Source organism: Bicyclus anynana, chromosome 16, assembly GCF_947172395.1.
Source record: "Bicyclus anynana chromosome 16, ilBicAnyn1.1, whole genome shotgun sequence".
NCBI classification, from domain to species: domain Eukaryota; kingdom Metazoa; phylum Arthropoda; class Insecta; order Lepidoptera; family Nymphalidae; genus Bicyclus; species Bicyclus anynana.
Genome location: NC_069098.1, coordinates 10,389,756 through 10,454,517, shown reverse-complemented (window position 1 = coordinate 10,454,517; position 64,762 = coordinate 10,389,756). Strand labels below are relative to the sequence as shown.

Genomic DNA, 64,762 nt, shown 5'->3' with positions numbered 1-64,762 from the left:
CGCTAGTTTATGTATATTAGCTGACCCCGGCAAACGTTTTTCTTTTTTGCTATATAAAATGAAAAAAAAACAATTCACGACAAAATCACTCTTATCTCTTAGGTGTGTGAAAAATAGACACAATTTGCACACAAAATTTCATCAAAATCGTTACAGCCGTTTCGGAGAACTTCGGTAACAAACACATCAGAATATTATAAATATCACGTGGTACACAAACCACCAAAGGCTACTTACAACCATGAACGCTTCCCAAAGTCACAGCTACTAAGGCCACAAGCACAAAACTCAACGATGACGTCATCGCGCCTAATCAATAATATCAATATATTTATATAAATATACACAACCCACGCCTTCAAAGCTTCCTTGTCTAATGTGTATATCTCCTGCAATCACATCTTTTATATACTAAAAGGCGTGTCGAGGCAATCTTTTTACTAAGATGATTATCTCAGCTTTATCCGTGCGATTAGCCCTCACATAAAAAGCGGGTAATTTTGGTGTTCTGCTGATTCTCATTTTGTTTTTCACGGGGCATTAAATCGTTGTAAAATTATTAGGGGATTTTGGGTAATGATTTTATTGAAGTTTTAATGGATTTTGATTTTGAAAACAAGTCTGGTATGATAATTTGAATAATAAGTGTGTAAATTGCATTTTTTAGCATAATGTTCAGGTAGGTGCATCCCAAAATACATTCGTTTTGCATTGAATCGGTGATGAGACTGGCTCAGTCATTTTGTTTTTTTAATTAGGTAGATACCTACCTAAAAAGAATTCTTATATTTAGGACTAGCTGTCAGAACAGGTACGTACGATTTTCGTGGATCTTTACCTGCCATGGACCTAACAAGTCAAGAACGTAGACACTTTCTAAACAAAGGCTCTTTACCATCGGCTGCAACATTACTTATAAATCAGGTGTAGGTACTTGAAGCAAATAAGCAATGGATAGGGCGTACTGCCAAGCGATTTAGCGTTCTGGTACGACGTCGTGTAGAAACCGAACGGGGTGGATTTTCATCCTCCTCCTAACTCGTTAGCCCGCTTCCGTCTTAGACTGCCTAATCACTTACCATCAGGTGAGATGTGAGAAGTGCCGACGAACCTTTACGATCATATCGGCTATAGGGTAAAGTTCGCCGTTGTTGGAAGGTTTTTTTTTTTCTTTACAAGTTAGCCCTTGACTACAATCTCGCCTGATGCTAAGTGATGATGCAATCTAGGATGGAAGCGGGCTAACTTGTTTGGAGGAGGGTGAAAATCCACACCCCTTTGAGTCCAATCCAAGGTTGAGGGTGAGAGAGTGTATCAACCTGTGTGTGATATCGAGGATGTTCATGACCTGACCCAGCTCGACAGAGTCTTTACCGCCAGGCAGTTGTTTGAACTTCGTAGGATTTTAGTCAGTAAGAGACCATCATAGCCTTCGCACGTCCTCTTATTGCAGTGGTATGGGTTGGGATCATTGAAATCTTGATAATAAGGCGCTAAATCGAAAAGCTTCTACTAAGGAAGCTTTCGCTTAACTGTTGGATGAAGAGATACAGAAGGCAGTGATTCTTAAGACAGCGCGTATAGTGAGGAGGTACCTCACTCTGGAGCACTGACCACCGGTTTAAATTTTTAATACCGTTTTGCATTATATTTTGTATTAACATTGTTAAAAATTTATAAAAAGACATAATAATAAATGATAGAATAAAAATAAATAATAATACCTAAATCATTTTATTGAGCTAAAACATTTTTCATACAAATATAGGTGGAAACGGCAGTTACGCTAAAATCTTTAAAACGATTTTATGTTACAACTGCCATCTCTACACGAACGAAGATTTCAATATTTTAAGCTGTAATACAATTGAAAACTTAGTACTTAAGATTTTTTAAATTTTAGTCTATAGATAAGGCGCTAAGATTTCTACAATAAATAAGGTCTAAGGGTTTATCTTGTTTCATTCTTATTGCTACGTTTCAATACCATCATCATCATCATTCATCAACATCATTATTATAAGCCTATTTTTATACCTCACTACAGCCAAAGCTTCCATAAAATAGATGATAATAATATTATTGTACCTTATGCCTTAACGATCACTATCAGAATTTAATGATCTATTATAAGTATTTGTTCACAACACACACATTACAGACTAATACACACAGGGTACTGCAGTGACACCTAAAGACCACGTTAAGTATTTGGGAGTGTGGCTTGACAAAAACATAAGCTTCAAGACTCACATTGAGGAGGTAGCTCAGAAGGCACAAAAATTGACAGAGGCACTATGCAGGTTGATGCCGACAAGAGGCGGTCCCCGAGCGAGCAGAAGAAGAATTTTAGCGTCGGTTGCCCACTCTACTATACTTTACGGGGCACCTCTGTTCAAGAAGGCCATGAATGTGGAACTGTACCGTAAAAAACTAGAGACGGTACAAAGACGCCTTGCGATAGGAGTATGCGGTGCTTACCGGACAGTCTCCACAGAAGCAGTGCTGGTCATAGCAGGACTGGTCCCGATAGATAAGCTAGTAAAAGAACGGGCCCTATTGTTCGAAAAGAAAGATCAAAATCCCCATGAAACACGTGAGAACACCTTGAAGGAGTGGGAGAGAGAATGGTCGGGTGCAGGGAAGGGAAGCTGGACCCGCGAATTAATCCCTGATTTAAAGGCCTGGCTACACAGGAAGCATGGGGAGGTAGACCGCTGGCTTACACAAGCTCTCAGTGGACACGGGGTGTTTAATACCTACCTCTTCGCTATTGGAAAGGCGCCACATGAAAAATGTTATTTCTGCGGAGAAGAGGACAATCCGAGGCATGCTCTCTTTGAATGTCCGGGATGTGCAGACGTGACAGCAGAAGCACAGGAAACAGGGGAGTTTAATGCGCAAACTCTTGTTGCTCGCATGTTGGAGAGCGAAAACGAATGGCGCAAATGCGCTAACACGCTCCGAACAATAATGGTTCGGAGGGAAACGAGAGAAAGACAAGAGAAAAAGGGATGCGAGGAATGATAACTGATCGGTCAGCACGAAGTAATGCTACGCGGTTCCGTGCTGACCCAGGAGTTGTGGGGGGTTATTTTTAGTCCGTGCGAGTCGGACATGCCCTGCCTGACGGCAGAAGTCCGTAGGGATTTTTTTCCTCCCCGCTAAAAAAAAAAAAAAAAAAAGACTAATACACACATGAATCACAAAACAACACTAATACATAAAATTTACAGAACACTAATAAAACATTAACAACAACAAATAGTCAAACACTACACAAACTCAGCAAAGAAGAAGGGGAAGGGGAAGGAATAGAGGAAGAAGGAGAAATAACTGAAGAAGGGAAATAAATATATTATTTTATCTGCAGACCGCAGAGCGGAATATTTATTAAAATCGACTTTTGGATCTTGAAAGAGATAATTGTCAAAAAAGATGAATATAAAGGGTATGTTAGAAGTCTCTCTGAAGGACAAAATCCGGAACGAAGAAATCCGTTGAAGAACGAAAATAATCAACGAAGTCTAAAGGATTAGCATACTGAAGTGGCAGTGGGCGGGCCATATATGTATGTTGTAGAACAGATGGCCGCTGGGGCAGACGTATTCTGGAGACCACGTACCAGCAAACACAGTGTAGGACGCCCTCCAGCTAGATGGTCCGACGACATCAAGAAGCTAGTGCGAAGTGGCTGGACGTAGAAGCCAGAGGATCGTGTGTGGTGACGCGTTCTTGGAAAGACTTATGTGGACGGGTACAGGATTAATTATCTATTATCATTAAAATTTGATAGTGGTCGTTAAGATATAAGAGTTAAATACTATTACCCTAAGGCCGCCAACTATCATGGAACCAGTGGCGTGCACTTCAAAGATGCAAATCACTGCCTACCCTAAGGGCTTAATAAAAACTTATGCTGGACAACAGAATACATAGTTGGACAAGAAATATTCGAATTTTACCATTTAATGCATAGATTAAAACCTTAGGCAAGCCACTGCGTGGAACAGCTTGGTAATTATAATTACTAACGGCTTAACATGCTCTACGAAGCACCAACAACATCAACAGCTTCTTTACTCCGTGCTAGGAAATTGTAGTAAAGTTTAGTAAAGTTGTAAAGGTTACCCGATTGGAATCAGGTTGTTAGGAACTATCGCCCCTGGAAACTAAACTATCCCCAAATGCTATAGGGCATATTTTATCCCCATATTCCTACGTGAATGGGAAACACGTGGGTAACGCGCGCGTGTCTGTTTAATAAATTACTAAACATAAACAGCAATGATATTTTATAAAATATCATTTCTAAACATGCAAAGGAAGTAGAGTTTAATTAATTTTGTACCAAAACATGAATAACATTGTTTTTAGTTGCAACAGTCTTGTTAAAATATGCAAGCCATTTGTAATGCATAACTACTAGTAGGTCTTCCTTATATGATAAGCCAGCTTATGAGATTAACATTACTTATTATCTGCCTTCTGTGTATATTTTAAAAACAAAACATCGTATGCTACATAATAATAGACTAGGTACCCTTAATTACTCTTATTATTACTTACCTACTTATATTTTTAACCGACTTCAAAAAGGAGGAGGTTCTCAATTCGGTCGGTATTTTTTTTTTTTTTTTTTCTTTTTATGTATGTACACCGATTACTCAAAGACGCCTGGACCGATTTCAAAAATTCTTTTTTTGTTTGAAACGGTATAGTCCCCATTTGGTCCCATTGCCATCATGTCAAGATCTGATGATGGAATCCTGGAGAAATTGAGGGGAACTTTCAAAAATTATATGGGTATCTAGTATGTTCGTAAACTTTCCATTTAGTACTTTTAAGCACTACACTTTCATGAAGGTTTAAAATCGATCTGATGATGGAGCCATAAAACAGACGAGGGAACTCCTCTGCGATTTACAGCAGTTACCTTGTGTTTGGGCTTGATTAATTTGTATTAATGAGAACTTTCCACATAGGTAGGTTGTGACTGTCATTTAAGGGTTTGGTGATGAAGACCAAGGACAATTAAGGGAACTCCTTAACAGTTTACAGTAACTACCTTGTGTTTGGCCTTGATTAATTCGTATTGCTGAGCACTTTCTACCTGGATGAGTTGTGTCTGTTATTAGGGGTCTGATGATGAAGACCAAGGTCAATTATGGGAACCCCTTAACGGTTTACGGTAGCTACCTTCTGCATGGCCTTGATTAATTTGTATTGCTGAGAATTTTGTACCAAGATGGGTGGTGACTGTCTTTAGGGGTCTGATATATTCGTTTGAGATGAAATTTTACACTAAAAATGGAAAAATAATAAAAATTTTAATAAAAAAAATACAACCGACTTCAAAACCTAAAAACGTACCCACTAAACTAAAAAGTGAAAAATAACATCATAATATGTTCTACCTGCTGATCAGTATGAAGGCGGTGCTTAGCCGGTGTTGTCTTAATTTAAGCCATTTCTGACAAGCCACAAGAAACAATACTGTCTGCAAAATCTAAATCTATAAGATATTCTCACATGGCTTGAATTAATACATCACCGGCTTAGCACCGCCTTCATACTGATCAGCAGGTAGAACATATTATGATGTTATTTTTCACTTTTTAGTTTAGTGGGTACGTTTTTAGGTTTTGAAGTCGGTTGTATTTTTTTTATTAAAATTTTTATTATTCGATAAAAGAACAATTTCTTGTAAACCCAGCTTTACTCAAAATATAGACATTGAAGTTTCATTCGAGGAAACTAAAGTAAACATTGTAATGAACATATAAATCTTCCTATAATCCCTGTTACCCTGGTACCTACCTACTTTGTTTAATGCTTTTGTGTAACGTGACGATTGCTGTAAGTTAGTCCACTCTGCCAGAGTAAAGATACTCTGCCTACTGAGTTCTATTTTATTTTTGAAAAAATATTTTGCAGTACTATTTTATTTTTGAAAAAATATTTTGCCATAATATTGAGTACCTATGACAAATATTCTCATTCCCTTCCAACTAGTCGGAAAAGTCTGAGTGGGTCCGACAATAATCTTAGGAGTGGGTCCGACAATAATCCGTCGGGCGGAGATCGAAACACGACCTCTCGGTGATGAGTCTGACCTTTTTACCGTTGAGCTATTGAAGCTTCTGTGTATCAAAATGTTTGTGATATCGACCGAAACCGATTGGTACTTCCCAGCTCCGTACTACTGAGAATTTCCAAAAAACCCATTATTACCTACGAGTATATTTTTGATGCAATCATCTTCTTAAACTAGCCACTAAAAAGTGGTAGGTATTGTGATACTTAAAAACAAACGATTACCTTTATCACTATAGCTTAGAAGGTCCATTCTGTAAGGTTATAAATAAATTTACAAATATACTTAAAAAATATAACAAAAGGCTTGTAATCTACGAGTAAGTCGGTTTATCTTCTACTCTTGCGTCTTCATTTATTATGAAATGATAAATCTGATTTTTAACCGACTTCCAAAAAGGAGGAGGTTCTACGTTCGGCTGTATGTATGTTTTTTTTTTTTTTATGTATGTCCAGCGATAATTCCGTCAATTATAATAAATACATTTAAATGGAACGTCGAAGGTAACCTAAAAGTAAAATGACTACGTGTTAAACGACAAATGAAGATCTTGTAAACTACGGAACGGATTTTCACGTGGTTTTCACCAATAGATAGAGGAAGGTTTAGTCTATATAATTTGTCAAGATTTTGTGTAAATTGGTAAAAATATGACCTGCCTATATTTATTCCCTTTAAAGGTGGGTACAGATTGGTGCAATGCAACATGTAATGCAACATGCAATGCAAGAATTTGACGTCCAAAGTGAATGCTCTCGAATGATTCGTAATCAATGCGCGTACCGCGCGCGCCACACGTCCAAGGCAGCAGGGAACATGCAATGTAAGGCAGAATATTACATTACATGTTGCATTGCACCAATCTGTACCCACCATTAGATCTCTCTCTTCGCGTCGTATTCCCTTTAGGGTAGGCCAAATATTATATCAATACGATGCATGGTGGGTATTGGCCGGTGGGATATTTCAGTATTATAGAAGGGTTCACGGGCGAAGTCGCGGGAGTCAACTAGTAGTATCTATAATAGGTATAGAGGTTACAGCTATATAATGTGGTAAACAATTATAGCAAAACCGCAACGGAAACATGACTATGCATCTTTATTACCATGTTTTACTTAGGTACGCCAAATATACCTCGATCAAGGAGCTGGTGACTTAAATGTTACAAGGGTATGGACAATTTTAACGTGTGTATACCTATTTGTATGGAATTTGGGGTCCCAAGGTGCTGGAATGGCACCCCGCACTGAGCGTAGTTTTAGTCGAACGAGGATATCAAGCGGGTTGCAGGGAGCAGGGATTAAATACAAACAAACAATAACATTGACTAAATATGTCAACCAATAGTACTCCTTGCGTTGTATTCCTCATAACTGAGGGTCGTAACCCCTAACACAAGCTTGCTTCTTGACGATAGGCTGTCAGGACTATATTAATCTGTAGTAAATACCTACTACTAAACTACTAAGTTCCTAGCATAAACTAAAAACACTTCTCTGGCTCTTAGCCTATCTATATTTTACAGATTTTTACTTAACCTTCAATTTTTTAGATAGCATGAGGACACTCAATCTTAGTTAATGTGTAAAAGACAAAAAAGGCCTTTGTTTTAAAATCGACATTAGGTAATCAACTTGTTTTTTGCTAGATGCTATTCATTATCATCACCTATAGTTTGTCACAGTTCTGGCTTCTGTGCACGTCTCTTAAGTGCAGGCGTTGTAGGAAGATGAGTGTGCATAATTTGAGTACTGATTCTGTGTACAGTTTTGAACTCAGAATAGCATGCAGATTATTATTCTGGATGTTGCCAGGAGGTTTGCTGTTCCGTTTTTTTATACGCTTTCCCCTTTCGGTTCTGAGTAAATTGACTGAACAAAATATGCTTTGCAACAATTTAACTAGATAATCCTTTTAGATAGGATAGGACCCTATCATACTGATATTTGACGGCCTCCATGGCGCATTGGATTTACAAGACGGAGGACCTGGTTTCGATTCTCCGGCTGAGCCTATTAAGGTTTTCTTAATTGGTCCGAGTCTGGCTGTTGGGAGGCTTTGGCCGTGGCTGTTACCACCCTACCGACAAAGACGTACCGCCAAGCGATTTAGCGTTCCGGTACGATGTCGTGTAGAAACCGAAAGGGATGTGGACTTTCATCCTCCTCCTATCAAGTTAGCCCGCTTCCATCTTAGATTGCATCGTCACTTACCATCAGGTGAGATTGTAATCAAGGGCTATCTTGTAAAGAATAAAAAAAATATCATAAACGCAGAAGTTTGTATAGATGTTTGTTACTCTGTAATGATGAAATTTAAAATGAAAATAGATTAGCACATAGGAATATTATATTATCCCGAAAAATTTATAGTTTCCCGAGATTTGTGAAAACCTGATGTTTACGAAGGTATGAATGTTTGTTACTCTTTCACGCAGCGACTACTGAACCGAATTAGATGAAATTTTGAATGGAGATAGATTATTACCTGGATTAACACATAGGCTACAAATTCCGGAAGTATAAATAACTTTTTATCCCGGAAAAATTACATACCTACTTATTAGCGGATAGCACCGCGTGGCGCATCTAGTTTAAAATATGAAAAACACAGTGCACTAATAACTAATGAGGAATTCCTCTATTCAAGCTACATCTGACTATATCTACATTTTCAGAATGAACAAGCAATAACAATAGAACAAGTTCTTTATAATTTGCGACAGTTACCCACTGTATACATATGTATAGAATCATGGCATGCGATCTCAACTGGATGTAAGTAATTATACTGCAACATACCTTTAGCATGAAATATATTATGTAAGCACAAAATCGTTTTCGAATATCAAAAACCGTAAAAGGTATACCATAAAATAAACTGAATTTGAAATATAAATAATTTGAATTTTGAACCAATTGTTTACTTTTGCTAACCGCCTCGTAGATCCCGTGGTTATCCTATGTCGTTTCGGATGGTCGGTCCTAGTTTCGGAACCTAGGTCGAGGTAGATAAGACATCAGAGTTGCAGATAAGATATTATCCACAACCGACCGACCATCTGCAAGCAATCAGAAAAATGTTGTTAAATTATTTAGAGTTAATATTGAAATCTGCTTGCACTAACATTTACCAACAATTATCATGTCTGCGAGCCTTTGTCTAGCAACCATTCACAGACATGATAATTATTTACAAGCATGTTATAGCTAAATTTGCGTTGTTCAATGTTCCCTAAGTTTAACACAAATATGCGCCAATTATTATACTTTGTACTTAAGTACTTATGTTTGTTTATTTTTTACGTTTGACAGTAAGCGATGATGCAGTCTAAGGTGGAACGCGATTGCCTAAAAGATGCCTATTCACTCTTGATTTACCGATGTTATAGGTTTAGGTGGTAGGGAAAACGCAAGCTGGAAGGGCATTCCATAACATCGCAGTGCGGACCAGGAACGAAGAGTAGAAACGCTTCTTACGAGTCCAAGGGACTAGACTACGTATCTATGGATGCAGACCTCTACGTATGCCTGGCCGTTCTATACCTAGTAGAAAGGTCAATAAGGAGCTAGATCGAAAAGTATTCACATTACATTCTCAACTGCAATTCTATAACAAGATCCCCAGAGTTCCTCAATGATAAAGATGCTTGGAGGCCATTAGATCAGCTTCCACCTTCACACAGAAACTAAAACTAAAACTATAAGAAATTGTAATGTCATAAATTGTAAATTATAATATTTCATGATTTTTTAAAAGAGCAACTGTTGAGTTATTTGCTCAGCAGAACCAGCCTTCCGAACCGGTGGTAGAATCATTACAAATAGTCAACTGACGTATCAAAAGTGTTTGTAAACTGAGCCTACTTGAAATAAATGAATTTTGAATTTGAATGATTTTCAATAAATTTTCATTTGATATATTTTATTTAAAAAAAATCAAATTATGCAAATATAAAATTCTTCGGATTGTCTTCGTAAATGCACTTCGCGGTCCAGTACGATGCTTCACAAATGTCTTTGTATTTTTTGGCTGAAAAGATATAAAATACAGATCAATTTGTGAATGTCATAGGTTTAATCTCCATTTTTCTACGGGAACAGGACTACGCGGGTGAAACCGCGAGTCATCTGTAACATCTCTTAGTAAGGTATTAAACGCTATGTTGATCTTTTTAGTTCTCCTACGAATTTTGTCTTTCAGTAGACCTAAGAAACGCGACGAAAGAATGCACGATATTACGGTGTCCACTGCTATTGGTCGACATATTTTGTCTTTCTCTCGTCTCATCGTGGTGATCATCTGAGGCCTACAGATAGTCTGGTGTCACGCTTTATGTTTTTCTAATTCCCATATTTTGAATAAGAATTACTCTAAATTCATTCAAAAACAAAGATATAACGAACATAATAGAAGATAGGTACCTAACTATTATAGATCCCTGTGATACTTTAGCTTACTGTGATTAAATATATACTTGTTCTGTGATTAAAGTCATCATAAATTTATAGCTTCCTAGTAGAACAATTATTACAGCTTATAGTACAGTAGGTACTCGTAATTGTTGTTCAAAGTGCAACATACAATTGCATAATTTATCTTCTAAAACTAAAATGAACTTTAACTATTGTTAGGGAAAGCTTTACTTACAAATATCTTTACATTTTTCAATTGAAGCTTTCATGGCGTCCTTCATTTCAGGTGGAAACATCATATCCACCTGCTTCACTGAAGCCTCGTAATTAAGTTTATTATTTTTTATCTGAAAAAAATCTTTAAATTATTATGTAAACTATTAGCGGATGGGAAATTCTGTTTTTTACAAATCCTGTAGGAACAACGGATTTTTCCGGAATAAAAAGTAGCCTATGTTCTGCTCCAAGGTCTAATTTATCTCTATACCAAATTACATCCAAATCGGTTCTGTGGTTTACTCGTAACTGTGAAAGGTAACAGATAAACAGACATACCTTAAGTTAATTTTTTTATGTTCATTGTAATTAACACATCTATGTTTTATGGTATATTAGTACCATATCTGTGGTTTACGAAGCTGGTGTCATAGTTTTAATTATTATATTACAATCGTCGTAATTAAGCAGTGAGTATAATACTATTTTTTTATGTTCATTGTAATTAACACATCTATGTTTTATGGTATATTAGTACCATATCTGTGGTTTACGAAGCTGGTGTCATAGTTTTAATTATTATATTACAATCGTCGTAATTAAGCAGTGAGTATAATACTATTTTTTTATGTTCATTGACATTAACATAGGTATGTTATATTGTATATTATTTATTATTTATGTATTTAGGAATATGTATTTAAATTACTTAACTTTGTCTTATTTTTTGTGTATGTATACCCGAATCTGTGCCTACGTTTTTTCTCTTCCACAGTGGTTGTCTGGAAGAGATCGCTCTTTAGCGATAAGACCGCCAATTGTACATTAGTTTCTGAGTCTTATTATAAGCTAGTGGTTTAATAATATCTATACCTACAATTTACATCTGTAGAGAGGTCAATTCTGTACATGAAATATATTTCCAAAATAACTATCAGGGGGTATTAGTGATCGATACTGATGCCAAAAATGCAATCAGTAAAATTTTCGTCTGTCTGTCTATATTTTCGTTATAGAAACAAAAACTACTCGACGGAGTTTAACGAAACTTGGTAGATACAATTATTTTTCATACTCCTGTTCAGGTTATAGTATACTTTTCATCGCGCTACGATCAATAGGAGCAGAGCAGTGAAGGGAAATGTCGTGAAAATGGGAGAAGTTACTCCATTTTTACAGCGATACTACTGTAATGGCTGGATTAAAATGGTCTATGGGCGGACGAAGTCGCGGGCGTCCACTAGTCTACTAGTCATAATATGATTTAATACAAATGATGCATTAACGTCATCGCACTGATTACTTGGGCCAAGATCTACCTGATCTACCTCATGGAAAACTTTTGTATTACTCAATACACATAACAACAGAAATATCGTGCAGTTCCATAATGACTGTGATATGGAAAATATCTTAATTATTGTAACATTGTTATGTTAGTATTTCAATGTAACTTATTATAGGCTACATTCCAGTTTTGCGTACTACAATTGCGATTTAATATTAGTTAAATTCCTTTTTAATATCAAGGTTAATATAAGCAGCTACCGAAAAGATAAGATTTAGGCAAAAATAAATAAATAAATAAATAAATAATAAATAAATAAATAAATATACTTAAACATTCGTCGTTATCAACCCATATTCTGCTCACTGCTGAGCTCGAGTCTCCTCTCAGAATAGGGTAAGGCCAATAGTCCACCACGCTGGCCCAATGCGGATTGGTAGACTTCACACACGCAGAGAATTAAGATAATTCTCTGGTATGCAGGTTTCCTCACGATGTTTTCCTTCACCGATTGAGAGACACGTAGTATTTAATTTCTTAAAATGCACACAACTGAAAAGTTGGAGGTGCATGCCCCGGACCGGATTCGAACCCACACCCTTCGGAATCAGAGGCAAAGGTCATATCCACTGGGCTATCACGGCTCTTTTACTTACACTTAAACATTACACATCACTATCTAGCCCCAAAGTAAGCATACAGAGTAGCTTGTGTTATGGGTGCTAAGATAGTTAATATTATAATATTAATATACAATTATATACTACATATAAATACTTATATAATGTATAAATACACACAGACACTGGAAAACACCCATGCTCATCACACAAATATTTTCCAGTTGTGGGAATCGAACCCACGGCCGTGGATGCAGAAAGCAGGGTCATTACCCACTGCGCCACGCGGCTGTAAAAAATACGGCCTGTACCCGTACTTATCTTAGTTATTTTTTTAGGAATTATTTCATTAATATAATTAATAAGGAGCAGCTTGTCTTACCTCTGTAACACAGGAAAAAAAATCTCTTAGAAAATTAACCCTTCATTAAGCGTAGCAAAGCTTCAGCAAGCTTACTAATTCACGTAAAAGTTTCCACATTAAAATTAATTCAATTTATTTCTTGAAATAAATGAATAATATATTAAATTAAATTATTTAATGTAGTCAGTCATACAATTTGGATTCACCTGCGGTACTAGTTGTTCTGTAAATTTCTTCTCGCTGTTATTTATTTCGTTAATTTAAAAAAAAATCTTTATATTTTTTTATTATACGTACTATTTGGGACATTTGATATATGCATGCAATGTAGCACATCACATTTCTTTCTTCTATAAACTTCCCCTTTTCGATATCGCCAACTAAATCTACGAATTAAAAAACAAAAACATTAATTTTTTGCTCTTTAAAAACAATTAAGCGTAATAAAACAAAAATTACCTTCAGTTACGTCGTTTTTACCCATGCAACTCTTTTTTAACATTTTTGATGAATTTTTTAATTGTTGTCTAGTCATCTGTAAAGGTGGAGGTGTTTGACTTTTATAACCGACTTCAAAAAAAAGGAGGAGGTTCGCAATACGACGTGTAAGTTTTTTGTGTTTGTTACCTCATAACTACGTCATTTATAAACCAATTTTGAAAATTCTTTTTTTGTTTGAAAGAAAATACTTTCAGATTGGTCTCGTTTAATTTTCATGAAACCGGTTAAGTAATTAATTAATTAATGTTAAAATCAAAATAACTGAAATACGTCTTTAAAGTCGGTTCCATTTTTATGTAATAGCAATCATAAGATGTGTTGAATGAAATACTGCCGTGGTTTAGCAGAGAGACGCACTACGAATGTATCCTAAAAGAATTCCGTTTTTTCCTAAAAACAATTAGATCTTAACATAGTATTTAGATACGACCAAATCTCGTAAATCAAACAGAGCTGCACATACAAGAATGTCATTAGGGTAGGTCTGTAAGTCTTACATTAAAGCCTCAATAGCTCAACGGTAAGAGGGGCCGGCCTATCACCGAGAGGTGGTTGTTCGATCCCCGCCCCGTTGGTCTATTGTCGTACCCACTCCTAGCACAGTCTTTCCCAACTAGTTGGAGGGGAATGGGAATATTATAAAATATTATATTATATAATATTTAAAAGATATGGCAAATATTCTTTTAAACAACAAAAAAATAATAAATTTATTTTCTTTCTTTGAAATCGAGGAAAAGGGAAATACTTGAAAAATATAGCTAATATTCTTATCTTTTATCAAAAAGAACAAAATTATATACTCGTAGTACAAAACTCAAAGGCACATTGTTTTATTATCCGTCCATTTTTTCGAGATGATAGATAAGTATAAAATTAACCTTAAACATATCTGAATCAACGTTAAATAATAGTTATTTACCCGTGCATGAAGTAGGTACTTGGAATTACATGTAATCATGATAATAATTTTAATAATCGTCAGGTAGGAAACCTGTGAGAGAATTGTAACAACAATTATTTAAAAAATATGTTATAAAATATGAAAAATCGTTTTGATAGGTACCTACATAATGTATTATGAAGTAACAGTACGAAACAAAACAAAATACTAAGTGATTGTATTTAATAAACCTCCATGAGACAACATTTAAGGGTCGGCTGAAATCAATATGGCCTTAGATTCACTGCACTTCGTACATTCATCATTATCAACCCATTTTCTGCTCACTATTGAGCATGAGTCTCAACTCAGAATGAAAAGGGACATTGATACCCACTCAATATATTGTAGGTACCTACTCTACGTAACAATTTGTCATCTTCTAAAATTATTGATTAGTTGGAGATAAAAAAAAAAAAAAAAAAAAAAAAAAAAAAAAAAAATAACGTTATATAAATAAATAAAACGTTCTTCAAAAATAAATATATGAAATAAATTTATTTTCAACTTACAGAATCAATTCCACTAGCTAAAACTGTTACAATTATCAACAATGAAAAATCTATGCGATCCATTTTTACATTATACACGAAAACGTTCAGAAAAAAATGAACCTAACATTGTAATCTTCCGCAGATATAGAGGTCGAATAATTACAGGATTTCATGGTAATTTGTACTTTGTTTCCTCTATACATGTATTTGTTTTCTTAATGGACGCATGATTTAAGAGGCATTCAGCTAGCAACTTGTAATTAGTTCTTATGCGACTATAAAGCTAATTCACACAGAGTTAAACATTAACAAAAAATTGCGTATGAATTAAATCATTTATTAATATTTTCAGAAACTTATATGTTCTTTTATTAATGAAATAACAATATGAACACAGCTTTATTAGACGTATATTGGAGTAGACGTGTCTTATTAAACAAAACGCTAGCTAGCTAGGTCTTGATGGGTAATTTATGGAAAGATAAAATTCGCTGGATTATCAGCGTACAGACATCTTGTAGCGTAGAAAATTCCCTCGCAAGGATCTTCATATAAGTCTTCTGTAAAAAAAAGAAACAGTACTGTTATATAATTCGGTTTCTACACGACACCGTAGCGGAACGCTAAGTAAAGCTTGGCGGTAAGTCTTTGGCGGTAGAGTGGTAACTAGCCATGGCCGAAGCCTCCCACCAGCCAGACTTGAACCAATTATGAAAACCTTAATCAGCACAGTCGAGGATCGAACCTAGGACCTCCGTCTTGTAAATCCCACATCATATACCACTGCGCCACGGAGGCCGTTATAAGCGTTAGCTTCAGCGTTTTCTGTTCTGTGTTTCCATAGCTCAACGGTGGTGGCCAAGTGCGGAAGAGGCCCAGAATATAACAAGAAGAAGAGCTGAACGTTAAAGGGTCAGACTCATCGCTGAGAGGTGGTGGATCGATCCCCGCCCTTTAGACTACCTATTGTCTTACCCACTCCTAACACAGTCTTTTCCGGCTAGTTGGAGGGGCACGGGAATATTGATCATATTTAAAAGATATGCCTCTATTCTATATCTTATACCTCAATTAACGGGCGGTGAGCCGCGCATAGGACCCTGCGAAGTTGCTCGTTTTAGGCGATGAGTTAATACTGGACATCAGCCCCCTAGCCAAGTGGCAAGTCGATTCTCTTTCTACGATCGCTAACGCTTCGAAAACTAGAAAGATGTATGGGAATGACTTTTGCTATCGACAGGTCACGTGATCCAGATCTGTCATTCCCATACATTTACAGGTTAGTCATTTGCTCAATCCGTCAACTATTCATCATATCAGCCGATGGACGTCCACTGCGGGACATGGGTCTTTTGTAGGGACTTCCAAACGTCACGATCCTGAGCTAATACTGCACTTTTTAGTACGGGGTCGCGATTCCGTCACCTTGGGACTACTAATACAATTCAAAAAAAGTTAAGCATTCGTACACGTATAGTCGTATGTTATTTACACGAGGTATAGATCATTTCGATACTTACGCACAGGGAAGCACTTCGAAACGGATGTCTTGACTGCATCTTTTATGTCTTTAGGATAGAGGACGTCTATTTGTCTGTTTATTAAATCTTTGTCCAGTCTGTTATTCCTGACCTGTACAAATATTGTTTAGAGTTAAAATAATATGTCACTTATTGCTGTTTTAAGAGCACATTTGTATTAGTAGATAGATCGCTACAACCGCCAAGCGAAAGGACACGGTGGCGTGGTTTTTTTTTCTAATTTTTTGTATCTTTATTTTTTTGTGTGCAGTAAAGAATTAAAATAAATAAATAAGATGATCTTTTTAACATGAAAATGGAACCGACTTCAAATACGTATTTCAGTTATTTTGATTTTAACGCAACATGGGAAAAATGAACACATCCTTGATGCCAGAGAGTTCTGTTTCCCCTTTGAAGTTTAAGCGTTAAAGACATTTTGTAGTCTTCTCGAGATCAAAATCTTTGACGATAAAATATTTAAAACTCACAAAACAAACAAACATACTCCGTGAAATAAACACATTTTAGACCGGGACAATAAATATCTTATCTTTTTATTTGGTACAACCTTATTAACAGGTAGTAAAATAAAAAAAGTACGCGTCGAATTTGAACCACCTCCTTTTTGAAGTCTGGCTTCAAGAATGTCTTCACTCCTCGACAAATGGAAGTTTTTCCAAGTAAAACAGTACTTACGACTTGAATACTTTTGAAAATGCATGAAATATAGCACATCACATTATGTTCTTCAATGAAAACACCTTGCTCGATCTCACCAACATCGTCTGCGAATACAGATAATTATTACTATTATTAATAATAACAATAATAATAATAGCCTTTTTATTTACATAAAGAATGTAACAGATAATGTGCATGCATAAAACAATAAATGAATTTACAAAAATACAAGTTTCTTCTTTTTTTTTCTGTCTCTTTCCTTCTTAATCATCATGGACCCATCTACGAATGAAGGCCGATATTTGTTACTAGAAATAATTATGAAGCCCTAGTTTTTTTTCCAATTCATCCATCCAGGAACCAATTTGTTTCTTGTCTTTTCTTTATTATTTTGTGTTTGGTACCCTGCAGATTAGCTATTTATTTTCATATTAACGTGCTTTTAAATTAACATTTTTCTTTCTTCTTTAATTAAATATTTGTAAGCTCTACAAGACACATTGTAATCATAATCAAACTTGATTTAGATTTAACAGAAAATCAGCGTTGTGTGTAAGGACTTATATTTAACTACACATGTTGTTGTAATTTGTTTATTCTATTCATATCCGTTGTAAGCCAACTATGGATTTTTTCCTAATTTACTATCGTTTACCTTTGTTAAACAAAAAAATAATAATTAATACATACCATTAGTAACACCATTTTTGGGCATGCACTGATTTTTCACAAGCGTCATGGTTTTCTTCACTTGTTCCCTCGACATCTATACAATATTATGTTTATAAGTGATAACAAAATTAATGTTATACTAATTTAGTTTTATTGTTGCAGCTGAACTGAATAGGTTTGTGGAACAATCTCAATTTTCCCCAAGTTTGCAAGCAAGTAATATCCTCCTTATTTCAAATATGTACAACAACTTCCGATATTTTGAACATGTGCCATTAAGGGCCATTGATCAGAACCAGGAGTAGGGACTCAAAATTAGAAAACAGAACAATATAATGAAGTAAAAACTAAGACGCAAGTCAGAAGTAAATCAAATAGAACAACAAAGAGGATACAAATATTGATATAGGGATAGAGGTTTTCAATGTAAAATCGTCATCTCCAAGTAATGAATCAGTAAAAATGTAACATAAGTTACCCAGGCTATAATTACCAGTAAGATGAATAAATTCGACGCTACAGAGGAACATAAGAAAGTAAATAAAATCATAACCCCTCCTTTTAACTTCGCCACAGTGGGGTAAAACACGCTACAAAACAGTTAAACAAAAAACTTGTAATAAACAGTAGGTAAATGAACATGGTGGATAACGAATAATCCATAATAGTAAATTGCTGCGTACAGGAAGGACTCGCTGGAAAAATATGAAAGTGTAGAAAAAATCTACACCTATCACATATACCAAAATCGTATTGGCTTCGCCACAGTCGGGTACAATCTCGAAAGCAAGCAAACAAAACGACATTTACTTGATAGTAAATCACATCATTGAAAATGAGTAAGTCATATATTCAGGTAATACTAAAAGTAACTTGCTGCAGATAGGAAGGACTCGTTTCAATTTATTGTAAAAATATGAAAGTGTAAACTGTTTACATGATTTCAATAAAAATACTGCTACAGTAAATAAAATTTTCAAAAAGATAATATGAATTGCACTTACCTCATGTGAAAAATGGATGTTCATTATAAAAAACACACACAAACTTATACCACGTAAACGATACATTTTGAAACAAAAATTCAACGTGTTTTGAAATACAATTTGAAACTAAACGTTTCTGCTGCTTTGACAATTAATTTAAAGTCTAAAATTTTCGAATCACCCACCTATTAGATGTAAACCCCTAATTTAATTCGTTTAATCATATGGGAATTAAAACGTTTTGCGATACTGCAATCAACGTTAGTTAAGCTTAATAATGTAGGGGGCAATAACGATTTACCACTGGTAGGTGCCTGCTACATAATTAACTAACAGTAGGTATCTCATCATCGAATACTCCTCATTTTTAACAATGCAAAGCTATTTTGATGAGTCGTTTTGAGAAAAATTAACGTATTTAACGTGATAACAAGCTAATTAAAGTTGTTTGCATACTGTATTTATAAATTCTTATGTAATTTTACAGCAATTAGCAGTATAGGTATTTAATAGCTCAACCGTTACTTTGATTAAAATTTAAAAACAAAAGGTCCTGGGTCTTACGTGTTGTAGTACCTACCAACCTAATCCTAGCAGATATTTTCGCAACAGTTGGAAAAGACAAAGTATTGTAGATATTGTGGTACTTAATATTTAGTACTTGGCTAACGCTCCGCTGTTTCACCCGGATAGTTCCCGTTCCCGTGAAAATGCGATTTAAAAAAGTACCGGAGGATAAAATATAGCCTATGACACTCACAAATAACATTGCTTACTAGTGGTAAAATTTTGAAAATAATTTTGAAAATCGGTTTAGTAAATTCAGAGATTACCCCTTACGTCACTAGAAACTTTATCTCTTTTATAGATGTCCAACAATCATTGACATTTGTTTTAAGAAAAAAAATATGTTCAAACCGATAGACTGATTAAAAACAAAAGTTCGAAAAGATTTTAAAATGGTCGTTAATAAAATGACAAACAAGTTAAAATATTAAGTATTTTAATTGAAATTTTAAGGGAATACAAAATTCTTTGGATCATAATCATACATACATTTGGCGGTCCAATACGAAGCCTCGCATATATCTTTATATTTCTTGCCTGAAAAAAATATTTTATGAATATTATATTGTATATTTACACTTTCAGCTAGATTCGAGTAAAAAAATTACAATTATTTAGTCTAATCCCAAAAAACAACATTTGGATGTATCTGAAAGTTTATTAGCATAAGTTACTACCATAGGAACTCGTAAGTAGTCAAATAAAGAATTTGGATTGTAAAGGCTTTGTCGAGGGTCCAGACCGAGTTTTTTTTTTAAGATAAGTCAGCTCAATATTGAGAAATTTTCTCCACAGAAAATATGAAGATAGAAAATATGATGATGGAAAATAAATTCTCAAATTTATAGTGCAAATATTGGAATAACTGAGTTTAATACTTATAGTATTATAGCTAGTAATGTACTCACAAACAAAAATTTGTTTTTTAAATATTTTTATAGGCGGGTGATTTTAGTCTCTACTTTCATTAACCAAACTCTACATAATATATGATTTCACATTATATCTACAAACAATTATGTTAAAATTTACAATTACAATTGTTCTTTCTATTTATTATTTTTCAATATGGACCCCACTACGGGTAAAGGCCTCCTCCAATTTTCCCTGTCTGTCTGCCGTTGCGTTTATTACCCAATTTTCACCTACTTTTCTAATTATTATATCAGTCAATTTTTCTTGTGGTGCGCTTCTTTTCCTATTGTTTGTTGGTCCTTGCAAGGTAGTTCACTTTGTTCATTTTTCCTTGTCCATACGTATGGATAATATGGCTAATATTCTATAATAAAAATATATCTTTCAGTCTTACCTATGTCCTTGCAATTTTCCACGGCAACCTTCACCGCATCCCTCATATCAGGCGGAAACATCATATCTACTTGCTTAATTATAGCCTCGTGATTTAGTTTATTGTTTTTTACCTAGAAACATTACATTTTCCTCGTAGCATTTTCACGTAATTACAGTTACATAACATATTGTGCTTGAAATGTGCTTTAACATAATAGTACATTACGATATAAGTGCGGTAAGTTGAAAACAACAGCCGAGGCGATATTGCAAGCTCGAGCCGAAGGCGAGAGCTATAATAAGGAAGGAGAGGCTGTAATTAATCAAAGTTAATTTTATTAAAAAAATGTTAAGCACTTTTCTGACGCTTTGCTAAGATTTAAAAAAGTACCGTTCGTTTTTATGTTAAAAACATTTACGTAATGTAACATAAAAGGTTTTAATTTACATTACGGCGCATGTGCATTTCACATTACATTACGGCACACTTGCGTAATGAGATACATTACGATATTTTAATTGGTGAAATAAGGGATACTTTACGAGCAAATTTGGTATAAGAATAGATACGTAAGCGCTTAAAAGCCAAATAAGATTTTTATAATCAGTATGGACTTATAGATGTATGTTTAGATGCAGTTACGATGTTTTTCATAAAAGTGCCTCAGAGGAGAGGAGAAAGAAAAGGAAAATTTCCTCTAGATTATGTGGGTAAGATTTAAAGCATGCCATTAGATACTTCATGTGCCAAGCCAGGGCCTGAAGTGGGCCATTTAAATAGACCGATAAAGATAATGATGATTTTCATACTTTATTATTAAGTACATACCACTTGTGTCATAGAATATACACAGGCCACGTAACACATTACGTTTCGTTCTTCTATGAATTTCCCTTGCTCAATTTGTCCAATTTGTTCTAAAACAACATTTAAAAAATGTTATAAAATAACATCTTTACAAGTTATGATTGACCTAAAAATAGATGGGAATACGTTTAATCCATTTGAATTTAAATTGAAAAATTAAATTTTAATTAGCTAATAATTAAAGTATAAAGCTAATTTCGAGTTTAATTCTTTTGTTTGTTAATAACAAATTAATAATAATTGTAAATAATATTAATTATAAATAATATTAATTAATAATTATCGTATTACCTTCGGTCACTTCGTTCTTCGGCATGCACGATTTTTTCATGAGTTTCCCGGAATTTTTCAGCTGCTGTCTAGTCATCTAAGAGCATTTAAAAATCAGTAATCGAAAATCAACCCATTTATACAATAAAAACAAGTTACTGTAGACAGAGACTAACTGAATAAACTAAAGCTGCATGAAAAATGCAATTCTTACCGCATAATTTGATGGTAAATGAATAAAATATAACACGAGAACCAAAAATCCTGCACAATAGTTGGGAACTATCATATTGGAGAGCTAACTTGGACTCAGATTTTTTTAAATACACTATGCCTTTTAAAGGATTGCTTTGTAAACCTTTACTATTTAAATAAGGTAATAGAAGACATATGATTGATTGATAATAGAACGTAATATACCATTAGTGTTGTACTATAACGAAGATCAACCCACTTCATTCAGTTAAAATCCTCAATCAAAAGGATACTTAGTATCTAGACACGGAAATGTTACCGCGAAGGTCAGAAAAAATTAGACGACGCATCTGCAATCTATAGTACCTAGGTACATACATAATACATTATTTCAAGATCTCCTCATTCTTAAGAATGCACCTAATTAGTAATTCTCAAGTATCAAGACACGGCAGTGTATCAGCCAAGTTCAGAAATAATAGTCTACGCGCACTGGCTTTATTTAGATAAGTGTATTTATTCCAACAACTCTGCACCGACTCTTAAATCTATGACTCCAACCAAATAATGCTTCATTCGATGACTTCCTTTTGTTATTCGTTTCTTTTTGTATTCAATATCATGAGCATCATCATCATAACAGTCGATGAACGTCCACTGCAGGACATAGGCCTTGTTTAGAGACTTCCAAACATCACGATCCTGAGCCGCCTGCATCCAGCGAATCCCAGCGACTCGCTTGATGTCGTCAGTCCACATAGTGGGGAGTCGACTAATACTGCGCTTTGTAGTGCGGAGTCGCCATTCAAGCAACTTGGGACCCCAACGTCCATCGGCTTTTTGAATGTGCCTCGCCCATTGCCACTTCAGCTTCGCGACTCGTTGAGCTATGTCGGTGACTTTGGTTATTCGGCGGAACTCTTCATTTCTGATTCGAGCACACACATACTCCGAGCATAGCTCGTTCCATCGCCTGTTATGTGACTTTGAGCCCTCTTATGAGGTTATATAATATCATACTTCATATTTAATTTTATTAAACTTGTCATTCTATGTTAAGCCTGGACGTTCTTGTAGGTAATTCCTTTTCCAAGATTCATACCCTCGGAAATTGAATATTAACAGCACGCATATACATACAATTACATACGTGTAAATTATATACTACACTAATTTGCAGGTCACTCCAGTTATTTGTAGGATAACCATATTTTGTTATTTAATTTTTGGGACACAGTCGTGTTTTATACAATTTTACATTTATATTCAAATATCTATATACTAACTTATTCGTAGTTCCAGTTAATGCGATTTCAAGTTCTAGGGTTATGAAATACTGAGTTCCTCGAAGACAGAAAAGAAGGGGTGTGTCAATCGATTGTCAAGGAATTCCTTAACCCTACACCCATTGGTCACAAGTTCAGGGATCTACACGGAGCTTTTCTCTCTGCAGCACGATGGACCCGACACCCGTCTCTCTAGCATCCTGGATTTAGAAAGTCATGTGAGCATAATCAAAAGTATCGTTTTATGTGTGTAAGGAGAAACATTCTACAAAAACTTTGCAAATCTTGATTTTTTTATTCTTTACAAGTTTGCCTTTGACTACAATCCCACCTGATGGTAAGTGATGATGCAATCTAAGATGGAAACAAGTAGACACTTGTTAGGAGTTGGATGAAAATTTATACCCCTTTCGGTTTTTAGTTTTACACGACATTGTACCGAAACGCTAGTCGGTACGTCTGATAATAATCTGAAAAATAAAAGAGCACTTGTGAACTAAGCCTACATGATATTTCATGTAGGTTTAGTTCAGGCAATCAACTGAATTTAAAAGAAATACTAAAACAAATCTGCTCTTTAACTTAAAGACCATTAGTATGGTGTCAATATCGTAAGTGTTAAGTCTAGCATCGTCATTAATCAATTATCGCCCATCATATAAGTGGTCAGACAAGATCAAGGTCTAGAAGAATAGGCCATGTCCATTCTTATAGCGGTCGTAAAATTTCTGTTAGCACTTACACTTTGCGACGCGGTAAGATCTAACATTCTTGTAAAGTACCAAAATATTTATAATTTAATTACTTAATACATGAATTTTTAGTTTCACTCATATAAAGATATATATGATTTTGGCTTCTTCAATTAATTAAGCTAAAATCTGACATTCAAACTTTGGGTTTCGGGGTCATAGGATTCATGATATAGGTGTAAGCATGAATCTATCGTTAAGTTTTCTTGACTACATATTTAAAATTCAACAATTTTAGTGGATATTCGATCCCAAGCTACTGCATTAATTACAAATACTATATAAATTGCAAATGTATTTCTATAGTGTATAGTAAGAAATAGTAGAAGATAAAAGTAATTTGCTTAGAACTTGTGTAAAAATTATATTTTCACAGATGACGATGAAACAAATAAAATCAACAGGAAAGATGATGAGAAAAACTTGCCAACCAAAAATTAACGTTGCAGACGGTAAACTTAACTATTTGTTAATATAAACAGTACTTGCGGACTGTTTCGATTTTTTTTATGAGAAGTAGGTATGAAATTAGTAAATAGATTTAACATTAAGTATACTACTATTTGTATAAATGCCTTTAACTCCCGACACAGAATACCTATGTACAAGTACCTCCGTTATAAAAAAACGTCGATGTCTGTCGTTTAGACCAATTTCGATGCGTTTTTTTTATTTGAATGCCAGTCTCCTTGCGGTGGTTCTTAGCTATTTTTGGTTAATATTGGTTCTGTAGTATATGAGTATCAGCTTTTTTCCAAAATGATGTAAGGATTTTTTTTAAATTGAAATGAAAATAAACAAGTTAATATTTTCTTTGATTCAGCTCACATATTGCAACACCATTTAAACTTTTCTGTTATGATGAAAGGAATTTCTGGCATAATTATTGACGAAACAATTTACCTAAAACATAGGTGTTAAGCCATATATAACCGAGCGAGTCACAGGTATTCGCTGGATGCAAGCGGCTCAGGATCATGATGTTTAGAAGTCCCTACAAAAGGCATATGTCCTGCAGTAGACGTCCATCGGATGACATAAAGATGATAATAATGAAGCCTTATATGTCTGATTTACACTGGAAATCAAGAAAAACTGGTGTAACTATAGTATGGCGGTAGTACATACTGGATGAGCTCTGTTTCAAATAGCTCTAGGTACTGTTACTACCTTACCGATATAAAATATAATTAATATTTTTTAGAGAAAATCGATCCTCTAAATGAAGGCGTCTTCATAGAAGAAAAGGAGGTCATGTGTTATATTGCTTGCATCATGAAAATGGCGAATGCGGTGTGTACACCTTATTACATACTTCAAATACGAATTAATAACTGACCGAATCTATATTCAATTATTTACAATATGATTATATTAAATTTTGAAAGAGTTGTATAAGGAAATAAGTTACAGTAGTTGTACTAAATTCACAAAAAGAGTTGTCTAAGTACATTAAACACTGAAGTTACGGATCACTTGATTGTATAAGATTATTTATATTGTATACTAACTGTAAGTATAACCTATTTTTACCTATAATTTTGCAGGTAAAAAACAATAAGCTTAACTATGAAGCGGCGATGAAACAAGCCGATATATTGTTTCCTGAAGAGATTAAACAACCAGCTAAGGATGCAATAACAGCTTGCAGAAAAGTTGGTAAGTACTGAATGTAAATTCGACGAATAAGCCTATAATATGTATTTTGGTATATACTCAATGAAGTTGTAAGATTAAGTAGTTATACTATACATATACGTAAACCTACCTAATATATATATACAATATATATGTAATAAAAATATTATTTTTGTCATGATACAACAATAAAGGAAAGAAGAGCCATTGCAGAGTTATATAGAATGTCAAAAACCGGTGTCCTACTTTTTTTGCTCCCATTTATTTATTTTATTAACTCAATTATTCATTGTTTCAGCGGATTCATACAAGGATATCTGTGAGGCATCGTTCTTCGTTACGAAATGCATTTACAATCATAATCCTGCAATCTTTTATTTTCCTTAATTATTAAACTTATGGTAACACTACTTATGATTTTTCATTACTTTTTAACACCTTATGGGTAGAATTATAATGTCATCTTTATCAACCCATATTAGGCTCACTGTCGAGCACGAGTATCCTCTCAGTTCGAGAGGAATAGAGGAGTTAGACTAATAGTCCACCATTTATTTTATTTTTATTCTTTACAAGTTATCTTCTATCTTGACTATCTCACCTGATGGTAAGTGATGATGCAATCCAAAATGGAAGCAGGCTAACTTGTTATGAGAAGAATGAAAATCCACACCTCTTTCGGTTTCTACACAACCGGAACGCTTAATCGCTTGGCGGTACGCCTTTGCGAGTGGTAACTACCCACGAACGAAGCCTCCCACCAGCCACACCTGGACCAATTAAGAAAACCTCTATCGGCCCAACCGGGAATCCAATCCAGGACTTCCGTCTTGTAATTCCACCGCGCACACCACTGCGCCACGGAGGCCGTCAAATACTACCACGCTGGCCCAATGCGGATTGGCAGACTTCACACACATAGAGAATAAGGAAATTTCTCAGGTACGCAGGTTCCCTCACGACATTTTTTAATTGAGCCATGTGATATTTAATTTTTAAAAAAGTTAAAGTGCATGTCCCAGACCGTATTCGAACCTATGCCCTTCGATACAAAGGCAGAGGCATCCACTGGGCTTTCACGGCTCTCACGGGGGCATAATTTAATATTACACAGCACTAATAAAATCATACAAGCAGTATGCCTCTTTTTCTAAGCGATCCCATAATTACTATGACGAGCGATTACAGTAAATTGGTGGTGTTTTTTTTCCGCCACAAAGTTTCTAATGTCTAGCTATTTGAATGTCTCGTGTGTCATGTTAGCAATTATATGCAATTGCATTGTTCAAAATATAACACGTGTAATCTACCTACATCTTTACGTCCAAAATTCTTCAGTGCATGGAGACAAAAGTCATCTAACAGTGCGTGTTGCCAGTGATGACCTACGGATCGGAGACAGTCGGTAACTATGGGCCTTATTAGAACTCAAAGTCACTCAGCAGACGATAGAGCGAGCTATGCTAGGAGTTTCTCTGCGTGACTGAATCAGAAATAAGGAGATCCGCAGACGAACCAAACTCACTGACCTAGCTCAGCGAGTCGCGGTGCTACATGGCAATGGGCAGGCCACTTATGTCGAAGAGCCGATGGATTGAAGTCCCAAAATGCTGGAATGGCGACCCTGAACCGGAAAGCGCACTGTTGGCAGACCCAGGACATGAAACAGGTTGCAGGGAACTGCTGGATGCAGGCGGCTCGCGATCGTTGTATTTGGAAGTCAATGCAAGAGGCATGTGACCAGCACTAGAAGTCCATCGGCTGATGATGATGATGATGAATAGGTAGTAGATATGTGTTCGTTCATACTATCGCTTCGCCTCTCGCTATGTAGGTAAACCCAGCGTTTAATTTATGTAGGTAGGTACGCCCGGCAATTGATCAACTACGATCTTCATCATCATCATTATCATCATTTGACGGCCTGCGCGGCGCAGTGGTACGCGCGGTGAATTTACTAAACGGAGGTCCTGGGTTCGATCCCCGGCTGGGCCGATTGAGATTTTCTTAATTGGTCCAGGTCTGGCTGGTGGGAGGCTTCAGCCGTGGCTAGTTACCACCCTACCGACAAAGACGTACCGCCAAGCGATTTAGCGTTCCGGTACGATTACGTGTAGTAACCGAAAGTGGTGTGGATTTTCATCCTCCTCCTAACAAGTTAGTCCGCTTCTATCTTAGATTTCATCATCACTTACCATAAGTGAGATTGTAATCAAGGGCTTAGTTGTAAATAATAAAAAAAATCATCATCATCATCATATCAGCCGATGACTGCTGATGATCCACTGTAGAAAATAGAATTTTTGTAACTTCCAAAAATCAGGATCTTGAGTCGCCTGCATCAAGCTAATTCCTACGGCGCGCTTGATGTCGTCAATCCACCTGAAGGGATGTAAGGGGCAGGCTAGTACCAGTGAGCCTTCCCAACTGCCTCACCTACTCGTAGTGCACCCTGCAGATGAACCGACGAGGCTCTGGCGGTCGACGAATGGCGGTATAACCATTCCCACAGGCACAAATGGCACAAGCCGGTGTCGGGCAGCTGCGATATCGGCGCGAGAAACCTAGCTCTGCGCTGAACAACCCGCATGCCCAGCGTGATCAATATCGTGGCAAGAATTTGTGATTGACCGTAAAAATACCACGATCTTCAATAGGTATACATAGTACTTAACTTTTGAGCCTCAATAGGTCAACGGTAAGAGCGGTCGGACTCATCATCGGAGGGGTGGTGGTTCGATCCCCGCCCCGTTGGACTAGTCGTACACACTCTTAACACACTCTTTCCCGACTAATTGCAGGGGAATGGGAATATTTATCATATTGTATATAGTCATATTTAAAAAAAAAGATATAGCAAAAAACTAAGACAAATATACCTACTCGTACTACCTACCAATTATATTTATTTTAATAATCATACAGCCAATCATTATTATAGCAAAGTATTAAAAAACGATCACAAAACACGTTTCCGCTGGCAAAAATTATGATTCGTAAATAATAGCAATGTGTTTATCTATTAGTTGTACATCTATGTTTTGTCCAATTAAGTATTTTTTTAATTTTTTAAAGAAGAGAACTTTATTATACTCGAAATTTCCAATTTTTTTGCTTATTTACTTAAAAAAGACGTGATAACGCAGTGGATATGACCTCTGCCTTCGATTAGGAAAGTGTAGGTTCGAATCTGATAAGGGGCATGTCCAACCTTTCAGATAAGTACATTTTAAGAAATTAAATTTCACGTGTCTCGATCTGAGAATTTTCTTAATTCTCTACGTGTGTGAACTCTGCCAATACGCATTATCTGCCCAATTTAACAGCCACTATAGGGCCAGGCTTCTTTCCTTATAGGAGAGGGGATATGAAGCTTTGACCCACCACGCTGCTACAATGCGGTTGGCGAGCTTAGGGTGATAATTCATTAACGACCATTATCAGATGTTAATTTGACTATAATCTACCAAATCTAATTGATTCCAACGACGCTTAAGTAACTGTGAATTTAGCATCCCGGGCTCCCCTACTATAAGACTAACCATCTAAGAAAAATTTTAGTACACTAATGCGTGCGCCAACAGGCATTTCCCATTGAAAATGTATTTGCCTGAATAATCCTTGATAATTCAGGCAACGGTAACTGTTACGTGACCTTATTTAGAGACTAAAGAAAGATTCGACTCAATTATATAACAAGCTCTTTTAAATTCGTAATCCCCTTAATAATAATGACCGGGATTATTTCTTTCTGAGGTACGGAGATCTAATTTCCCAACTCCGAGCTAATACTTACTGAGATTTAAACCCTGGATCTGATGATTCGAAGCTATACATACTAACGAATCATCGAACCAATTAAGTTACCTCACTTTTAAAAGATCGAGTCATTTAACTAACTGCTTCAGGCATTGCTTTATTACGAGTAACTTTGAAAATGCCAATAGGTAGTCAAACCCTAACTTGTACCTACCTGTAGGCTTACGTAATTATGGTAAGAAAAATAACCTCATTATTAAAAATTAAATATGATTATCTACCTAAAAACACTAAATCACCATTTAAATAAACATTATTTAAAATTTCTCTGGTTGGTTGAATCACAAGTTAGTATAAAAAGGTATCATTACCAAAAAGTGAGTTAGTCTTTGTTCAGTAACAAAATGAAAATGACATTTGGACTTATATTTTTGTGTATCTTCATCATCGGTTCATCTTATGTAAGTATCTACTTTACTTTTTTTAATTTTTCAATGATTTGACTACACCAACAGTGGTTCCCGTCCTTCGAATAGTTGTCATGAGACGAATAATACTTAACACTAGCTGAAAGCTCAACCGCGTGGTTCACATTCCTGTAGAAATACGGGGATAATAGGTATTTATAGCCTATAGCGAAAGAATTTTTCAAATCGGACCAGTGATACCTGAGAGTAGCGCTTTCAAACAAACAAACTCTTCAGCTTTATAATATTAGTATAGACTAGCGGACGCCTGCGACTTCGTCCGCTCTTGTACCTCTTTAATTCAGCCCTTACAGTAGTATCGCTGTAAAAATGGAGTAACTTATAAAAATATAATATACCGAAAAATAACACGTTAAATTGTAATCAGTATTGTCAGTTCACAATATGATGGTAGATTATAATATCACGAGTGAGATTATAAAGTAACGTATTTTACAATTTAATGGTAACATATTTGCAATTTGGTCCTGGGTTCGATCCCCGGCTGGGCCGATTGAGGTTTTCTTAATTGGTCCAGGTCTGGCTGGTGGGAGGCTTCGACCGTGGCTAGTTACCACCCTACCGACAAAGACGTACCGTCAAGCGATTTAGCGTTCCGGTACGATGTCGTGTAGAAACCGAAAGGGGTGTGGATATTCATCCTCCTCCTAACATGTTAGCCCGCTTCCATCTTAGACTCCATCATCACTTACCATCAGGTGTGATTGTAGTCAAGGGCTAACTTGTAAAGAATAAAAAAAATATATATATATAAAAAAATAACGATCAACGTGCCTATTCCTGTTTTTTAATACTAGTTTTATTTTAGGCCCGAACCGATCAAGAGGTAAAGCAGACTTTTGTACAAGAAGCTGTGGAGTGCAGCAAGGAAATCCCGGTTTCCAAGGATGATATCCAAAAGTTGAAGGAAACCCACGTCGCTGCAAACAAAAACGTCAAGTGTCTAGTTAAATGTGTATTCCAGAGGAAAGGAATGGTAAGCTATTCTAAACTTTCAGTAAGCTAAGTACAATAGTCCAGAGGGGAGGGATCGAACCACCATACCTCCCTACCTAAATAATAGTAGGTACCAGCGGCGAAGAGTTCATGCAAGCCGATTCCCGCCGGGAATTTTTACCTTAAATAATAATCCATGCATATCCATTGTTGTACTGTATCTAGTTATAAAAAACCGGAAACTTTCTTATCTTTGGGACGGCTTACCTTCATTTAAATTCCATCCTTCGCCACTGGTAGGTTACCTAAATTAACCTAATCTAAATATTTGTTTGTGGTGTTAGATAAATATTAAATGCCTAAATTTTTATAATGCTAATATTCGTATATCGGTTAGGAACTGAATGAGAACTGAATGGATATTGTTGTTTAGATTGACGATAAAGGGATGTTTGATGAAAGCGGCTCGATGAAAATGTCGGAGAAAGAATACGAAAGCGACAAAGACAAAATGGAGAGCGTCAAGAAATTGTACGACATTTGTAAAAAAGGTAGGCGCATACTTACTTCTACTATATGTTCTAAATATATCGTGACTTATCATAAATATTAAGTACTAGCACAAGCCCGCGACTTAGTCCGCGTGAAAATCAATGCAAACTTTTAACTCCTATTTCACCACTTTTGGGGTTGAATTATAAATATTCTTTATATATTTATTCAAATATTCTTGAATCACATTGATATTTCGTATGTTTTTCATGATTTACGAACAAATATTGAAAAGCAGGTTGCTCTGGTAAGCAGGTTTCCTCACGATGTATTTCCTTCACCGTTTGAGACACGTGATAATTAATTTCTTAAAATGCACACAACTGAAAAATTGGAGGTGCCCCAGACTGGTTTCGAACCCACACCCTCCGGAAACGGAGGCAGAGGTCATATCCACTGGGCTATCACGGCTCTCATCTCATTTTGAAACATACTATTTTGTATTTTTAGTAAACGACGAGCAGATCAGCGATGATGAAGACGGTTGTGAAAGGGCAGCCGCCTTAGCTAATTGTCTAAGCGATAATGCTGTTCAGGTGAGTCATATAAGTACATACATGGATAAAGGCAAAGATTTTATACTATTAGATATGTCACTAGGGCGTAAAAACTGAGGCGAACAAAACTGACTAATTGACTTAATTTAATTAAGTTATTTACAATAATAACAATAAATAAAAGTTATTTAAACAAATAATACCTAAATATTGTTTACAATATTGAGTTGTGTGTTCAGGAAGTGAAAAAATATATAATATAAGCATACATAGGTGCATATTGTGGTCTCTGTGTGGAGTAGCTAAATTCGGATCACTTTATGCGGTGATTTTGAAGGCATGTAACATATCTAATATAATAAAATATCGCTGGGCAAAGCTACATAATTTACTACAGAATTGTCGTCCACAATCCTTTCATACACGTTCGACGGTTTAGGGTGCTCTGGACCTAGCCTTTAATTAGAATGTCCTGGATTTAGTCCAGGAACGTTTGCCTTGGCCTTCTCCTTCCACCATTTCCGTTCATCCTCTTTATGTGCCCAAAATACCTTACCTTACCTTTCTCGGTTTTAGTTACTAAAACTTTTTTTCAAATACCTACTATAAGTAAGTCTTATCTATAAGTACTAATATTATAAAGCTGAGGAGTTTGTTTGAATGGGCTAATCTCAGGAACTACTGGTGCGATTTGAAAATTTATTTTAGTGTTAGATAGCCTATTTATCGAGGAAGGCTATAGGCTATATATTATCCCCGCATTCCTACGGGAACGGGAACTATGCGGGTGAAACCGCGCGGCTTTGGCCATTCTATAGATATATACGTGGAGAATAGACGGTATGTTTAGGTAGGTACAAGTGGATGAATTATGTGCGTATCTAGATTGAACGTAACAAACAAAAAGTAAGACTGGTAGAACTAATTGAGATGTCAAGTAGGTATGAAGTTTTGATTGTTAACTGTAGATAGGTACCTATGTATAGCTAACATAATTATCTGCAATTATTTATTACTTATTAGATTTCGACCTGAGGTTTCGATACGTTGGAATACGGGGATGATACCTATTGACACTCACAAATAACGTGGCTTTCTATTGGTAAAAGAATTTTCAAAATCGGTTCAGTAGATCCAGAGATTATTACCCCCTTTCAATAACACAAACTTTACCTCTTTATAATATTAAGTATAGATGTATTGGTAGATTAAATTGAATAAGTAGGTCTGTAACATCAGCCAAGCCAAGCCCCTAGCCAAGTGGAACGTCGATTCTCTTTCTACGATCGCTAACGAAAATTAGAAAGATGTATGGGAATGACATTTGCTATCGACAAGTCACGTGATCAAGATCTGTCTCTCAAGTGTTCGAAGCGTTAGTGATAGTAGAAAGAGTATCGACTGCCACTTGGCCAGGGGGACTGCTTCCATACAAATATATACAAAAAATCAATTTTTCTGATTTGCCTAATTTATCATTTCTTGTTTTTCAGTTGGGATTTTCTATTTTCTAAGGAGCAAGAAACATATCTTACGTATCTACAGAAGATAGCTAGAGGTATATTAAGTAAAAATAGATTTATAAATACACTTTATCAAAAAAAAAATATTATTTTATTTCAATATCCTATTTCAGAAACACCCAGATACGTATATTATATACGAATGTATTTTAAGATTTTAAAAATGCATTTATATAGATTTTATGTAGGAAATGATAGACGTGCAGAGAATACGTATAATGTTAAATTAAAACCATAAAATACTGATGATTTCATCAACATGAATTATGGCTTGATTTAAACAATCTTGCCACCATACCAAAAACTTTGTCAAATTGCCAACCACATGAAGAACATAATTTTAATTATTTACGAGATAATTACTGTTACTGGTAATTACAAATTACTACAAACTAAAAATAAAAAGAAAATTGAAATAAAACCGCAGATTTTGATTACAAACATTTATTCAGAGACTCAATAATCCACGTGTCCACATTTTTAGGTTTTGTGCAAAGCTTGTAAAGTGTATGTACAGTCGGTTTTTAATTATTTTCTTTAATTAATTTATCGAAACCAAGACATATTAGTTATAATAAATATCGAAATCTTTCGAATTTGTTTGATATTCTTTCAGTATGTGGACACGAAATCTCAGAGGTAAGAAAATGTAACACAGATAGATTATAGAGAAGATTAATTACAAATGTTTATAAACACGCAAATATCGACTACGAACAATATCGAAACATTTACCAAAATATCGATTTCAGTGGAAAATTCAAGAAAAATAGGTATTTTTATTGGCACTATATATTATGGTAGATTACAAGTGTTACAAATATATACATAATACGAGTATTATCTATCTAGATAGAACCTCATACAAAAGCACATGTTATAAAGTATTCATACTCATTAATAACTCAATTACGATTAATATATCAATTTAGCTTTCTTTAGAGAGGTAAGTATAGATCGAGGTGTCTAACCCTAATCAGAAATAAATCTGTTTACATTTCTATAAATATTTACTCTATGTTGCTCTATCTAGAAAGATAAAATATTCCTTATCTAAAAAGAATTAAAAAACAAATGTTTGCATGAAGACGAGAGTAGATAATATTTAACATTAGGTAACTCAACAATAAAAATACAAAATGTAAGCCAAGTCTTGTCCTCAGTCTCTCTCGTAGTAACGTAAGAAAAAAAATAGGACCAATTTTAGTGTGTACGTACATTAGAGTAAACAATATTGGTAAGTAAAAAATATGCTATAAACACAGTTTAGCTACCATACAGTGGGTTTCGCCGAGAACATAGAGCTTAGTAGGTAATCGATAAATATAGTTTGCCTTGTATATAAGAATAGAGAATATAAATGTTTATATTATACGTGCCTACGTTGCTTGTAGCTTACAGTAGCGCTTGCCAAGAACTTGTTAGAAACACCCACGTCGGTTAAAAAGATGCATGAATAGCTATCTAGTTCCTTACCTTATGTATTAAGGGTATACCCACGCCGCTCAGTGCCTGTCCAAGGTATATCGACTACGCAACAGTACAATACAAGTTGCAATACTTGTCACTTTGTCAGCTGTGGTACACGACGCCTTGTAAACATCAGTGGCAGAATTTTTTGATACTTAATTTAAATATAATATCGAGTTATAAACTCTTGCACTATAATTTAGATATTAAACACAAACAACGCAGTCTAGGGGATAAAAATGCGTGAAGCGCAACATACAGAAGTACTACATATGCATATCGCACACATATCATTTATTGCCAATCTATATGATTGCTAAACTGTGCTAACAGTTACTTTATATATAGCTACATGGTCCTGAGAGAACAGTACTTATTACATACATCGATCGAACTCATCTAACATTGTTTAATGTCGTGCCTATTTTATTAACTCTTATCTTAACAGACTTTTTAAAAACGAATACCTACACCAAAACCCATGAAAAAAAAAAAACAAATAACAATTTGTAAACGCAAACTATTTAAAATAACAACTAAATTAAAATACCCTTTTGACTGTACTACTAATTACTATTCAATCGTATAATAAAATAAAAAATCCTACACTAAATGGACATTACCGATACATCGACAATTTCGAACAGCATTTCATTACAAATACTTTTACAGAGTAAAATAAGACTTCAATTCAAAGGAAGCCTTTAAGGCTTTTCGTAGTAGAACTCAAATCGAGCAAGTTTCAGTTGAATTCATCCAGTAGTTTCAGAGTTCTTGATTTTTTTTAGATTACTTATTAGTGATATGGAAGTAGTATATAACAAAAGAATGGACCAACAAACCTCCTGGCGACATGCAGAATCGTAATCTGAATGCTTTTCTGAGTTCAAAACTGTAAACAGAATGAGCCGTGATAGCCCAGTGGATATAACTGCTGCCTCCGATTCCGGAGGATGTGGGTTCGAATCCGGTCCGGGACATGAACCTGCAACTTTTCAGTTGTGTGCATTTTAAGAAATTAAATATCACGTGTCTCAAACGGTAAAGGAAAACATCGTTAGGAAACCTGCATACCAGAGAACTTTCTAAATTCTCTACGTGTGTAAAGTCTGCCAAACTGCATTGGGCCAGCATGGTGGACTGTTGGCCTAACCCGTCTCATTCTGAGAAGAGACTCGAGCTCAGCAGTGAGCCGAATGATTTGATAATGACAATAATGATGACTTATTTAGACATTGTAAAGGAACATTCATCAAATTTGGGCCCAGCAAAGTATGAAAAACATCGAACAACAGACGAATTGAGAACCTCCTCCTTTTTTTGAAGTCGGTTAAATGGTTGGTATGGTATGGTCTGTACTTTCATGATAAATTAGTAAACTATAAAATCGGTGTCTCCAGGTAGAACATTCTTATAAATCGAAATTAGTTTACGATTTTCATTTTATTAATTGTCAGACAGTACATATATGTACCTAAATAATATAAAACATACAATGCATACATGAAATGTACATTTAAAATTTAAAATAAATAATCAGTGCCTGCATATATTATTACAAAAATTGATATCCAAGGTTTAATTTTATCAATAACTTATACTATTTATTATAGGTATTATATGTATCGTTAGTTTAAAAAAAATTAGATTAAGAGGTTTGGTAAAAAAATCAAAGGGTTTGCTAAAAAAACAAGAGGTTTAGTAAAATAGTTTTTAATTAATTAGTTTTATATTTAGAGACTAAGTGTCTATTGTTTGTTTGTTGGGTATTATGTATAACTATACCCCACACTAGGAATAGATTGATATTCCTGTTACTTATCCATTTTGTGATTGGTTCTTTGCGATAATAATGTTTGTTTATATTTTTGCTTTTTATTTCTTTGCGAAAAAATGTATTGGTCCACCTGCTCATACATTTTTATATTATATGGTAGTTATTAGGTTATAGTAGTTTTAATTTTATTTTTTGTTATTTTTGCAGTTCGATCGCATCTCTGTTCATTAGATGCATCATCATCATTAGATGCTGCAATCTGTCATCACTTAAGTAATCTCTATTCACACTGATATTTTGAAAGCCAACAAAACCACTCGCCTAGCCTATAATTTTTGTAATACTTATTTTAGATTGTAAGTGCCTTTCGTATTTGCATACATGCCGCTCAATGTTCACACCGCTAATAAACCATTTGGATATCAAAAAAAAAAAAAAAAAAAAAAAAAAAGTAATAGATATGATGATATGGAATAATTAACTAAAATGAAGTTTCGTAGAAATCCAACGGAAATATATAAAGAAAATTTTAATTTGAGCATATATTTGCAGGATATCCTCGCTGAAATACAATCATTCTACTTATTAGTTATATCGGTTCGGTTCACTGGGCAACCGGTACAGTTTCGCAATTTGTAACAGTTAACTACGATTACAAAATATGATATTATGAAATATACACTTTGGGATATCAAATATACTAACCTTGTCCTGAAAGGGCGCATTTTGTTGAAACATTTCGTGCGAATACATGCAAATTGCTGAAGATACAATGTCACCAGTAGGTACATTTAAGATATAGTTTATTTGGATGTCAGTGAAATGCATTTTTTAGAGTTGTATACAAGTTTGTTTGTGTAAATGAACATTTTGCCGCGATATTATAATAAATAATATTAATTTGCATGGTTTTTTTTTTATTCTTTACAAGTTAGCTCTTGACTACAATCTCACCTGATGGTAAGTAACGATGCAATCTAAGATGGAAGCGGGCTAACTTGTTAGGAGGAGGATGAAAATCCACACCTCTTTCGGTTTCTACACGGCATCATACCGGAACGCTAAGTCGCTTGGCGGTACGTCTTTGCCGGTAGGGTGGTAACTAGCCACGGCCGAAGCCTCCCACCAGCCAGACCTGGACAAATTAAGAAAATCTCAATCTGCCCAGCCGGGGATCGAACCCAGGACCTCCGTCTCGTAAATCAAACGCGCATACCACTGCGCCACGGAGGCCGTCAAAAAAAAAATATCAACACAAACTCCTTATTGTGTCCAGTCTATGGGCAAACTTTACAGGAAGTGCACTTATATACCACTAAACTTAAAATTGCACGGTCACTAGGACGCTTCTTTTGCATGCAACGTGACGCGCAAATAAACACAAACGCCAATAAACGCAAACGCAAATAAACGCAAACACCAATAAACGCAAACGCAAATAAATGCGAAAAACGTAAGCGCTGTAATACGCTCGAAATTCGTGGCGAATTTGCCCTTTCTGGACAAGGTCTAAAACTATGTTATATAAAATATATTTATACAATCTGAACTACGTTAGAATTATTAAGCCAATATTTCATTTAATAAGTTACATTTATTAAACATGAAACACACTAGACTAAGGTGACTTACATTTTTAAAAATATACGAACACATATTACTTTTATTTGTTTCCATTAAAAAAATATCATTTTAGAATTTAAAATATAATAAAATCTTAAATTTAGATATTGTATATTATAATAGGCCAAAAAGATTACTTTTAATACAAGACAGATCATAGACTTTATATCAGTTCATAAACATTAAGTTTTATTCAAATTTTTTTTTAATTTTACTTAGATTCAGTTGAGTTTACTCCAACAAAATAAGTGATTCGAGTTATTATGAGAATTTACCTACACATGGTATATTTATAATACGCGTTAATAATAATGATAGTTGATACTAGTATAATATATTATTAACCTATTAATCGTAATATACTCGAACTACTTAAATAAGATTCCATAAATAATAAAAGAAAAAAATTCGATTTAACATCAGATGTGTATGATAAGGACAAGTCTTTATAAAACGTAGATATTTGTAAAAGTTATAAATAAAAGATATATTTCTATATTTAAATATGACAAGATTACATGTAGTTCAATATAATTTAATGCAGCTCACACACAATTTTTTTTTTTTTAATATTTAGGTAAAATAATATGAAGAATGGTGGACAAGTAACAATTGGATAGTCGCTTAATTCGAACACACTGGTGTTCCAAAAAATAACAGTACTTTGATAATCATAATATCCATATGGAATCTATTCTGGAAAGTCCTTTGGTAAGGTGCATAGACAATTTTTTTTAAATGGACTTTGCAGAATAGATTGTTATTTGTATATACCTCCAAAATCAAATAAAGGCTATAGAAATGTAACATACTGTTTAGTATAAATTAACTTCGCAAAATACGGTTGAACACCAATCATTGTATGGAAGACAAGAAATAAATGGTGACGAAAGTTTAACAATTCACAAAGTTGATTCAATTCACAAAGTCCATATAATAAAGGTTACTCAATTAAATATGGTGGTAAATACAAGAAAGCATGATAAAAAGATTTCTTTCTTCTTTCTCTAAGGTTACTCAATCAAAGATGGTGATGAATACAAGTATAAAATTCTATTAATAAGATTCACAAAGTCCATAACTAGGTTACTCAATTAAAGATGGTGGTAAATATGAGTATATCAATCACTATTGATTCGATTATGTTCCTATTAAGATTTAAGTTCCTATAAAGGTATTTACCACTATTCAAAGATGGTGGTAAATACTAGCATAACACTTTCAATAAGATTTACAAAGTTCATATCGAAGTTATTCAATCAAAAATGGTAGTAAATAAGAGTCAAACACTATTGATTAGATTCTCAAAGTCCATATCGAGATTACTCATTCAAAGCTGGTGGTAACTATGAGTCTATCACTATTAATACGATTTAAGTTCATATCAAGATTACTCAATTAAAGATGGTGTTAAATACAAGTATACCACTATTAATAAGATTCACAAAGTTCATATTGACTCAATCTAAGATGGTGGTAAGTGTGAGTATATCACTATTTATTTGATTTTGATTACTCAAACAAATATGATGGTAAATACGAGTATAAAACTTTAGATTCGATTTACAAAGTTACTAAGGTTAATCATTTAGAGATTGTGGTAAGTATGAATATATCACTATTGATTAGATTTACAAAGTCCATATCAACGTTACTCAATATACAAAAATAATGATTAATACAAGTATAAAACTTTTGCTTCAATTCACAAAGTCCATATCAAGGTTAATCAAACAAAGTACGGTCGTAAGTATGAGTATATCACTTATGATTTAATAACATAACTCAATAAAAGATGGTTGTACGTATGAGACATGAGTATAGCAGTATGCACTATTGATTAGTTTCACAAAGTCCATATCGAGAATACTCATACAAAGATGGTGGTAAATATGAGTATATCGCATATGATTTATCAACGTTACTCAATAAATGATGGTGTATGAGACATGTGTATATCACTATATAGTTGATTCACAAAGTCCATATCGAGAATACTCATTAAAAGATGATGGTAAATACAAGTATAACACTATCAATAAGATTCACAAAGTTCATATAGAGGTTACTCAATCAAAGATGGTGGTAAGTATGAGTATATCACTAATGATTAGTTTCACAAAGTCCATATCGAGAATACTCATTCAAAGATGGTGGTAAATATGAGTATCACAATTGATTCGATTCACAAAGTCCAATATAAGGTTACTCAATCAAAACGAGCTGACCTTCACTGAGCGGGTCCTCTCTCTGATGTTATATGCTGTCGTAGCTGTTGGGGTCAGGTGAGGTCGCGGGGCCGGCGCCTCTGGCAGGCAGTTTGAAGCCATTGATCGCAAACGCCCAGCCATCCTGGAAAAGCATTCGGGTTCATCATCAAATTTCATTTATTTCAACTAAGCTTAATTTACAAACACTTTTGAAAAGTCAAGTTATGTCATGATTTAATGGTGGCAATTGAAGTCGAAAACTTAAAATTAAAATTACGAGAATACCAAACGCGCCTTGGTCCGAGAAGAGCCCACAACAAACTCAGCCAAGGTTCATTTATTTTTTGTTTACCATCATGTGAATATCACGTGTCTCAAACGGTGAATGATAAACAATAATTTCTTAAAGTACACACATCTGAAAAGTTGGAGGTACAATCCCCGGACCGGATTCGAACCCACACCCTCCGGACTCAGAGGCAGAGGTCATATCCACTGGGCTATCACGGCTCTCCAATGACAAATCCAAACAGAAACTTTCGGAATAAAAAGAAGATTCACTAGAACTTTCATGCCCTTATGCAACAAACAAAATAACATAAAATTATTTTACAACCCTATATTAAACACTACGGGCACGGGAAAAGGAACCGATCAATTCACCCTCGTGGTTCCCGTTCCCGTACAAATATGGGGAAATAAGATGGCACTCCATAGAGATAGTGTAGCTTCCCAACAGTGAAAGAATTTTTCAACTAGTTTCAGAGCCTTTTCATAAAAACAAACAATTTAATCTGTTTTCTTTTATAATATTAATATTAATATAGATAATAAAAGATTAGTAAAAAGAATGATAGCTAGTTTAGTTTCATACCTTAACAAGGTTTGGCAAATCAGACCAGAAAGCCAAATTAGGTATGACTTCAAGGCCAGTTGCACCCATCAGGAATTTCTTCGTACATATTCCAAGGACAAGATAGAGTATAACAAAGGAGAAGAATATTATAAGCAACGTGGATCCAAGAGAACGGCCCGGTTCTTCAATTATCTTCAGACATGCCTCTTTTGAATAAAAAGCCAGTATCTGAAATTGTATGAATATATTTTTAAGGGTGCTGAGTAGAGTATCTACCAAGCCTGTACCCAACTGGCACCTCGATTCTCTTTCTACGATCGCAAACGCTTCGAAAAGTAGAAAAATGTAAATGAATGACAGATCTTGATCACGTGACCTGTCGATAGCAAATGTCATTCCCATACATTTTTCTAGTTTTCGAAGCGTTTGCGATCGTAGGAAGAGAATTGACATGCCACTTGGCTACAGGGGCTGGCACGTTGATTCTCTTTCTATAAACGTTAAAACTTCGGAAACAAAAAAAATGTGATCCAATCGATAACTTGATCACGTGACCTGTCAATAACAAATGTCATTCCCATACATTTTGTAATTTTCGAAGCGTTAGCAATTGTAGAAAGAAAATCGACGTGCCACATGGCTACAGGCCAAGGGCTTTTCAGTGCTGTAGATTGCAACGCACTGCATGGGACAAACAACAAATGCTGTCCATGCCATTAGGAACAGCTAATGACAATTATTTTGTATGAAAATAAGACTTACACAAAAATAATAAAAAAATTACAAATAAATTTTGTTTTTACAAATTTATTAAGTATACTTGCTGACGCCGCGCGGTTTCACCCGCGTGGTTCTCGTTCCCGTAGGAATACGGGGATAATATATAGCCTTCCTCGATAAATGGGCTATCTAACACTGAAAGAATTTTTCAAATCGGACCAGTAGTTCCTGAGATTAGCGCGTTCAATCAAACAAACAAACTCTTCAGCTTTATAATATTAGTATAGATTTATTTTCAAATATCTATGATTGTAGCTTCATGATATACTAACAAAGTATACAATATGTTAATTTAATTTACTAATTCATTAATTGAATTGAATATTTAATTAACCTATTTGAAATATACTTTGATAATGTTAGTCCATTTATCAAAAAATAAAATGTGTTCTCTTTCATTTTAAATTATTAGGTAGTTACCAGCTTGAATCTAAAGATTTTTATCACCTGATCAAACAATTGATAACACTTGAGTAAATAATTACTGTTAAATGGCAATATGAAAATGGAAATTGATATATATAATATGTTTTTCAACATTTTTTTTTTTTGCACTTTTTGGTCAAAAACATATTATACAAAGCGAAAGCAATGGACCCGGCCGCGCACGGTAAATTCCATGGAATGCTAAGATATTTGTCTCTGGTTATAGTCCAGTGAGGATATTGTGGCATTTGTTTCCTATAATATTCTCACTTAATAGCACTTGTTTAATGAACTAAAACAAGTATTAATTGTACTTGTTTAATGAACTAAAACAAGTATTAATGGGTACTGTGACAGTTGCCTTATGACAATCATAATATATATTTATAATAAACTGTAGGGAGGTCAATTCTGTACATGAAATATATTTCCAAAATAACTATCAGGTGAATAGTGATCGATACTAATGCCAAAAGTGTAATAAGTAGAATTTTTGAAAATGATAGTAATCTAATAATGAAAAGCTGAGTTAAACTTGAGAAGCTTACACTTGGCTGTTGGAAAAAAGATCATAATATACAGAAGATAGTAATTCTTGAGCTTGACAATTATTGTAAAAATCTTGGTTGCATTTGAACTTTTGACCACATGGATTAATTTTGAGATTTTTAGAGCCCACAATTTTGTGGTTGCATCAGAATTTACTGTTAAAAATCTTTTAGTAATAATAATACCACCATCTTTTAGTAATAATAATTCCACTCACAATTTTCGATTCCTCTGCAAGTGAGTAAACTTGTAACTGGTCTTCCGTCGTAGCACACACTAGCATTACTACTGTGGACCTAAAACAAAAAAGTATGATATGAATATAATCCTTGTAACTCCACAGTAAAGAGGCCAGACTTCAAAGGTCATGAATTTGATCCCTGTTTGCTGGAACAGGAATATTAACTAATAATAAAATATGTAATATGTTTGTAAGTACTACAATAACATAAAACTTGGGAAATGAAAACACACAAACACAATAACTACTACTAACATACAATTATAATATAATAATATAAAATAGGGTTATATTGTTTAAGGAAAATTATTTAAAAATATCTAAGGAACATCTCTAAAATGAATATTTTCGAGGTAAAAATTATTTCTTTTGCAAAAAGATCTTAAATTGTGTCTTTTATATTGCATCCTTATAATAATGACCTAGCCAAACTTATTCATAGTAAAATCATGAAGCAACTTAATAGTGAAGTGCATAGGGCCAGCTGCAATATCTCATTGATATCAAGTCTTACCACTATAATTATGTATTTTAAAATGCAAGGATAGATTATGGCATGTGTTACATGGATAGTCGGAATTGTTTGAATTACTTTGTATGAAAACATAAAAAGTTATTTTTTTAGTTTTTAAAAAATTAGTTATGCAGTTAGGCTCCTATAAGTGGACTTGTCAATACCTTGAAGTTGTGGGAAATACTCCCAAGCACCCTGTATATCAGTGCACAAATGGCGAAACTCTATAGTTCTGCCACTATTGCACTGCACTGGCATTTTGCCAAAAATTACAGGACTGAATGCAATGTATCTTCATTATAACTTATTAGTATAAAATAAAAAATATTTGCTGATACTTACGATGGTACATTGGGATACACAATTGACTGCCCATCTGGACTGAAGTTTGAAAAATTTGAAGTGCCCAAATATTGGTAGTTACCACCATCTCTTTTGAATGTATCCTTTGTTGTGTTTAGCAAATCCATGTAAGAGAGATACCAACATAACTGAAATTAATTTAAAATATGCTTAAAAATTGTAAAGAAAAAAAAATAGGAAATTAAAAAGTTTGCATCTAACACAGAGGTGTGGGGTATGAAAAGAGAGGGGAGAGAAAGAAGACACCACTATAATAAATATTGCACCTATTCAGTAGCACTTTTCATTGTTTTTAAAACTTTCTTTATTTTCTTTATGTCTATTTCTGTCTTTATGTTGTGTTAGACAGAGAGACAGAGATGAATCCAATATGCTACTATGCTAAGCTAAGTCAATAATTAAAAAAATAAAATAACCCAACTGCTTCTTGTGCCAGTAGTGTCAGGTAATAAAATATTGCCTATTGTTACAGGATAGCACTACTGCTCCTGTGCCGCAAACTTCTATTTCTGTACATAGTGCATAGTGCTGACTCTGCCGTGTGATTAGTTCATTATCAACCCATTTGAAAGGTCCACTACTGAGCCAGACCTTCCTTACAGAGAAGTGTACTTGGAGTATAGAATTACCACACTCATCCAGATGGCGGGTTACAGTGATAATAGATAACAATCATTATCAGATGTTAATTAGAATTAGAATAGAATAGAATTGAATAGAAATCATTTAAATGTTAGCACAACACATAACTACATAATTACTTAAAACTAATAGGTACATATATCTTAGTAATCCTCAATAATAGAAGTATCGTTAACATTGTCAAATAAGTGGTCAATTTGGTGGTGGTGGTCCTCGCCACATGACCCTTAACCTGCTGGGCCCAACTCGATTGGGTTGAATTCTCAGTGTTAAGGGGTAAACGAATATCAGTGATACTCTGTTGTACTGCTAAGTTATCTATAATGAATTTATTATATATTTATGTTGATGATTTAATATCGAATTATAGTTATAGATACAGGTGGAATAAAAGTAGCCCAACGGTGGTTCTAGGTAATGTATCTAGAAACATTCTATTAGCAGAACCTCGCAGTATCACCCGCATAGTTTCCGTTGTCTTAGGAATAAGGAGATGAAATATGTGGCCTATAGCTTCCAAACAGTAAAAGAATTTTTCATTCCAAAACTGTGATGGCGGCGATTCTAGTGTTAACAAATAACAGCCGTCAGGTGCCTCTAAAGGATAAAGACGACAATTATTGGTGTTTATAAAGCTATGGAAATTGCATTTGAACATAAATTAAATTGAGATAAAATTTTATATAGTTGAAAATAACATCGCAAATAATACTACATTTTATCAAAAAGGTTTGTGAAATCTACTGCCTACCCTGGTCTGGCTAGTTGATGATATTTTTTCCCACGTCATTTCTATCAAATTTAATATTTTGTAAATAGTGTTAGTTAAAATTAAGATAATGTTATATTTATTTATAATTTAATTGAATCTTAGGCCTTTGTAAATTTCATTCTTAGAATCGAAAGAATAAGTTTCGTTTTAGTTTTTTTATGGGAACTGTTTTACATATAGAAACACCGAAACGGAAATTGAATTGTCAGAATTCTACAGAATGACTAAATGGACTATAATTAAATTATGGTATTATGGAATCAGCTTAAGATGCTCTGGGAGGCACTGTGGTCAACCACCAACAACTTCCTAACTCTGGGTTACTACTAAGAATGTTTTAGAAGAAATAATTTAACACTTCATAGGCCAACCCAGGATCTTGTATTGCCACAAAAGCTAACCATTGTGGTTTTGGTAATTTATAAACAAGCTGTCATCAATACTATCTTCACCATAGGGGCACACAGTGCATGTACCCAGGGCCCCGAAGGACTGACAATTACTCTCACACATTTATTCTCAAAACATTTTTGTCCACCTGATGGTAAGTGATGATGTAATCTAAGATGGAAGCGGGCTAACTTGTTAGGAGGAGGATGAAAATCCACACTCCTTTCGGTTTCTACACAACATCGTACCGGAACGCTAAATTGCTTGGCGGTACGTCTTTGTCGGTAGGGTTGTAACTAGCCACCTTACAAGAAATCAAAATAGATGATGATGAGAAAATGTTCCCAGAAAATCAACTTTCATAAAATATTGATACTAAAGTTTGTTCATTAGTTTGTTGGTTACACACCTATTTCTATATTTAACTACTTAATAGAACTAAAAAAACGGTAAAGGAAAAACGATTTCAGGCGATTACTTTAAATTAATTAATCAAGAAACGCCTCACTATGTGGCAACATTGTTATCAACTTGTAAACAGAATGATATGCCAAACTCGTTTGGAATCGTTGCGCAAATACCAGTTTTAGACTTTAATAGAGAAGCATCATTACCGCCAAGGAATCTTTACATGTTGTAAAAGCTGCTGTGCTTGTGTTTATAGGAAGTTTCATGTCACTACAAGGATGGTAGTAGAAAGTGCTCAGAGCCAATCTTGAGCCATCGTTCTCCAATTTATACGTCTGCGTGCTGAAGAATTTGGATTTCGATGCCACTGGCGTCAGGTCAATGCCGGTGCCATTGGGAAATTCACATGTACAAGGCCCTTTCTTCACGCACACGTCTTCGGTGTACACTGTTGTTATAATTACAGCAAAATATATTAGAAACACACTACACATATTGCCAAACGTGTTCATTTTTCAATAAAAATAGCACAATGACAATAATAATAATGACACAATAAAAAGAGATTCGTCAATATTATTTTACTTTATTTTACATCTGAATTCTGATTCTGACTCTGAGACACAAACGGCTAAAAAGATACAGACAGCTTACTTCATAGAAACTGCTTAGCACATTTGAGAAATTTGAATTTCATTCATAATTTTAAAATCATATAACCACAAATTTCATTCATAAATTTATCCTTTATCTCTCTCATACAAGGCAAATCTTCATTAAAAATCCCTTTGCCCTCTCTTTCTATTCTATGTATATGTAGAATATGCCTACACGGCGGAAACGGAAATGCTTGTAGTAATTTGAAAATGGTTGGAAGGGGTCGTAGGTTTATTCCGTAGTTAAATTGATTTGTGAAAGTAGGTTATGCCGTACTATTTGTGGTTATCCCATATAACCGCAAAATGTTACCGGTCTTCTGATATGCCGGTTTCGTTTATCTCGATTATTTATATTGTTACTACTTTTTCTTTTGTATGATAAAAAAAAGGCAAAATCTTTTATTTATTTCTTTAATAAAAATGTAAACATTTCCATGCAGTAAAATACCAAATTGTACAGTTACAAAATTATATGACTACTTCACAAAATATATGACAGATGTCGCGTAATTAATGGATATAACGCATTTAAACTGGATGGAATGTGGTCACTGCTCTTTAGTAAAAAAAGTTCTGTCTCCTATAAAAATGCTTGAACCCCTTTTTCATTTTTAGTGATTTATTTATAACTTTTGCAATTTTAGTGAGCGGGCCTTCAAATTTTTCAAAAACTATGTATATTCAATTCCGAATCGAATGACACCTCAACCATTTTTATAGGAGATGGAGAACTTTTTTTTTATACTAAAGAACACATGTAGATCAGACTAATATGATAGATACACCACCTTATTATCTATAACTAATTTGACTATTTTTTGTGTAATAATTATTTTTCTTTCATTAGGACCCGATTTAAAACACATTGTCCGGTAAAAAATTATGAAATCTAATTTTGAATCGAAAAAACCATTATTTTAAAAACTTGTACACTTATAGAGGGTAGTAAATTAGTATAAAACGTAGAATTGTAGAATTAGGTGGCGTATCTACCATTTGCGTTTTATCCATTATTTACGGGACGTGGCCTTGTCCGGGACAGGTTAACATGCACTCTGAGGCACAGGGTGTAACACCACTAAATTCCCAACTAAGGACTGAGAATTATAAGTCAAAATTTCTTAGATGAAAAGCTCAGTATCTTATATAACCCCGGACCTCGTGACCACATAGGGTAACCACTGAACCAGAGAGGCTTATGTTATAAGTATGTAAGAGAGTTATGTTAACATAATTGTGGAACACTATAACTAAGATCTTCGTATGACTTCATTTTCCCAAGTAAAAGGCAGTGTACAGTGTACCTCTGTAACTGAAGACGTCCGAAGCATAATAATTGACCTGTAAGGTAAAATTAAGTAAATTAGTATTATGTATATAAGTATAAAGTATTTCTCCTGGAAATAGTTTACAACTGTTAAAATTATTTAAAATCCTACAGAATTTATATACATAACTAGCTGACGCCCCCCGGTTTCACCCGCGTAGTTCCCGTTTTGGTGAGAATAGGAGGATAAAAATATGCTTATGAAACTCACAAATAACATGGTAAAAGAATTTGGAAGTCAATCAGTAGATCCAGAGGTTATTTAGTTCAATAAATATTAAGCCAGACTTCTAAAGGTTATAGTTTTTGTTAGCAATTTTCCTCTTCTTTTTGAATCTTTTGGCAAATTGGAAATATCTTAAATAGTTTTTGATATTAAAAAAACAAACCCCTTATATTTTAGTTAATTGTTTATAACTTTTGCAATTTTTGCAAGCAGCCCTTTAATTTTTTCAAAAGCTTTTCAAATGTGTTTCCGAAAAAATGACACCTCAATCATAGTTCTAGGAGGAGAAAAAGTTTCAATCTAAATGGCGTTTGTGAACTAGAACTAATGGGGTGTAATGCCACCAACTTTCCAACTCACGGCTGATAATTATAACTAAAAATTTCTTAAAAGAAGGAAAAACTCAGTATCTCATTTAGCTCTACCCAGGATTTGAACCCAGGACCTTGTGAACACATAGACTAACCACTGGACCACAGAGGCAGTCATGTTGACATATGGAACACTATAACGAAGTTCTTTATAATATGACTTCATTTTCCAAAGTAAGGCAGTGTACACCTCTAAAACTGAAAACGTCTGAAGCATATTTGACCTGTAAAGTAAAATTAATTATCATGATTTTTTGATTTACCTTTGTCAAAATCGTAAACAATTTTTACCAAAATTATATTAAACTAGCGGATGCCCGCGACTTCGTCCACGTGGAAAGTTCAGTTTTTCACAAATCCCGCGGGAACCATAGATTTTCCGGGATATTCCTAAATTAATCCAGGGTAATATCTATCTTCGTTATAAATTTCAGCCAAATCGGTTCAGTAGTTGCGGCGTTAAAGAGTAACAGCTACCCTACCATACTCCCACCCAACACCTACTCTACCATACTCTACTCAACTCTACCTCTACCATAAGTATCCTATGTTCTTCTCCTAGATCTAAGCTCCTCTCCACCAATTTTTAGCCTAATCGGTCCAGCTGTTCTTGAGGTATAAGTGTTGTAACAAACCTGACTTTCTTTTATATTTATAGATTTCTCAGACATACTAGTTACAAAAATTATACTATTATATACCACTCATAATATTCCCACCCCACAAATGACAAAATTAGTCAAAAGGATTATCAGAGCGAATCTTCTAGTGTAGCCTTATTTAAATATTTGACATCCGTATATATTGTGATGATATGGCTTGTTCTTGTTAATTAATAAAGTTTATTTTTCAAAATTCTTCCCTCGCTTTAAGATCACCAGATTATTGGACCAAAATATTTGCGCCAGTAATCCCTCCTGTACTGTCTGTTTGTCGACTCCGTTTCCCACTGGGATTTCTCCCAGTCTTCCACAAAGTTGCTTGAAGTAACGGGGTCCACCGCATGAAAGTGAGAGTGGAGTTGAGGTGCAGAGGCTAGACAGTTACACTTCATTTGTAACTCTTATATTACGCTTGTCACCCCCATAAACCCCGAAAAATGGTATGGAGTTATAATCTACAGTTCATATTAATTCTCAGTCTGGAGTAGGGAAGCTGAAGTTGTTACACTCCCTTCCCTCAGAAAGCATTTCCTAATATAATGTAATGCATAATTACCTTCATCTTATCGTAGGAACTTGGGTTTATATGTTTATCGTTTTAATCTATGGTTCTGGCACATCCTCCTGCACCATCAGTAGCATAAGCCCGTTCAATGAAAGCCCATTGAGCATGCTGATTTCCAATGATCAAGTCCTTCTTCTGAAAATTATTACAGAAGCATTTTAACAAATGAGGAACATCATGAATATGATATACCTTGTTGTTATTAATCATATAATAAAATATATTATATATTTTCTTCATTACTATTATGAAGGCATTCTGTGTGTGTATCAGTTATTAATGAATTTATTGCAGCTACATTTGCAGAACCTTAATCACAGATCGTAGCTCTTAAAATAAATCCAGATTTAAATATTGCCTCAATTATTTCTCTAAGAATTCTTTTTAAATTTAAAGTCTTTATTCCATCACAGAGAAAATAATAAGCTAAAGGTATTTTCCAAGATGGAAATAAGCCATGTAACATAAAAACTAAAACTTTATCTGCAACATTATTTGCTCGTTCACCACCTATGTTCCTAGGTCTTCAAAACCCTCAATAACCCCAGAATGAATATTAAAAAATAAATTTTTGTTGACAGCCATTTCATCAAACAACAATATACACTGCAAACCCATAGTCTGTGTGTTCTTAGCACAATCAGCCAAATGCTGGAAAATAAATTCATTAATACCTGGTCTCACAGGTATTTTAGTTAATAGAGAGTTTGTAGTTGATTTGGATAGGAATATTAAATATTTCTGTAAGAATTTGAAAAAATTAAGGGTCAACTTAAATAATGTAAGTGCAAAGATTTTCTCATCATTAGTGTATCTAAGAGATTTGACTTTAGAATCAGATAATCTTAACTGTGAATCCACTAATAATTTCCCAAACTGACAAAAACGAAAAAAACTGAAAAAAGTTAACAAAGGATAATTTGAAATAAAATATTGTCCTTACTAGCACAAAGTTTTGACTATAATTGTTAGCATTTGTAAGTCTCATTGCGCAACATTTGTTTTAATGTTCTAATATTCTGACGTAACTTTTGCTTCCTAGGAGTTTCAAACTTAGCTGATCGAACTCTAGGAATTATGTCAGACTTTCTATGAGGCTTGTGTCTAAAATGAGGCCTAACATGCACAAAGGGATTCTGTGAAGCAGAAGGCAGGGGATCAGGTAAAATTGAACTCTGTAAATATTCGGACTGGGATTGTGAGCCTAGACAGACACTATTTGTAGAAATATAATTGATTGTTCGTTAATATTGACATTTAATGCGTTAGTCTGCATTTCAGGCTATTTGTTTGTTTGTGAAGTAGTAGTTACATGGTCAACTATCGTTTATTCGTATTTATTAGGCCCGATGAAAGATACCTCTAGGAACTTGGAATTTGTAGGTGCTAGAACAGCGTTTTGGTTTAAATCACTAATTTCCAAATTCAAAGTAAGTATCGCAGACTTGGTTAACCTTAACCTATGATTAATAACATAGCAAGGTAAACAGGAATATTTACGCAAAAACAGGCAATTGATCAACCATACCTTCCATCTAGTAACATCAGTATATGGTACAGCACGTAAATTAATAGCTGTTTTACACTTAGGCACGCAACAGCGCTTCATTTTGAACGAAAAACAAAAACACTTTTGCACTTTTACTATCGAACACTGAAATTAACCGAGCACAAATCAAACTATAACTCTTTATTAACAATACTATACAATAATATACAGAAAATAAATAAATAGAAATAAAATCCTTGATAAATTGATTTGTAGTTTCCTGTAGTTCCACTGGTTTCACAGTTTCACTCAAGGAACATATTTACATTTCACTATAATTGCAGCCATGTTTTTTTACAAGGCAAAAATAAAACTTTAATAAAAAGGTTCAGCCAATCACAACAGAGCATAGACTGGCTTCGGTTCCGAAAATGATCGGATAATTAAAAAGGGATGGAAAAGGCATTTCCCATAAACACCACAATGTGTGCGTAAAGGATGGAGAATCCGTTAAATTGACGAATCTTTTGGCCGAAGGCACACTGGCGTGCTCTGAGACCTGAGTCTGAGATGAAATTCTGAAACAGGCCCTCCCAACCGTAGAATAAAAAATGAGAATCCTCCATCCTTTACTAACAAAAGAGAGAGATATCTCCATCCTTCTCCTTGTTATGGGCTGTAGTAGGTGGTGGCCATGCCTATCTCTTTCACCTGTACACTTAAATAAACTTGCACACTGTTACAATTCTAAGTATCGAAGAACTGATGTGATTGGTCAAATTTACACAAAGAAAAATAATAGCTTTTATGAATGAAAGAGAAATGTGTTTATACCACGTGTGTAAGATTGTTTTGAATTTGTTGCCTCGTGCCTGCGCCGCCATTGTAATTTTACTGCGAAAGATTGGTTTTGACTTTTCAATAATTGAAATCATTGAAATTCGCATGAGCGCCGCTGGAATTACTAATAATAAGGATAAATCTTTCTTGTTAATTAATTATCTTCACTATTTAAATAAATTTTGATTAATAAAAAGATATACAATGTAGTTCGATTCGTGCTTGGTTATTGATAAAAGTAATTTTGTTTTAAATTAAAAATGAGGCAATGTGTTATTCCCAAGTGTAAAACGCGATCAAATTACGTGCTGTACCTTTTACTGATAGTGATAACACTAGATGGGAGGCATGGTTCATCAATTGTCCAATATTACGGAAATATACTCGTAGGCAGTTAGAAAACGTTAAAATTTGTGAAAACCACTTTCTACCCAGGTATGTAATTATCATAGATTGACAAAGGATGCTATTCCTACTTTAAATTTAGAAATTACACTATCTACTCCTAATCAACCCCTTCAATCTGATCCAAATACTATTTCACCACCATCTGTAATTTCAAAATTTCTAGATTTTTTTTCCATTCATTGTAATGAATTCCTGTACAATAGTTCACCATATTCCATCTACTTTTACATTACATACAGACAGACATCTTCAAACCCATTAAATTTCAGAGAGTCAGTCTGACAGTGGTAAAGAACAGTTTTCAATATTGTCTCCGGTCAATGTTATTGAAAATTCCAATTTACAAACTGATGTTGAGTCTACTTTACAGACTTCAACTGCGAGTCAAGCTGATTCCATACCTGCTAATTGTGAGTCTGCTTTAGAAAACATACCAGTGCACGTTAGGTCATATAACAGACTCAAGTCATGTAGAAAGCTAGATTTTGTTCATAGAGTTCCGGAAGATAAGTTTGAAACTCTTCGTAAGAAAAATTCACGTCAAGCTAATAATAATCATTAAAGAAACAACTAAAAACTAAAACTCAACTTAACAGATTAAAGGCTAAGTATCAATCATTAACTAAATTAAAACTTTTTGTATCAAAGTATCCCCTGTTAAGTCATTTTGAAAAGGTATTAGTAGACTCACAATTAAGATTATCTGGTGTTAAATTCAGAGGTGCTAGATATATCTACCAATAATGAAAAAATTTTTGCACTTTCCTTATCTAAAATTAGTCCAAAATGTTATACTTTCATACAGGTGTTATTCAAGGTTTTGAGGATATAGGAGGTGGTGTCAGAACAAATAATGTTGCTGATTAAGTTTTAGTTTTTATGCTGTGTGGGATATTTTCTTCTTGGAAACTACCTTTAGCTTTTTATTTTGTCCGAGATGGAATTAAAACTTTAAATTTAAAAAATATTCTTAAAGAACTTCTTGATGCTATATTTAAATCAGGATATGGAGTGAGATGTACTGTCTCAGATCAAGGGTCTGCTAATGTTGCAGCAATAAATTCATTAATATCTGAAATTTACTTATTAACCATAATAATAATATATCACATGTATGATGTACCACATTTATTAAAATGTTTTCGAAACAATTTTCAGAAAAAAGACCTACTTATTGGTAATCAACGTGCACAGTGGTCCATCATTGAGGAGCTCTATGCTACAGATGGTGAAGCCGGACGTGCAAGAACCACAACCCTGACGGATAAACACATTAGACCAACTTCTTATGACAAGATGAAGGCAAGTTGTTTTAATCCCTTTTTAATACCTTTAAACAAGCATTCCTTGTGTATATACAAGCTGAATCTCTGAAAAAGTTCCAACAATTTAAATGAAATTTAATATGCAGGGGTTTCGGAGGTTTACTGTTACTAGGTGCGCCAAAAAAAATTTGAACAAAGCTCACAGAGATATTCATATAATGCACAAGTATGAGACAAATATTTTAGCATTCCATGGATTCATGGTGATCCTCTCGCACCTTCTATGGTGTACAGATAAAGACTAACTACATAGCCATTTTTAGTCAATTCATTTGTAATACTACAGCCTTTCTTAATGAGTACTGTTTACCAACAAATAAATTAGAAATGAAGGTAGATAACACATGTCTTTTTATAACTTATTTATTTTAAATTATGTATGGTTTGTTTATAAAATGTTATATAAAATATATTTACCATATCTGATTGTTCTATGGTAATTAATCAAATTTATTTTCATTAATTTAAGAGCTAGTTAATTATAATTATTACTAGCGGACACCCGCAACTTCGTCCGTGTGAAAATCGAAACACACTTTCAACCCTTTCGCCACTTCTATGTATATTTTCATATGTTTTATTTCACACTTTTATATCACACTTCACGAAGATTTTGTGTGTAAGTGTGTAAGTACTGTAGATGTTGTTGTATGATGATGAAGATCGGCCAATCAAATGGCTAAGTGCGGAAACGGCTCAGAATAAAGAAGAAGATGATGATGAAGATTAAGGAAAGTTAATGGAATTCCTCAACAGTTTTAAGTAGCTACTTTGTGATTGGGTTTGATTAATTTGTATTGATGAGGAGTTTTCACCTAGATGGGTTGTGACTGTCATTAGGGGTCTGGTTAGGAATACGAAAGACACTTAACGGAACTCTTCAACGATTTACAGTAGCTACCTTTTGTTAGGAATTTAAGTTGTGTAATCATGTCATCTTTTTTATTTTTATTTATTTATTTTATAACAATATTTATATTAGATATAATAACATCACCATTAGGTAATGACCAGGATTTCTCTCTGGGGCACACAGGTCTGAGTCTGACACCACCAAGTGTCTCCTGCTACTAAAATTTCTCTTAACAAGTTCAGTGCCACATCACACGACGTCGCGTGAAACGGCCTTTTACGCTGAGGCCGGTAACGCGACGTCGCGTGGTGATGACTAACAATCTTGTACGAGCTATAGAACATTAGCTGTATCATATTGGCTTTTAGTATTTATTCGGCCACTAAAGGAAGAAATGAACTTTTGACTAGTAGGCGTGGCTTGCTGATCTTGTTTTTCTTTTGTTTGCTTTTGCTAGTTCTGCATTGAGCAGCCGCGAGGTCAAGGTAAATTTTTAATTTACCAATGAAATTTTATAATTCAAGTTACCAATATATTATGATTTTTATAAATAACTAACGGACCCCCGCGACTTCTTTCCGCGTGAAAAGCGATGTAAACTTTCAATCCCTATTTCACAACCTTCTATATATATATTTTTGCAAGTTTTTTAAAGTATAATAAATAGTCCACTAATTTTACTTAAGTTTCATTTGAATTCATTCAGTAGTATTAGCGTGGTGCGCGGTAGACAGACAGACAGACAAAAAATAACAAAAAAGTGTTTTGGGCCTCAGTATCGATCATATTAGGGGTTAAAGTATGAAATTGCCGATCTGTACTGAAAATCTAAATTGATTATTTTTTAATTTTTAACAAATTTATTTAATCAAAATAGTTGCCATTATTATCTATACATTGCTGCCATCTAATGGGAAGGTCATTAATGCCTTTGTGATAGAACTCCGACGATCTAGACTGCAAAAACTGTGTGAAAGCATTTTGTACTGCCTCCTGGGAAGAAAACTTCTTGTCACGTAGATAATTGTCCAAATCACGAAAAAAATGGTAGTCCGTTGGAGCAAGGTCTGGTGAATACGGAGGATGACGAATAGTTTCTAACTGCAGTTCCTGAAGAGTTAAAATGGTTTCTCGTGCTGTGTGAGGTCTCGCGTTGTCGTGGAGCAATAATGGTGAAGATCGATTCATGAGTCGGGGCTGTTTAACTGCTAGTTTTGTCAACATGGTTCGGAGTTCGGCACAATAGACATCTGCTGTTATTGCTTGACCAGATCGGAGAAAACTATAGTGAATAACACCATGCTGAGACCACCAAACAGTTACCATTACCTTTTTATTGATAAGATTTGCTTTAGGACACATATGAGGGGGAAACAGCGGGGCGTCTTTTAGCGGCATTTTTGCGTCTTTGCTGAAATTTTGTATTATCTTCGAAACTATATGACTAATTAACATACTGTAAAAGGCAAATCTTATATCCTCTTGATTATTAGGTAATTAATTTTGATAAGGATTTAAGTTTACTTGTGTAAATAATAATGAATTTTATAGTTATAGTAAATTAAATCTTTTTGTATGTCATTAGGTAATAGAGTATGAAACGCTGTCAAACTTGATATTCGTGTTTCTATACCTACTAAAATTGTCAGTTCACCAGAAAACATGTTGAAGTACGTCATTTTATTTGGACGGTGTTAAGCTGTTATGTATCAAGCCACAAAATGTAAGAAATTGAACTTTGAATGCAGTTTAGTTCAAAATTTCATAAAGAACACCACCGTATTATTATAATAATATTGTCTTCTATACTTTTTTCATATTTTGGTTACATTGGTACATTATTGCAATCTAATCAGATGGTTATATAATTCACAATCAAACTATTGTATTTAGCGTTTATGTGATATACTGCATTGGATGTAAAGGAAAATAATCTATTGCGCTATTCCTATTTTTGCCTTAATGTACTATCCCTCCTTGATACCTACACATAATTTGTTTTTAAATACAACCGACTTTAAAACTTTAACGTACCCACGCAACTAAAAAGGGAAAAATAACATTATAATAATTTCTATCTATTGATCACTTTGAAGTCGGTGTCAAGCCTGTGATCTATTAATTCAAGGCGTATCGTAAAGATTTTTGTCTCAGACATTCTTTTTGTCATTCATGTGTTTTTTTCATAAACGAAAAAAACGAACAAAGTGATCCATAGGTAGAAAATATTATAATGTTATTTTTCAGTTTCGTGGGAACGTTAAAGTTTTGAAGTCGAATCTACTCAGCATTAGAATTAAAATCTACGAGTTATCAATAAATACTCTGTGAATCTTTACTTTCTAAACATACTAATATTATACAGGTAAAGTTTGTGAGATTGTAAGGGTTAATCTCTGGATCTACTTAACCGATATTCAAAATTCTTTTAACACTATAAAGCCTCGTTATTTGTGAGTGTTAAATGCTATAATTTATCTCCGTATTCTCACGGGAACGGGAATTACGCGGGTGAAACCGCACGGCTAGTCTATACTAATATTGTAAAAAGGTAAAATTTGTGAGGTTTAGAGGGTAGACTCTGGATCTACTGAACTGAATTTAAATATTCTGTTAATAATAGAAAACTACATTATTTATTAGTATTATAAGCTATATTTTATCCCCATACTCCGAGGAGAAAACCGCAGAGCGTCTGCTAAAAAAAGTTTGAGGAATTGAAAGGGGTTATCTCTTGAAAAATTTTTATACCACTAGAAAGCCACGTTATCTGTGAGTGCCTTAAACTATATATTATCCTCATACTCTTAAGGAAACGGGCATTACATGACTAAAACCGCGGGCCCTCTTCTAAAATACTATAAAAAGGTAAAGTTTTGGGTATTGTAGGGGTAATCGCTTGATCTACTACACCGATTATGAAAATTATTTTAACATACTAGAAAGCTCCATTATTTGTTAGTTTTACAGGCTTCATATTCCCACGGAAAAGAGAATTACGCGGGTGAACCTGCGAGACGTCGGCTAATGATGAATATATCACCCCTATTTTCTCACCCTTAGGGTAGTAACTTTTTTTTTAAACTAATATGAGACTAATTTTGAAGTCATATCTTATAAAAGAAAAATTATTAAAATCTGACTATAATATAAAAAGTTATTCGTGGGTTTACTTTACAATTAATGGGTAGGTATACATTCAATTAGGGTTAGATTTTTTTTCGTATTTGAAATTTATATGGGACCTAATTCGAAATATATTTTTTTTCATTATATTTCCTTTCTAACAAAACAAAATTATCAAAACGGACTGCTCAGGATTGTGATGTTTGGACGTACAGTGGACGTCCATCGGCTGATATGATGATGACGATGATGATAAATTTGGAAAAAAATCCAACTCTATGGTTAGGAAAACAGGGGATGATTGAGTGTATACCCATTAATTGTAAAGTAAAACTACGCAGAACTTTCTTATAGTGAAGTAGATTTTGATTTTTGATTTGGCTAGGCATTTCACCCAAGCACATAAAACGCGCTGCCTTGGCCCACGCGCCTAATTATACCATATATATAGGTTTGTGGTAGGGCCTCCGACCATGGCCGCCGCATTATACCCAAGCACATAAAAAGCGCAAAATCCGGCCGCGCAACGAATAGCTCAAAGCAAAAGCGGGACCGGAGCGGAAAAATAGCTCACAACGCGTTATGGTTACAATAAGACATCAAATGTCGGTCTGTCTGTCTGTGTGTATGTTCGTTATAGGAACAAAAACTGCTCAACGGATTTTAACGAAACTTGGTACAATTATTCTTCATACTCCTGGATATAGTATACTTTTCATCACACTACGATCAATTTAATTGAAAATTAAATGTACAAAGTCTACAATTTTGGATATTAAGGACAATGCTTTTACCCGGTAACATAATTTCCGACTACTGTGAAGATGAATAATGAGTATGTGAGATAAACGTGGAAGATAATAGTTTAAAAAACTCCTTTCGTAAGTGAATCCATTCGTTGTTGTTTTCTCCACTTATTAAATTTTTCGTAGGTATTCGTAGGTATCGTAGGAAAGTATTTAAGTAAATGCGTTTCGACTTTGATGGTAACAGATTGAAGATTTCATCCATCTCCAAATTAAGATCACCATTCTCACTAGATGAAAACAACAATAACAATTATTGTTGAAAAATATGTAAGTTACGTCACAAATTTACAATGAATTTCTGTAAAAAATCAAGTGTGTATTATTCACGCCAATTGTTTTTTAAATTCCCGCTTTTTAATTTTATTTTTTTCACATGAGAAAAAGGCAAAGGTAAAGTACACCGTAAAGGATGTCCCATGTCTTCAAATCTCGCTATATTCGCAACTCAATAAAAATGAAATAAAAAAATAAACGCACTCCACAGACAAGAACGGTGCATTTTATTCCAATTTAAAGTTTTTTATTTATTTTTCAAAACAATCGGGGCCTTACCTATAATGATTCTATTTTCGAATAAAACCTCCTCCGTTTTATAGTAGGCTAGTACTTAGCTAGTACTCGTAACAGACAAGAATTAAAAAAACAAAATTACTTTAGCCCCTAGAGGCTAATATGCTTGTTTAGCCCCGCTGTGGAGTGGTAATATGACAGTGTTTTTGAGCAAGAGTAGTGAAAAATAATTTATTAAAGTTTATTTTTTACTAATAGTAATGTGGTAATACGTTAAAAACACGAATCACGCGTCTTCGCGTGATGAATATATATTAAAAAATGTATAACCTTATGTATTATTTTACCGAAGATTCAATATAAAAGTATTATTAGAACCAAAAAATGCAAATTAACGGCTTTTTAAGCAACTTAAAAAAAAAGGAGGAGGTTCTCAATTCGACACTTGTTTTTTCTTAACCAATTTTAAAAATTCTTTTTTTGTTAAAAGATTATAGTTCCAGATTGGTTCCATTAAATTTTTATGTTCAGTAATTTTGTGTTGAAATGAAAATAACGAATTTTCCCGTACTGTGGCGCTTTCGTTCACTATGCTAGGACACACTAAAGACAGAAAAAAAAATCTTTGTAACAAAAAACTTTAACCGACTAAAAATAAAAAGGGAAAAATAACATCGTATGTGCTACCTTCAGAGGGACTAGTGGCAGTTTGATACTGTGACGGTCGCGTTAGCGTAAATGCGAATTAATGAGGAATTGAAACAGCGCCATCTATATGTACTACTGCACTGTTTCAATTCCATATAAATTAGCATTTACGTTATCATTTTGAAGGCAGTACCCACACAGTAATTCAGTAACTTAAGCCAATTAAATCATAAAGTTTTAGGATTTAAAATAAACGGTTTTGATTATTATGTCACTCACTTGCCACTGCCTTCAAAGTAGTCTGAAGGTAGCACATACTATGTTATTTTTCGCTTTTAAGTTTTTTTTGTTATTTTGAAGTCGTTTTGTTAAAAAGATTTTATTAATGTTGGCCATTTAGGTAATTCCAAGATTTTGGTTTGGCAGTGAGGCAGAACTTGAACCTAGTACCTCGTGATCCGCACGGACTAAGCACTGGACCAACGAGACAATTACTATTATGTTATTCATACTATTGTACAGTGTTAAATGTTCAATTTTTAACCAAATTTCATTTTACATTACAGGTCAACCATGCAGAAGTATTTAGCAACACAGTCTACACCTCTCTATCGATGCATTTGAAGACATGCGAACGATTTAGAATGGGCCATAATTATAGTGTCTCACCTATTAAGATTGATAATGGCTTTTTCACTGCTGAAATAATATTAATCATGAACAATTTGTTTGATAGCCTTAATGGTGGTGGTCATAAAAGTACCAGTTTACGTAATGCTTTATCTTTAGAATCAGATCACTTTCAGTTTTAGAATTAAGCAGTGAAAAAACTACAATCAATGAAATTTGATGCTACAGGCTTTGTTTCGTCATTTAAGACATTGAAAAATGAGGCCAATTTCATTACGTAACTTTTGTCACGATATAAAAACCGTAAAGATTTTAAAAACATTTCAGGCGTTAACTTCTTGAGTCTTCAGCAATTAAACCAGGATCCCCTGGAATTTTTTTCACAAATCAGAGGTGATGGTGGCTCTAATACACACCCAGATTGTCACAATTTTGTTTCGTCATTTAAGACATTGTTAATTAATGATATGACATCTGATAGTTAACTATATGCAAATTGTTCTCGCGATAAAGATAAAATGCTCGGTTCTCTCAGGAGTTTAATTAATAGACCAAAAATAGATATTCAATGTATTGATTACACATCTCAACATCAAAATTTAGATTTCATAGATACTTGTATTCCTTCCGAAAACATTTTTCAAACTCAAGCTGTGTTTTTGCAGGTGCAATTTGAGATAGTGCAGACTGCCAAAGTTGTAAAAATGCACTATTGTCTGATGTAAATGAACCATTTCACTCTTTAATTGAATCCAGAGAATATAATGCAAGTACCAGAATTTTTTATCATCCGTCTCGTAATCTTTTGAGTCTTGTATGACAATGTCTTTATTTAATTGAAGAAATATTACCAAAAATTTGTAACATTTACATTTACACAGATTTAATTAACGTATTTAAAAATGGGCTCGATACTTCTTTCTTATCTTGTGCAAGCATAAATTGGATTTTTTAACGCTTTTTGGTTGTTTGTCATTAGAATGCAAGTCAGACAATGGTGTATTAATTTTAATAGGAAGATGCACAATGTAGATACTAGAAAGAAAGGAAAGGAAATGGAAGATATGCTTAAAAATAAAGTAAGTTAAGGTGCTAGCTATAGATCTACACGCCACCGAAGTCAGTATTTTTTTCATACCATATGTTTATATTCATATTTTCTTAACTTGGAATTTAAATTAAAGATTATTTTTCATGCTATTTATCAGTCTTTCAAATTTCCATTTTCAATTCTTTCAAACTATTATTTTTGTAAGTGTAAGTTATTAGGTATTTGTATTCTATTATTATATTTATTTTTTGTTAAGACTATTATTATAGATTTTAGTTTGTTAAGAGTTAACTCAAAAACTTACACAACTGATTTTAGAAATCCATTATTTACTAGAAAGCGACATCTGTAACATATACAGGGTGCTTGGGAGTATTTCCCATAACTTCAAGGTGTTGACGAGTCCACATAAAGGAACCGAACTGCATAACTAATATTTTTTTTAACTAATAAATAAAAACTTTTTATGTCTTCATACAAAATTCAAAAACTCCGACTATCCATGTAACATACGCCTTTATCTATCCTTGCATTTTAAAATACGTAAAACTTGGCTACGTCATAATTATAAATATGTATTAATGTATTATGTACGTCATTATTATAAATTTATTATTATGTATTTATTTTCGTTAAAGAGTTAACCCCAGAGTTATAGGAATTACTGCCAAGCACCCAGTATAATCAAAACTACTATTCCGGTAAAACCATGGAGTCTGCTAGTAATATACATATAATTAAATATAAGTCCTAACATATCTGTGCCTCCTGTGATATCCTGTCCTTTTTGTACTTTTAATTAGAAATCTTGCTCTTTGTATTACATTCTAATGTATATTGTAAAAAAATTGCTGAATTTGTGAAAAAATTTTTAATACTGAAACAATGTGGGATTTCACAGTATTGTTCGTGCTTTGTGTTTTTATTGTTTTTGAAACTATAATTTTGCAATACTCATAATCTTTGTTTTGTATGACAATAAATGACATAATTTTCTTTAAGTTTTTAGGTAACCTTACTTACACTTACTTATTTTTATTATAATGGTCTCTGATCCGGCATTAGAAATATATACCCTCATATGTTTTTAGTGATGATAAATAATATTTACAGAGACACATTATAAAGACTTTATAAGGTTGCCTATACTTAAGTTAAAATGATTGTTTTATAATTAATAATTTACAAGGTCAAGTAAAAAAAAAAATAGTAAAGAACTAAGAATATTATGTTGATTCTGTTACTATGTTCTGTCTCAAATTTATTTGTTTATTGAATCCTCATAATGTTATATAAAAACAATATGTAAGTGATTTTCCACCAGCCTAAAATTTGTATATACACAATATTTGTAATTTTGGGGATTGTGAATGATAATTACAATTGTAAATAATGCTTTTTTTTAAAGAGCAACCACTGAGTTTCTTGCCGGCTCTTAGTAGAATCTGCCTTCCGAACCGGTGGTAGAGTCACTACACATTTAACAGACAATAACAAAATAAATAGATTTAAATATATTAAAGACTTTTCTTTTCCTTAAAATCTAACAAGTAAATATAAATGTAGGTGCACTAGTAGTGTAAGAGAAAACCGGAAATTTCTGAAATCGGTACATTGAAAAATCTTCAACAAGTGTGTGTGTCAGCACTAATTTCTCTAATTACGATTTTTGCACATCCCTAATTTTACTACGATTTCTATGCATGTGTTGAATTAGAAAGAGATAGGACTTTCCCCCCACATTTAAATTTTTCCCTAGAGTAAAAGAGAGGTCCGAGAAATTTATGAATGACATTTTTATACACACATACAAAATTTCTAACCAGCACAAAGCTTTGTTCTGAGTCAGAGGTCTGCTTCATTTGTGGTCTGTGTTCTGAAATTTAGAAACCATAGATACCAGAGCCATGAACATGAAACGTAACCGTCAAACCAACGTCAAATAGTTAATATCACAGTTATAAATCTATGGTAAAACTCAGACCAATCAGAAAAGGACCTGAATTGCTAGATGTTACCCATTGTCAAAGATCAATGATCTAACGCGGTTATAAAAACTGTTTCTATAGAATCGATATTTCATTGTTGTCATCGTTTTCGTCGTGTAAAACAAACCGACATTTACAGGGACCTCTCCCTGAAAATTCCAGTTTCTGTAAAAAAAATTGAATGGCATAAAAAACGGTCAACAACTTGTAGTTAACTAAAGATAAAGTTACGTTTAATTTGTAAGTATTTCAAACTTCATTATATCAAAGTAATAAAAAACAATACTTGAATGATGGAACTACAAACCATCGATCAAGTAATCGAATATTCTGTGTGTGTATGTGTGTGTGTGTGTGTGTGTGTGTGTGTGTGTGTGTGTGTGTGTGTTTATGCAATGTGATTGTGATTTGTAAAAAATCCATGTGAGTGTATTGCGATTCAAATTTCTAGTTGTGTGAGGACACAGGTTTTATTTTTATTTATTGCTGTTACATATTTTCGGTGTCAGTGTTTACCTCGTCCCCCTCATAAAACGACAGACAATATTGTTGGTTTATGTGAGTGCGATACAAGTCTATTAGAAAGTAATTGATCTGAAATTTTAATCCATAGACACAGCATCCACTGCATGCTGTGGTGGTTTGACTTTGACAGAAATTTGACAGCCGGCTGACGGTTCAACTGACAAAGGAGTATTAGTGCTCTGTGCAAGTGACAACAGACAAAAAATATTTGAATTTTGGAATTTTGATCTATTTTCATTTGAATAATTAATAATTAAATCATTTCTTTATTTTTAATTGTAATGCTGTGAACTATTTCAGTCATT

The 64,762-nt window shown here is 34.0% G+C and overlaps 6 protein-coding genes and 2 long non-coding RNA genes across 11 annotated transcripts in view; 4 read left to right on the top strand and 4 right to left on the bottom strand.

Annotated features, from left to right (window-relative positions):
- Positions 1 to 10,043: 10,043 nt before the first annotated feature.
- LOC112056390 (uncharacterized) lies at positions 10,044 to 19,195 on the bottom strand. Its single transcript, XM_024096814.2, has 9 exons — positions 18,822 to 19,195; positions 17,836 to 17,911; positions 17,161 to 17,249; positions 16,462 to 16,573; positions 15,428 to 15,501; positions 13,463 to 13,538; positions 13,301 to 13,389; positions 10,751 to 10,862; positions 10,044 to 10,132 (listed from the first exon to the last, which is right to left on the bottom strand). The coding sequence occupies exons 1-9, from the start codon at positions 18,885 to 18,887 to the stop codon at positions 10,044 to 10,046; spliced, it is 783 nt and encodes a 260-aa protein (XP_023952582.2). The 5' UTR covers positions 18,888 to 19,195.
- A 595-nt stretch (positions 19,196 to 19,790) lies between these two features.
- LOC128198883 (general odorant-binding protein 72-like) lies at positions 19,791 to 22,586 on the bottom strand. The gene is made up of 4 exons (XM_052886361.1): positions 21,820 to 22,586; positions 21,490 to 21,578; positions 20,680 to 20,791; positions 19,791 to 19,907 (listed from the first exon to the last, which is right to left on the bottom strand). The coding sequence occupies exons 1-4, from the start codon at positions 21,893 to 21,895 to the stop codon at positions 19,819 to 19,821; spliced, it is 366 nt and encodes a 121-aa protein (XP_052742321.1). The 5' UTR covers positions 21,896 to 22,586; the 3' UTR covers positions 19,791 to 19,818.
- Positions 22,587 to 23,308: 722 nt separating this feature from the next.
- On the top strand, positions 23,309 to 26,095 carry LOC112056392 (general odorant-binding protein 72-like). Of its 2 annotated transcripts, none has more exons than XM_052886360.1 (5): positions 23,309 to 23,497; positions 24,408 to 24,483; positions 25,236 to 25,324; positions 25,579 to 25,690; positions 25,968 to 26,095. In XM_052886360.1, the coding sequence occupies exons 2-5, from the start codon at positions 24,408 to 24,410 to the stop codon at positions 26,054 to 26,056; spliced, it is 366 nt and encodes a 121-aa protein (XP_052742320.1). In that variant the 5' UTR covers positions 23,309 to 23,497; the 3' UTR covers positions 26,057 to 26,095. The 2 variants fall into 2 exon arrangements, with proteins under 2 accessions (XP_052742320.1, XP_023952584.2); XM_024096816.2 differs by lacking the exon at positions 23,309 to 23,497 and adding an exon at positions 23,821 to 24,034.
- Positions 26,096 to 29,730: 3,635 nt separating this feature from the next.
- LOC112056389 (uncharacterized) lies at positions 29,731 to 33,459 on the top strand. Its single transcript, XM_024096813.2, has 5 exons — positions 29,731 to 29,889; positions 30,725 to 30,892; positions 31,286 to 31,403; positions 31,855 to 31,940; positions 33,395 to 33,459. The coding sequence occupies exons 1-5, from the start codon at positions 29,833 to 29,835 to the stop codon at positions 33,413 to 33,415; spliced, it is 450 nt and encodes a 149-aa protein (XP_023952581.2). The 5' UTR covers positions 29,731 to 29,832; the 3' UTR covers positions 33,416 to 33,459.
- Positions 33,460 to 37,065: 3,606 nt separating this feature from the next.
- On the bottom strand, positions 37,066 to 47,229 carry LOC112056388 (uncharacterized). Its single transcript, XM_024096810.2, has 5 exons — positions 46,652 to 47,229; positions 44,213 to 44,361; positions 43,333 to 43,411; positions 41,379 to 41,588; positions 37,066 to 40,646 (listed from the first exon to the last, which is right to left on the bottom strand). Exons 1-5 carry the CDS (start codon positions 46,955 to 46,957, stop codon positions 40,551 to 40,553), a joined length of 840 nt encoding a protein of 279 aa, XP_023952578.1. The 5' UTR covers positions 46,958 to 47,229; the 3' UTR covers positions 37,066 to 40,550.
- A 270-nt stretch (positions 47,230 to 47,499) lies between these two features.
- Positions 47,500 to 52,181, bottom strand: LOC128198846 (uncharacterized). Its single transcript, XR_008251563.1, has 3 exons — positions 51,784 to 52,181; positions 50,247 to 50,390; positions 47,500 to 48,445 (listed from the first exon to the last, which is right to left on the bottom strand). It is a non-coding gene; the product is annotated as an uncharacterized LOC128198846 (long non-coding RNA).
- Positions 52,182 to 52,334: 153 nt separating this feature from the next.
- LOC112056895 (uncharacterized) lies at positions 52,335 to 54,293 on the top strand. The gene is made up of 2 exons (XR_008251562.1): positions 52,335 to 53,019; positions 54,151 to 54,293. It is a non-coding gene; the product is annotated as an uncharacterized LOC112056895 (long non-coding RNA).
- A 10,350-nt stretch (positions 54,294 to 64,643) lies between these two features.
- LOC112056896 (nonsense-mediated mRNA decay factor SMG9) overlaps positions 64,644 to 64,762 on the top strand; it is a 7,242-nt gene continuing 7,123 nt past the window's right edge. Inside the window, exon 1 of one of the 3 annotated variants that reach the window (XM_052886225.1) lies at positions 64,644 to 64,762. This exon is cut by the window's right edge and continues 51 nt beyond it. The gene's annotated coding sequence lies outside the window, so the exon portion shown is untranslated. The other 2 variants (XM_024097382.2, XM_052886226.1) reach the window with 2 other exon arrangements.

Bases quoted from the DNA above. Each gene is read 5' to 3' on its own strand.
- LOC112056390 (XM_024096814.2), bottom strand. From the start codon at position 18,887: ATGTATCGTTTACGTGGTATAAGTTTGTGTGTGTTTTTTATAATGAAC. The intron at 15,502-16,461 runs GTAAGTATCGAA...TTTTTTTTACAG, and splicing joins TTCGAAGTGCTTCCCTGTGC to AAGACTTATATGAAGATCCT. The intron at 10,133-10,750 runs GTAAGTAAAGCT...ATATCTTTTCAG, and splicing joins TGAAAAATGTAAAGATATTT to CCAAAAAATACAAAGACATT.
- LOC128198883 (XM_052886361.1), bottom strand. From the start codon at position 21,895: ATGACTAGACAGCAGCTGAAAAATTCCGGGAAACTCATGAAAAAATCG. The intron at 20,792-21,489 runs GTATGTACTTAA...TAATGTTTCTAG, and splicing joins TATATTCTATGACACAAGTG to GTAAAAAACAATAAACTAAA. The intron at 19,908-20,679 runs GTAAGACTGAAA...TATTTTTTTCAG, and splicing joins GGAAAATTGCAAGGACATAG to GCAAGAAATATAAAGATATA.
- LOC112056392 (XM_024096816.2), top strand. From the start codon at position 23,978: ATGTCCATTCTTATAGCGGTCGTAAAATTTCTGTTAGCACTTACACTT. The intron at 24,484-25,235 runs GTAAACTTAACT...AATATTTTTTAG, and splicing joins AAAAATTAACGTTGCAGACG to AGAAAATCGATCCTCTAAAT. The intron at 25,325-25,578 runs GTGTGTACACCT...ATAATTTTGCAG, and splicing joins TCATGAAAATGGCGAATGCG to GTAAAAAACAATAAGCTTAA.
- LOC112056389 (XM_024096813.2), top strand. From the start codon at position 29,833: ATGAAAATGACATTTGGACTTATATTTTTGTGTATCTTCATCATCGGT. The intron at 30,893-31,285 runs GTAAGCTATTCT...ATTGTTGTTTAG, and splicing joins TATTCCAGAGGAAAGGAATG to ATTGACGATAAAGGGATGTT. The intron at 31,941-33,394 runs GTGAGTCATATA...CTTGTTTTTCAG, and splicing joins TAAGCGATAATGCTGTTCAG to TTGGGATTTTCTATTTTCTA.
- LOC112056388 (XM_024096810.2), bottom strand. From the start codon at position 46,957: ATGAACACGTTTGGCAATATGTGTAGTGTGTTTCTAATATATTTTGCT. The intron at 43,412-44,212 runs GTAAGTATCAGC...TTTTTGTTTTAG, and splicing joins GTGTATCCCAATGTACCATC to GTCCACAGTAGTAATGCTAG. The intron at 40,647-41,378 runs GTATGAAACTAA...ATGCTTTTCCAG, and splicing joins ATTTGCCAAACCTTGTTAAG to GATGGCTGGGCGTTTGCGAT.